Consider the following 72089-nt stretch of genomic DNA (forward strand, 5'->3'; position numbering starts at 1 on the left):
TGCTGTTTCGTACAACCTTCACGTTTTTGTTCCTCAAAATAACGTTTTGCGTACAAAATTTTAAAAACATTCAGATGTGCGCTTGATTGTGTTCTTAATATTGTGTGCTGCATTATAAACCAGGTAGATCCCTCGCTCGACTGGCTAGCTATACTTTTTCGAAGTGTCTAGTCTCAGTTTCGAACCTTGTTTAGCATTGTCCTTTTTTCGAGGCTACGTTTTTCCGTTCGGTACTGGTTGCAAGCAATATGGGCCGGCCTAGTTAGGAGACCCGTCTATTCGTGTGGTCGACATTCTGCCGCAAAGAGCGACACATAGGACTTTCCCGAGCTATGGACCTTACAAACCGCCCACAAGGTTGAGTCCAACTAACCTCTCGCCAATATATGCGTAAAAAAATAAGGCACAAGTTTATAAATAGTCCCACATGGTTTTCTTCTACACAAAACCAACGGTTCAAATATGTTTGAAAATTCAAGAACAAATAAGCAGCCTCAAATCCAGGAGTGTGTCAAAGAAGGAATTAGCGGGAGAGGGACCCTATATGCGTTGGCCTAATCTTACATTTTTAAGAAGTTAGTCCCAATTGTCTCAACATGTAAAGGGTCCACATCAACGTCCCATTAAGCATTGTATTTAAATCTTTTTTCCCATTAAGCCATGCAAAATTTGCCACATAAGCATCGTCAGCATGCAAAGTGTCTACCTCAACATCTCACTAAGCAATGTATTCAAGTCTTCTCTTCCACTAAGTCATGAAAAATCTGTCACATAAGCGAGTCATTTATTTAACTTATAAATTACAATTTTTTTGCATTAACCAATGCATGTAACACTGCCACATCATATATTTGTTAGTCATGCTTCACATTTTTTGTTCGAAATGCCATTTTTTATTGTAATTCAAAAGTTTTTATTCTATTTTAGACACTTCTTTTTACTGTCTTTTTAAGTATAATCTTCTTTTTCTTTAGATAAATAACTACTTACGCATTTTTAGCAAAGTTACCGCATCAACAAGCGGGGAAAGCATTGTCTCACTACTCATGTCCAATTTTTCCTCAATGGAGAAGACACTCTCGACAACTTCAAGAAATTTCAGACTCACATTATGCTCCTTATGTTCCAAAATTATTTCGCAACAATAAACTAATCAAGTATAATAAATTTAATATATTTATATTTTTATATTCATATTGTTAATTATAATATTCACGTTCCACATAAATAAGTATTGTCTAACATATTATCAACAATTCCCGAAGCAACGGGCAGGAATTGTCTAGTTAAACATGCATATGTAACATGCAACACAGAAAGACCCTATATGTGTTCGCCTAATTAAATGGATGCATTCATCAGGATTCCGACCAGGGGTAAAAAATCAGGATCCCGACCAGCCAACACTGCTTTCGACGGGTTAGGAAAAAAAGAACTCGCGCAAAGGTTGCGTCAGGAAGAAATGCGCTTGCGACACATTTTTCCGTTCAGGTGGTTGGACAATGCGCTCGCTGCTATGGGTAAGAGCAACTCTAGCATAAATTTTACAATTTTGATAAAAAAATATCTACAACAGAAACCGTAAAAGTGACTAAATTCATAAAGTTTTAAGAGGCACCGAAAATCCACATCCGAAACCCTTATATTTGAAGGTTGGAAGGCCGAACCGAAAAGGCCCCGTATACCGGTCAAACTTTGTTGGAGCAAACACGCCGCCGCGGAGTTTGCGAGAATCCGCTCTAAACTCGCGGAATTCATCACCGCACACAAAAGGCTGCTGGACGCCAGAACCGATCGCCGCATGTTCGAACTTCATCCGAGGAGGTGTCCTCTTGCGTCCGAGCTCCAATGTCAAACTTCATCCGAGGTGTCTTTTTGTGCAGCCGAGCTGCCATGATGGTCGGCGTCCGAGGTGTCATAGATTACCTCGGTCTCTGAAAAATTGCAGGAATTCAGCCGAACTCAATGCCGAAAATGCCCTCTACGGAGCCATCCACTTGCGCCCGAGCTTTATGTCATACTGCTTTCGAGGTGGTGCACCACCTCAGACGTGGGATGATTTCGACCGCTGCAATTCAATTACTGTCGAGATATATAACCACTAGCCCTCAAGGTGTGTATCGATCTAAAGCCCGGGATGCACCTAAAGGATAATATAAAAACACTAATCCCAGTAGCCCCCGAGACTCAGGTCCATTCACGAAATCAACCTGAGGATCAATTCCTTGCTTGGCAACACACTTTAGGAATTGAAACACTGTGTGTAGTAGCCCCTGAGACTCAGGTTGGCACTAGTAGAAAACAGGCCTTTGGTTCGACGCGTTAGTCCCAGTTGGCTTAAGAACCGGGACTAATGCTTCCACTAGTCCTGGTTCATGAGGCTAGGCTTTAGTCCCCGTTTATTAGGAACTTCTAGTTCCGGTTTGTGTTAAAAATCGAGACTAAAGGGGTGGTGGCAGGGTTGCGTCAGGCTTGTGCCCCTACGAGGGCCATTAGTCCCGGTTGGTAATACAAACTGGGACTAAAGGTTCCTCTTTCTCTCCTCTCTTATCTCCCCTTACTTGAGTTCATCCTCAATTTCTTTCTAGATTTGTCAAGATTTGAGGCGTCCCATCCATCCAAGTGTTCACAAAGGTTAGCAACTTTGTCCTTTCATCTCTCGTCGCTAGATTAGCTCGTGCAATGCTCTATAATTATAGTGATTTGTGGGTTTTAGTTTGGAAGTAATTATGTGGTAGTTTATTTGATTTATATGCAATCTGAGCTCAAATTAACTTCTTAGTTTGCATATGTGTAGGTGTGGTTTACTTAGTGCCTTCCCGTTCCCGTCCTAACCACCGTCGATCGCCCACATCGTCTCGTCACCCGCACCACCTTGGTGATCCTCTTGTTCTTATCCTTTTTATTCCAAAAAATCTTTATTTGTATGATTTAGATAGTTTTCTTACATGTATGATTGTTTGTTATAAGTGTGTATGAACTTTATGTGTGAACTTGTATTAATTTGGTCTTTTCGGTCTTGCGTAATGAAGATGAACCCGTAATGGATGTACGATGACTGACGCTCTCCCCAGTTCATTGATGGTTTGTAGAGTTTTCTGTGTGTGGCTTAGGCAAACCAGCGGAATGGTTTTATGTCTTGTCCATGTGTTGTGTGTAAGAATAATAAAACTTACTCTAAGTCAAGAGTTATTCACGTCCAGCTATTTATGTCCGTTTTCATGTCCGGCTATAACTGTTGGACCAAGCACGGAGAAAGAGGGGTTCTAATGGAAGAGAATGAAGAAGAAGAGGACTATCCTTTGTACCTAAGGCCATTAGTTGATCATATACTTCATATGGTCAAGGATATAGAAGTAATTTTTGGAAAGGGTCCTGGCAGATAATCTGTTCCGGATGACGCTGACGGACACACGCGCATGTGGAAGAAGAAATCTATATTTTGGGACCTACCTTATTGAAAAGTCCTAAAGGTCCACTCTGCAATAGACGTGATGCACGTGACAAAGAATCTATACGTGAACCTGCTAGGATTCTTGGGCGTGTATTGGAAGACAGAAGATACACCGGAGGCATGGGAGGACCAGCAACGTAAGCACGAAAAAGACGACAAGAATCCAAAGCAGTATGAAGGTCCTCCATCTATGCTCTTACAAATGAAGAGAAATAAATCTTCTCTGAATATCTGCTCAGTATGAAGGTCCCGTCTGACCCTAAAACTGAAAAGCGCTACAAATGACATCTGAAAAGGTTGAAACTTGGCATGGTATCATCATTTCACCCACATAGCATGGGATAAAAATTTGGGAGGGTTACGACAAAAACTAAATGCACTTCGTGTACAAAATGGACAATCTCTTTTGAAGTATCAAGGTTCCGGACGAATACTCATCTCTTACAAAGGAATTTCATGCTCAAATTAGGAAAATCTTTGCAAGGCATATGGATTTCAGGAGGGTATGGAAATAACCTTCGATCTTTGTCCTGAAGATAATATGCCAGGTGTGAGAACCCAGAATTTGCTTCCAGACCCTCGTGTGTTTAATCGTCAACCCCAGGATCATTGTTGACAACATAGCAAAATGATATCATTGAACAATGTAAAAGTATTACAAGTTTAATAATTATTGCCACAAGGCATACATAGAGAAATGTCCAAGACATTGATTACAATAAAAAAAACAACGAAAAATACAATGAGTAGTGACTCCATCTTTGCCATAGGCAGTCGATGTAGTCCAGGTGTGCTCACTCCTACGGATCACCATAGTAGTCGTAGTCGTCACCTTCATCTTCATGTAACTCTGTTGTCAACAAAAGTATTGCCTTGAGTACATTACATACTCAACATACCTTCCTCGGAGAAGGTCCTAATAGCTACATATGGCTTCAAATGAAGGATATATGGCTCATTTGCATAAAAGCTAATTTTATTTGAAACAATAGCATTTGGATAAAAGCAATTTTTTTGATGAAAACATGTTTATATCTAGAGTAACTTTCATCAAAGTGAGGATCCTCGATCAACTCACACTCATCATAGGTTTCAAGAATAAGGGCAAAGAGGGAATAAGCAAGACATGCCCTGTATGTCAAGAAAGATTCATGTGTCATCCATGACCGTGGACACGGCTATTCGAATAGTATTCCACTCTGCAGAGGTTATACACTTTACCCACACGACACAATCCCGTCTTGATGCCACCAGTGGCTGCTGGTCTAGTACACCATTTGGTATACCGGCAGGGAGATTATGACGAGGTGTTTAGACTAGATCCCCCAAAGATGTGACATGCCCATCGGGTCTGACGCATGGAACTGAGAGTACGTTCTCAAACCGGTCCCCCCGTCTGTGCCGAGGATACTCCTCACAAGGCAGCTATCCCATCTGCGGTATGCGACATCGACACCTAAGGCTGACTAGCTTACTTGACCAAGCCAGTGCCCATATAGCATGTGGTTGTACTGTTTACACAACCTTCAAATCCAATACTTATTAGGCCTCATGTGGCATGGATGACGGATTGCTCCCTTCACCTTGGGCAGCCAATCACTTCTTCAATCCTTGATTCAGCTGTCGCCCGCGCCAGTATTCAGATGGTAAATTTCACCCAGAGTAGAAGACGATAGAGAAGGTCAACAAGGCCAACTGGATGGCTCAGCTATAAGTTTCAAGTGTCAATGACTCAAAGTTCATTCAACAAGCACCTATAGAGTAATAATCATGGCTAAGCATTTCTACTCTACCGAAATACTATATACTTCTACTCAGGTGTCAAATGGATAGGCGACAAGCGGGTCAAGGTAATGTGTCAGTCGACACACTAGCTACGATATTAAAAACATGCATATTGTAACCGTAAAAATAAATGCAATTTATAAAACATAGGATAAGTATGATCAAAGAAGGAGGCATGCCTTCTTTGTTGAATCCTTCTTCAGGAACCGTGTATCTCCATGTCCAACATCGTCACTCCTTACTCATTGTAAGGATAGAAAATGGAAAATGAATAAATACCAAAGAAAAAGTAAATCCAAATAACATGCAAAACAAATTAAGGGCGGATGGATAACAAGATATCGATTATATGGAGGTTCCAAAAGGAGATTGCATGACTGGAAGGTAAAGGAGATAATTTAACAAAGGAATAGGGTTAGGTTGACACGACTAAGGAAGGCTTGGCGATCAAGACTAAAGTTTAGATACGAACTATGATATTGACCACGAGTAATTCCCACTACACATCTCGATGAACTATGTATGAAACTACTACATAACAATCACAACGGCATCAACACACATGGAAATGAATCATCCTATGTATTTAACTACACAATCAAACATGACTTGATAAATGTAAAAGATAATCACAAATGAATATTTAGATGTAATCCAAATATTTATAATGATCAATACCATCCAAACATGCACATCAACTATATAATAATTCAAAGGCAAGTGTCACATAAGACAACTAAACTAACATTACAATTCATACCAGTTAATCAATGAAACATCACACAACACACATGATTCGATTTGAATCTAGATCTAGTCCTAAAACAATAATAAACAACACATCAATAAATGAATAATAATTGTCCTATACATGACATGGTAATACAACTTATTGTAACATCATCATACGATAAGCAAGAGCAGGGCATGAATAAGAGTAAGAATTAACCATAAATAAATATTTAGATACTTCTAAATATTTATAATGGTGCACCACAAGCAAATCAAACATCATCCATAATAAGAATTAACAAGCATTTCTAGAACAAAGATAAACCAATACTATGGTACAGAGTAATTAATGAACTTAATAAAAAGACACATCTCACACAATACATTTGTGTATAGGATCATAAAGATGTGTTAACTAATAGGACAACCATCAACTATACGAGTAACCATGAGAAGATACTAAACTAGGACATGCTCTTAATACTAAGAAACATTAAATACCAGTAACCACTAGCAATAGAATTACCACCACATGTTTGAAATAACTTAGCAAGCTATACACGCTAAGCATATGAGGAAAGCACAACTCGACTAACATAAAAGGTAAACTACTCTAAGCATGTGATGAACTATGATGACATGCGTCACACATTCATAATACTAACAAGAGACAAAGGAAATCATATTGAACGAACAAATGGACTAATTACTCAACCGTAGCACATGGAACATAATAATACAAGAAATATAACTTGCATGAATGATAACTAGACACACAGCAATGCAACAACTAGATGTAATGCTATGCATGGATGAACACATGATTTGTGTTATATGATACAAATATAATATACCACATATCTAAAACATAACTTAGTTGATATCGACTAACATAAATAAAGCATGGCAATAGATAGAACTCTAGGAGACTAGTTGACATGTATGAACATTGAAGCAGAAAGAAGCACACAACAATTGGTCTTTGTAACATGCAACACATGGACATATCATATTAAGCATGTAGACAAGTTAAACAACTAAATCATGTCATCAATAATATCAAACAATATACTATACTACAATGAGGAACAAGATGACATGCATTACTATGTAATACAACCTACACTTACAAATAGTTAGTGGACAACTTAGGTATGATATAATACATGAATTGGTACACAACATAACATGCGAGTCAACTAAGCATGCATAGCTACCATCCTAGGTAAATAAAATACCTTAGATAATTAACAAGAAATAGGTTATATGCTACAACATAAATCATATGTAGCAATACAAATTTGAAACATGAAATGAAGCAACTAACCAGAACATAATAGATAGCAAACATCTATAAAACTAGATGATCAACTAGGCAATAATATTTTATGCAACGAACTATAATGTAGTCACCTCCAATAACAAAGCATTTCATTACACATATCTAGCATAATTAACATATGCATAACACAAGAAATAAAACAACTATACATGACTAAATGTTAGTCGACCACTAAATATTGGGTAACTCTAAATATTTGTACAGATTAAATGTCATTTAACTATATGCAACAACCATGAATTAACCTTGGCTTCGTTTAGTTTATAACAACTCTAAAACAATAGCGACTCTACTCTAAAATCTAATGTAACATAGCATGCTCATGATAACTACTAAATGTAAATTAAATATATAACACATATAATTAGATAAGTGCTAACCTACAACATGCCATGACTTCACACATCAACAAATCACATAAGCAATATGATTGAAAACGAAACTATGGAACAATCTAATATATTTTCCAAGTTATACAAAAAAAATTAAATCAAATAAATAAATTATTCTACGATAAATTCTATAAAACTATAAGCATGGCGAACATTGATAAAATTGTGTGCACATGCACAAGAGAGGACTACAAAACTTATATAAATAAACTAATAAAGTCCTTATGAACATGGTAATTTACAACACTTGTGTGTGCATCTATCCTATGACTAGTCACCGCATGAAAGAAAAATAACACATGAAATAACATGTTCAATAATTTTCAAAAACTATAACCGGTAAAAATAAATAAATCTATCAAATCACTTGACACATTAAAAATTGTAAGACAATTAGGATGCACTCGTAGGCATATCACAATATAATAACAATATAATAGACCCACAAGAGAATTTTACCAAACTCAAAATACCATCAGATATTAGGCATAAATGACTATAATAAAAAGTATGCTAAGTCAGATTGTCCAAACAAGTAATCAAACGCCTCCACTAGGTTTCTATGGTCATAGAGAGGATTTCATAAGTTGAACGTGAAGCTCTATGATGAGTAGAAACTAAGAAATCATGTCGATGTCAACATATGGCCCCCGCTTTTGGATGAGCGCGGCCCACTAGAGCAAGAGGCCGAACTATGATGTCTAGGAGATAGGTCAAACGTAGTTGAGTTCACGTGCAAAAGGAATTGAACAGAAACTCACCGAGCACGATGAATATATGCGACGAACTTAATGAACAGTGTACACTGATATGCGGAGTTCTTCGTGTGTGGTCGGCGGATCGCTTTGTTTCTTCCCTTAATGGAGCAGTGGCATCAAGGAGAACGTTTTGGCGCAAGGGTTCGGACGGGGATATATGGAGTCACTAGGAGCGAGCATCGACGTCCGTGGACAGTAGCAGACTTTTAGAGAAAAAGAAACTGAGAGAGTAGGAAGGAAACATGGAGAGTTCCTACGGGAATTGAAGAGGAGGTCAGCGCACACTTATATATACTCATGGATTTAGAAACGGTTGAGAGTTAAGAGGATCACAGGAGGAGGAGCGTCATGGTTGTACGTTTCTTCTCCGTAGGTGGCTGAACGTTTTATGTGGGTGGAGTAGGCAGAGGAAGCGTTCAGGGTGAGCTGAGAGATCACTCAAGTGGAGAGAGGGAATTAAAAGAGAGGCAACAGTTTCTTGTATTTACCATTAGATGGTGGAGTGATGGATGTTTCTCTTCTGTAGGCACGAACGAGAGAACAAAGTGTAAAGGAGAGAAAGAAGAGGCGTTCGCTTCCTGGTACCGGGCTAGTTCGGCCAGGCCCAATTGGCAAAGTGGGAGAGCAAAGGTAAAACAATGAGCTTGGTACAATTCGGTTAGGCGAAAGAAATAGATATAAAGAGAAAGAGAGAGAGGTGGAAAGGACTTGGAAATTCTGTCGAGAGTTTTGACAGAAAGGAAAAAATGGAGTTCTTTTTCCAGAAAATGAATAAATCTTAATGAAACTCCAATGAACTTAGAAAAACAAGAAAAAGCAAAGGCACACAAATTAATATGCCGAAGAAGAGAAATAAAGCATGACTAAACAAAATAAATAAAATCAATTTAAATTTAGGTTTGCATTAGTTCAAATTAAATCACCCAAATCATAAATACAGAATTTATGCTTTTGCAAGCAATAAAATAAACTAATTTTCTCGCCTGGATTTTGGGAAAACTTTTTATCAAACATTCTGAGAATCTGGATGTTACACGAAGTAACATCGACATTTGGGTGGATGTCGATATGCTTCCTGTTTTACCTCCATATAAGTTCGTCAGCCATATTTGTCACGTAATTTGCATTCTGTATTTAGAAATAGTTGATGTTCATTCATATACTAAATTTGTTAAATTATAATTTATAACTTATTTCGGTGATTCGAGTGAATTACGGAAATTAATTAACATGACACACTACACTTATGGATCACATCTATCTTGGGAGGAGAAGGATGTTATTATCCACTTTCTTGTTAATGTCGTGATTGGTAGGGAGAACTTCCTGTATAATTTATGAACTAGCCCAAATTATACATTTTACATGTCACTAGTGCATAGGTTGAGGGGGATGTCACTAGTGCATAGGTTGAGGGGGATGACATTCACCGAAATATCTTGGTAAGAGTTTGCTAATTAAGTACAATCTACTATTGCATAAATGGCGTTGATTACATTGCTAACTAGGCTATTGTTATGTTCTTCAACAACAACTTCCAAATGATGTAGTGCATGTGTTGATGCACGACAAATGTCATATGACAATTAAAAGCCCCCTGAGGACTGAGTTCGATGCTCCATACTCGACTAACCGCAAATAAAAAATGCTCCAAATTGAAGCATGGACAGAAATAGAGAAGGATCGCAAGCCACAAATTAGAGACCGTTGAATCTATGTGCTTCATCATGGAGACATAGGTGTTATTCTGTTTTATGACATTATACCTAGGAGTGAGGACTATGTCTTATGAGAGACATGATTTTCTAGTTTGTATTAACTTGGCATGATCGATTAGGATGATGATTATTATGATGTTTTTCTGTTTTATGAGATTTTAACTTGGTATATGATTAAGATGATGATGAGTTGTTAGATGAGTACATAAGATGACGATGAGTTATATGACATAATATTTTATTAGTGGATGGATGCCCGCGATCGATATATGAAATCCTTAAACCCCTCCTTTCAGAAGAAAAAAAACCCAGTGTAAGGTTCCCGCCCCTCGCGCGTCCTGCCAGCCACGTGGAGAGGCATTAGTCCCGGGTCATGGCCAATCGGGACTAAAGGGGGTGGGCCTTTAGTCCCGATTAGCGATCCGGGACTAAAGGCCCTTACCAACCGGGACTAATGTCTGTTACTGCACTAGTGTGGGTGAGGCCGACCAACCCGAGGATTGTAATCTCCTCGGAAACTATTTTGCATTTATTGTGTATGTTTTGAGAATGCCGAGGTGCAGATTGACAGGAAAGATGTCGAACTGTGTGCCGGAAAAGATTTTCCGGTTGGTGTAATTTATTCTCTCACGAGCTGTAGAACCAGTAGCCCTTGAGACTTGGGTTGGGCAACGTCGATGACCCTAGGATAATATCTCCTCGGGAACTATTTCATCCGTTAAGTGTGTTTTGACAACACCGAAGTGGAGCTCGTCAGGGAAGATATTGAACTATATGTTGGGAAAAATTCTCCAAGCAGAACCACCATGCAGAACACCTCGAACAAGAGGATGTCCCACACACTGAAAGAAAAAAACATAAAAATAGGTTAATTATGTCTAAAGCACGGAAAACCAAAAAACTTTAGCAAAAATTTTATGTCTTGAATAAGTCAAGTTTCTTGGTGCCAATTCAAAAATTGGTCTTAAAATTAATATGTGATTCCGTCGTGATTTAACATGATACATTTGATCTCCAGACTTCAAGCGGATCAGTCTTCGGCTTCAACCTCCTATCCCGAAGGTAGAGTGCTTCTCATGCCAGTTTAGCAAAATAAACTCAAGTGGCTTTAGAGAGATATCAGGCTACCCAGCTATTAACCAAACACTAGTGTAAAAAAAGAGTAATAGAAAAAGACTTTGCAACGACCAAGAAGAAAGCATTTATTATAAAACGGCTCATAAAAATTTAAGAGCCCCCAATTAACGTGGGTAAAGGAAGTGTTTTGAACAAACAATTTTTTTTGTTTAACACGAATATAATGCTTGGTTGAACCGAACAAAAAATAAAAAGTTAAAAAAGTTGAGCATGAAAGAGACTTGGTTGGTTAATGTGTTCAGTGTTGATGATGCGGTCCGAACTATGGCGGGACAAGGTTCGAGTCCCCAAGCTGGTCACAAGGAAGACGATGAAGAGCTCGACTTGATGAAGTGACAACACAATACTTTGGAAGGGCCAAGGTGAAACCCATAGTCCAACCGTAGAGAGAGAGTAGTTCGACGGTGTGACGACGAAGCCCCCACGTTAGTAGACCATATCGACGACGTAATTTGGCTAATGGAGGTGTGACAACGACGCCAACGCGCCGAGGTGACTGTCTAACATGGTCGGAGCCAATCACATGTGCACATAAAATAGTGCAAGCCAAAAGTAATATCAATTAACTTAAGTGAAGTAAATAATTAGAAAAATATAGCCTGAGCGCCAAGGTGCCCGAGCAAAGAGCTCGGCTTGACAAAGTTGCGATGCAGCACAGCCAATGTGGCGAGGTGAAGTCCTCAGTCCAGTCGAGGTTACAAAGCTGTTCGGCTGGTGACACCGAAGTCTCCGGAGCAGGTTGATAAGGAGATGGCAAAGCCCCCGGTCTAGCCGAGGTGACATAGAAGATCGGTAAGGTGGCACTAGATCTCTCCTACCAGCCAATCTATCAAAACAGGTCGGCATGGTGGATGCCGGCTTGAAAAAAAGCAACGGTGCGGCGATGCCGACGTAGGTTTGAATTTGTGAAGTAGTCAATGCTGGCTTGATGAAGCAACAACGCGCCCGACCCGTGCAACCCGTGGGTGACGAGGTTCTTTTAATGATTATTTGGACCTCGCGATGACGAACTCTTGGTCAGCTGACCGAGATGGTTGTCATTGGCTCGATAGAACAGATCCCAAGCTAGATATTGGACACCTCACCCTAAACTCGGCCTTTCAACACGGCTCCTTCGATATATCATAGATTGTCCAAGATTCCTACATCGGAACGCGATGAAATTTTGTAGGCTTGTTGCACATATAATTTCACATAATTCCACCGAAGCAGTCGTCAAAGTGATGCTCCAGGAAACGGGGACGACGAACACAAATTCATTTTTTCCGCCAATAAGGAGACACCATCGATCCTTCGGCGATCACACAACGGAACTCTCAATGAAAGCACCAATGTCGGTGTCAGAACCGGCTGATCCTAGGTAGGGGGTCCGAACTATGGATCTTGGATCAAAGGGGAACAAGGGACGAAGGAGACGATGTTTACCTAGGTTTGGACCCTCTTAATGGAGGTAAAACCTTATGACATGCTCTTGTCGTATCGATGAACTAGTACAGAGTACATAGTCGATCTACCTTGGGATCAACGTTTGTGGTCTAAAATCCTAACCGTAATGAGCTTAATCTTCTCAATATGAGATTGTCTATCGACCAGCCTTGCCTCGGTTTAAATAATGCACCATAGACCTAGGATAACAAGAGTCCTAGTTGACTACGTCGGTGTACAGGAGCCCTTGTCTTGATCACCAAGTCTTGTGGAATCTTCCTCGTATATGTCATCGGCTGTCCGAAGTGGCCCATGAGTCCGGCCCGTAGAAATAGGTCGGCAGCCCGAGGACCCCTTAGTCCCTGACTCCCTCACCATGAGCTTAGCCTGGCTGCCAGAATCCTTTCGGCACGACCGACAAAGGGGCACGACTCGACCGATGCTGCTAGCAACGTAGCAAGGCACAACCGGCGGGAGACGGGGCGTGGCCGGCAGTCGGCGGGCGACGGGGCGCGGCTGGCAAGGCTAGGCACGACCGACGTGGTGATGCGGCGCGGTCGACGGGCGACGAGGCACGACCGACGGGCGACGGGGCGTGGCCGATGGGGTTGGGCGCAGCCGGCGTGGTCGGCGCGGCTCGATGGGGAAGGGGCGACGGTGGCCGGACTAGAAGAAGGAGTCCTTTATCCCAGTTTTACAGTTCGTTTTACAATATCTATTTGACCGTAGCTAAAATAAACCCTTAAAATGCCTTTTTTAACCTATACCTCAGTTTTATAGTTTGTGATTTTAAGGGGTTTGTTAGAGATGCTCTAAGTTGGTCTTAGGCCCAACAAGATTCCTTTAATTTTTCATTGTATACCATTTTATGTTTTCTTTTCAATTCAAACAACTATCATTTACTCAGCGTAAGCAATAACTCCGAGTATGCAAACTTATACTAGGACCCCATATGGTGAGCCCTTTGTTTGCTATGTCAACTGACACACCTTCCATTAACGACATGGATTGCTCTTCAAAGAAATTATCGGAACACCACTTATTCAGCAATTTGACCTAAAAATTGTAGGGAAATGTTTCTGGCCGGTGCGCGCCGGTCGAACCGTTCGGCCGGCCGCACGCGACCACGCGATAAAAAAAGTGCATATACGTTTGGTTGCAACTTTAGTTCTTCGAATTTTTCGTTACAATCGAAGTATTTTACTTTTGCTACAACCGTGTTAATTTTTGCTACAACCGGCATTATTTTTTGCTGCAACCGTTCACTAAAAAAGTTGCATACACGTCATCTAAATATTTTTTATAACCGCTGTTTGACTTTTGCTACCACGCATCATCAGCTTCTTTTTTTGCTACGATCACGTATATATTTTTTTTGCTACAATTTTTAATTTTTGTTGCAACCGTTGAAAAACTTGCTGCATCGCATCGAAATTTTGCTGCATCGGAGAAAAAATGTTGCATGGAGATCCAACGGTGCGGACGCGCGGGGTTGATGGATCCTGCGGACCGCGCGCGGCCTGCCGAAAGTTTCGACGGGCGCGCTGGCGCAGAGCACTCCCCAAAATTGTAACATGGTCTCGCCCTTTTTTTCACTAGCGACATTCTTTAAATTCCATATATTCCTTCCTAATATGAGTTACCTGAACATACTAAGGTAGCAAGGTCGAAAGAGGAACTCAGATCTGAGCAATGTTTTCAGGTCATAGAATAAAAGCAAACAAGGATGCAACCGTTGTTCTAGAAATTTCTTAACTCTGTAGCAAAACAGTTTGTAATCTGAATAGTTATGTGATTTGCATACCTCCTCAAATGTGTATCTAAAGTTCTAAACCTTACTATAGATGGCCAGATGGTATGTAACTTCTGATGTTTTCCTTCTCGCTCTTATGCTTCTTTCTCTTCACATACTTCATGTCTAAGACGGAAATAATCAGATGCTTCATTTGATTTATGTAACTGAAGATGTTTTTTTTTCATTACAACGCACGAACATGTTCGATAGCGCAAAACCAAAACGAAGAACGCATCGGAACTTAAGCATATGTCATGTTTGGATCTATGGGTTAGAGCTAGTTTGGGTTAGTTTAGATTAAACTAACCCAAAAATATTCAAACAAGAGGATTAGTTTCCACTCAAAAAAACTATCCCGATGAAGAGGTGCTTATTTGAGTTAGTTTAGATGGGGCCCTTAAAAAATTACTTTTTCCCGTTGCCTCGACCGCACCAGATCCTTTCGTCCACTCCCGTCGACCCATCCCTTGTCCACATCCCGCTAGCCCCGTCGTCCCAATGTCGCCGCCCCGGTCAACCCCCATCCCGTCGGCCCCCAACTTCACCGGCCGCCGGAGGCAGCCGCCCTCGTACGCCCCCAGCCGCCCCCATCCCAGCGGCCCCAACTTCGCCGACCGCCGGCACCAGCCGCCGCCTACGCCCCCCGCTGCTCCATCCGCCCTAAAGTAACCAAATGATTGTGAAAGAGCATTTATTGTTAATCTAACCTTGTCATTCAAAGATGTTTTTTATTAAATTTAATTTAAGATTAACTCAGTATTGGAATCTAACTCTAACCTCTAAGTGTGTGTTAGAGTCTCTAAACAGGACCATAGTAGGACGCAGGGGGCGGGAGAGGGAAGCGACAGGGAGGGAATTTAAATGCTTCTGTTCGTGGCAATAAAGAAACACATCACCTCTCCACCTCGACGCATCTTAGCTGTCCGCCGTCCTCATTATATATCGCAAACGGGGAGGTGCACCACCACCCCGCAAATACTCAGGCACAGAGGGGGCTTTCACTTGGTCCGTGTCCTCCACCCCAGCCGGCAGCGCTCGTACGTGCATGCAAGTGAAGTGCCCGCGCCTCCCACCACCCTATCTCCACCCCCACCCCCACCCCCACCCCCACATTAGCTTCACGTACACGTTCCGTGCCACTAGACGCCGGGTAGCTTCAACGTACTCCAAAGGTAAGGTACTGCCTTGCAACGTCGGTTGATTAATTTCATCTATGGATCATTAGCAGCTAGGTCGTAGTAGATGGTTGAGTAGTGATGTGGTTATATGTGTGCGATGGAGCAAATGCATGACACGATCTTTATCTGGTGTGCATTGTGCAGTGCAGAGTTAACTTGAAGATGAGCAGGAACAATGGCAAGGGGCCGAAGCTGGACCTGAGGCTGAGCTTCTCGCGGTCGCGCGGAGGAGGCGGCGGTGGCGGAGGGGGTCCATCGGCTGCGCCGCCGCCGGGAGGCAGCAACTCGCCGAGGAGGATGTCTTCTTCGTCCTCGTCATCGGCGTCCCCGCCGAGCTCGTGCGTGTCGTCGGAGGGTAGCCCGGAGGCAGGCGGAGGCAGCGGCGGCTCGGCGATGATCCTTGCCGGCTGCCCACGGTGCATGATGTACGTGATGCTGTCGCGGGAGGACCCCAAGTGCCCCAAGTGCCACAGCACCGTGCTCCTCGACTTCAACGACGACCATCGCAACGCTGCAGGGTTCGGCTCCGGCAAGGTCGGCAAGGGCAAGCGCGGCTGAACCGGTCCTGCGCACGCCCGGCCGACAAGGCCGTCCGGCGCGGCTTCATCGATCCAGATGCTTAGTCGTCGTCCTCGTCGGTCGATCGCCTAGCTGCTAGCTGCTAGCTACTATCTCCATTGTTGTTGCTCGAAATCGTGTTGGTGACTTGGTGTTCGTTCGTGTAGGCGTGTGCGTGCGTGCGAGTTTTCGAGTTTGGTCAAGAAAGGAATTATTCCGTAGACCCGTCCTTCCATGGACTAGCTAGTCGGGGTGCCCATGGAACGGGTCTAGGTAATAATTTCATCTGCTGTGTGAGGTGTACGTGGTGTGTGGTGCGTGAGTCGTCTGCGTGTGTTTGTACGGGGCAGTACTGCCAAGGATTAAGATTTTGTCTCGGTGGTTTTATAGAAGGCAGTAATGCTCTTGTCTCGCCCCGTCCTTTGGCGCCAGGCACAGCCGAGCCGCGAAGCTTGACGCGGCCGGGCATAAATACGCTGCAGTGACGCATTTCATTTCATACGGACCGACGTCGAGCTAGACCTCTCAGCTAGGCAGCTCATTCATTCTAGTTTAACTCGCGCACATGTCCTACGTACCCCGCATCAATCGAACATACGTAGTACTGTACGTACGCCTGTATGCATAATAACTTCTTTCTGGATATATACATACATGGTTTTTGCATGATAAATTGCACGTAGTACTGAGAACACGCAAAGATCATTATGAGTGAGATTATTAACATGAATGAAGAGTGAGGCAGTCAAATCGAAGTTGAGAAAAGCCTTGTGTTTCTCGAGACCATGCATTCACTAATAAAGCTCAGACAACTTTTCCTGCAAAATAAGTTTGCATGTCGTACGGTTCAGACTTCAGACTTCAGACCAGACCACACGAGAGAGATAGAAGGCAAGGGAAGAGGCAGGCACGCATGGGAAGATGCTGAGTGGTTAGGGTCATTCAAAGGGGAGACTATTGCGGATTAACTCGCTTTTAAACCCAGAATGAATGCACGAGTAATTGGAGACAGTTGTGCAATAAGAAGAGGGGCATCGATCGTGTCAGGGTGATGCATCAAACCCACACAGTCCATGCCAACCTTGTCGCTTCAATGCGTTGTTGCTGCAATGCGAGGAAGGCGAATTGATGCACAGCCAGCCAGCCACTAAATGTGCCCTCATTTCATCTTCTCAGCCTGCCTGCCTGCCTGCCTGTCTCGTACGCTAGCTTTCCACTGTACTACTCGCTACGCTCTACTGTATGTATGTACCTCTTCTGCACACCGAATCAAGGCACACTGCGGCTGCTCCATCCCCTTGTACAGTCTCCGGCTTAATTCGCCATCGAGAAACAGTGCAACAGCGGCAGCAGCGAGAAGATTATGAAAATTACTGGCAGCAGCACAGTGTACATACACACCAGCATAAATTAAGGCAGTAGGCTTGATGGCCTCCTTTCTGAAAAGGACCTGTGCAACAGCGGCCTCTGGGCTCTGGAGAAGACGATGGTCGATATCAAGGTAGCTGGCCGCTTTTAGGCCGAGATGCCCGCAGGCAGGCAGAGGCGTTATGGTGGCATTCAGCTGATGGTGTTGCGGTCCGTGCAAAGCTACTACTCCAGTGTCAACTGGGCGCTTCTTGCAGATCATGTGTGCATGGCATTTGCGTATCCATCCATGATCCATTCTTGTCAGGCAAATTAAACGGATCGACCAATCAAGATGGACCAACCACTCAGTTTTAAAACCCCTCCTAGCTAAAAGACCAGCTCATAATTAACCTCGATCATCGCAATTAAAGGGCATATAGTGCCTGGAGCAAAGATACGTACGGCAGTACTAATAACTAATAAGTGCTCATGAATAAGAGTTGTTGCTTCTTGGCCAGGGTCACAGCTCCCACTGAGCTGTTCTTCGTTCCATGCAAACATGCATACAACTATGGATCGAGACATATAACTGCGGATCATGCGTCCAAATGTTCGGATGATCAGATGCTTGATTGAGTGCTCCGTGTGATGCTCCATGGATGTGGCCATCAAGCTAGGAGTACTTCAACCATGAATGGAGACTAGAGAAATCATACCTGCACCTCTGTGCCTAGATGGAGGTGACTAACTAGCTACTCCATGCATGCATGTAAAGTGAGGAGGACACAGGTCGATCGGCATGGAGGTGATTAACAAATACTCCCTCCGTAAACTAATATAAAAATATTTAGATCACTAGATCACTATTTTTAATGATCTAAATATTTTTATATTAGTTTACGGATGGAGTACTGATTAATGATCGTGCAGAAATTAAGCAGCGGGGGTGCTACCACAACTCAGAACTGTCGTAGTTGGTACGCTAGTATCAACAGCTTGCAGATTAATTTGTGGTGCAAATCGTATACCTAGCTATTACGAGGTCAATGGTCCATACGTGTCAGTTATTTGGCATGCATTTGATACAGCCAGCTAGCTGTACTGCAAAGTACGTACTCCATGGATCACTGTAGGTACACCGATCGCCGCTCGCTTGTAATGCTACTGTAGTGCAGTAGAATTTTGTCTAGCACCAGGAGAATTAATGCGCCGGAAGATAGTTTGCAAGGTGAAGGTACCTATACATGATCATATTCTCCCGGCTGCCCGTCTCCCGGTTTGGATCGTCTAACACATTGCACATGACTTTGTGTCATTGAGTAGTAGGTCCTCTAGGTGGTTGACCCACATGTCAACGGCACAAAGTTACGATGCAGTACGTTGGAGAATCTGCACCGCCCCCATTGGATGTAGCTATGCTTGAGGTAAAAACTGAATCAACAGTCATGGCTATCGCTTTGGTGAGCGAGGTTTGCTTTGTTTTTTGGCAGCAACATTCCTGCATGTGTATCAAAAATTGCTCCTGCCACCTTTTGGCATTATATGTTGGGTGTCAAGACTAGTAAACTAGAAGATGCCTCGTATATTGTTACTCGCATATTTTGCAATACTAGCATAATGCCCGTGCCTCGTTACCACGGGGTCATTGACTTAGAGATGATGAAATGGCATCAGTGCCCTTTATGGCCGTTGTGTAATTTACGATTAAAGAAGATAATAAAAACATGATGAGAAGCATGCAGCCTTAGAGCATCTTCAATCACGCTTCGCGTCGCGTTTAAAAAATCTGTTTGTCGCGCGTCCATCGTTTGGTTTGGCGCGTTGCACAACGCTGGCTCCAGCAGCAGCGCTAAAGTGTAGCGCGCGCCGCTCCAGCAGCGCGCAAAAATGCACAGCGCGCGCACTACATTTTCAATTGCAAAATAGGCAAAATAAAAAGATTGCATAAAATAAAAAAGGATACAAAGTTATTTTACATAGATTGCAACTAGATAGATAGTTCGAAAATATAGATAGATAGTTCGGTGCAAGTAGATAGATAGTTCGAATACATAAAACTTTTATTTAATCCCAGTCGCTCCAATCATCACCACCATCGTCATCGTCGTTGGTGTCGTCAGAGATTGACTACCAGATGTCCAACCAACGGTCATCTTCTTCAGTGAAGAAGGACCTCCCGCCTGCTGCGACGATATCGGCCTGCGCACTCGCCAATGCCTTCCGCCGACGCCTGTCCAACCGCTCCTCGCGGCGCCTTGCCCAATAATCCTGCTCGTAGGCGACGTCCTCCGGGTGGCGCCGGCGCCAGTCCGCCATGACCCGCTCGTCCTCCTGGGCGACGAGGAGGCGGTGCTGCAGCGCAGTGTGCTCCGCACGGTCTTGTGTGGAGTTTAGACGAGGCGGGGGGGGGGGGGGGGGGGCGACGTCCAGCGCCTGCTGGAGCGTGTGGACGTCCTGGAAGTTCATCTGGCGGCGCGGCCTGTCTAGGCGCCACGCCGCCGCGTCGAACGCGCGGGCGGCCTCGTGCGTCGTGTCGTACGTACCGAGGCTGAGCCGGAGATCGCCGGAGCGTATCTCGGCGTAGAACCCGTCGTTGGGGCGCTGGCGGACGCCGCGGTACCCCGACGCAGAACGGCGGCGCGGCGGCATAGTGGCGCGTCGGGGGCGGTGGCGCTGGGGCGGTGGTGGCGCGCGAGGGAGCGGTGGTGGCGCGCGAGGGAGCGGTGGAGAGCGCTGCGTTTTATAGGCGCGCGGGAAGCGGCGCGGCAAAGATGGCGCGCGAGCTGCCGCCTTTTCGCGCGCGCGCAAGCGGTTTCCCCCGCGCGCGTTTTTCCCGTCGCCGCTGGAGCGCACCAAACTGTCCCGCGCGCGCTAAAATATCCGTTTACCGCACGCGCGCCTTTTTGCGCGGCTGTTGGAGATGTTCTTAGAGGATTTTAAATGATGATTGTAGGCTGGAAAGAGAAATAAAACTAAGATCATCTTTTAGTTCAAGACACATTTTGTCTTTTATTTGTGCCTTTTACAGAAAAAGTTGGCTCACGGGAAAGTACCGTATTTGATTATTTACGATAGATCACACATGTGAGTGAGCAAAGTCAATTTGTTTATATGTCTCTTGAAATATTGTTAGTTTCATATAAGAGGATGCATGTATTTGTTTATTTAAAAAAGATGTTCAATCCATATATGAACTCATCGTCAACTTCAAATCTTTATAAATAGAAATCGGATTTGCTGAAACGTAGCTAGCTAAGTTTCAGCTGTGGTCGTAGTCACGCTGTGAGCCGTCAGATCGAGTTTGCTTCGCGATTCGTGCTTGCGGCCCAATTGGATTTTTCGCGTGCCCATTTTTTTGAGTTTCAGCCCAGGCCCGTGTTTGGCTAGGTTTTTTGTTTTGCAGCTGCAACGTTTCCTTTGTCTCGGTGAGGAAAGGAGAGCGGCGGCGACCAGGGAGAGCGGCGGCGGCCAGGGTGCGCGGAGGAGGTCGGCAGCTGCGAAGGCCACCGGTGCGCGGAGGAGGCTCACAGCTGTGTCAGCCATCGGCGCGCGTAGGAGATCGGCAGCTGCGGCGGCACCGGGCGCGAGTTTGGCCTCAGCTGTGTGTAAGGAGTCTATTTTTCCCCATTTTTTCTTGTTTTTTTCTTTTAAGTATGTGTTGTTTAGTAGTACATTTAGCTGTTCTTAGAAGATTTTGTAGGTTTTGCTTAGTTGCTGCTCTAGTACACAAGTATTTGTAGGCTGTCTTCCCCCCTTTTTCAGGTTTTTTTGTGTGATTTTCTGTGTGTGTAGTTGCAGATTTTTTGTTCTTATGCATTTTTTTGTGCTTCTTTTTTGATTTGGTGTTTTGCTTCTTCATCAATGGTACAATGTAGTTCTAGTGTTTTTGTTGTTATGCATGTTGTTCTTATGCAGTAGACATTTATGTGTGTTTGTAGTTGCAGTTTTTTGTTCTTATGCTTTCTTTTTAGATTTGATACTGCTTCTACATGAATGGTTCAATGTAGGCCCATAGTTTTTTTGTTGTTACACTTTTATGTTATGTTGTAGATGTTTATATTGAAACATCTATGCGCATAATTAGTTGCAGTCAATATTCACTGTGATATCTTTGTGTCAATAAAAATGAATGAATCTATCTTCTAAAATATGTCTATATTCATCCGTATATAGTCAATAAAATCACTAAAATGACTTATATTTATATTTACGAACGAAGGAAGTACTTAGCTGCTGTTGCTGCTGTGTTAGACTGTTAGTCCTGTATTTTGTGGCCTTCACAGGCCCTCCTAGTAAGCAATTAATTGCAAGTCCCCAGAAACTTTGCTCTCTCCTATGGAGTTGTCCACTGGAGGAACTTGCTTCTGACAGGTTAGACCACCCTAAAACTACTTTTCAACTTTGGATGATTGGTGAAGGGCAAACTTTGGGATGGAGGCTTTTCTTTCCTATTCTGGGGTCGGCCGGCGTATTCTTTGATGGTATCCTGTCCTGGCCGTGATGATCGCTCTCTGTGGCGCAATGCCGTTGGTTGCGTTCATTTCCCTCACGGCTTTGGGGGTGAGAATGCGGCCGTTGGGAGGGCTTCATCACAGCATCCTTGTGAGTGTGATGGTGGTCCTGAACTTCTGATGATTTTCTTCATCATCACATTCTTTCCTTTGCGTTTGTGCGCCCCCTTCTTTCCCCTTTCTTTCACCCATTTTCGACGAGCCGAAGGTGGTGGCAGTTTCAGGGTAGAAGAGAGGATGAGGTTTGCCTTTTGCCGGGCGTGGAGAAGACGAAGTGTGGCGATGCGATGGCTGTTTTATTCTTGTTGGGGGGGAGACTGTAATTAGTTGTTGATGTTTTTTTATTTTTGACTGTGAGTACTGCAAGGAATACTTTTTTTTTATGTTTTTATTTTTTAAGCGAACAGTCAATTATTATGTACCTAACTTGTTTTATTTTCTTTGTATGTTGAAGAGGATGGTTTGCCCAGTTTGTTATGCACACTGTGAGAACAGTAAGACAAAGAGATGGGGTGTTTATGTCAAGGATGACCCCGAGGCCTTGATAGTAAAGTTTTATCACTTTTTCTTTCACATGCTTCTTAAATGTGTCTTTATGTTTTTTTGCAGTTTTTTCTAAACTTTTTTTGTTTTTACCATGTTGATTGTACTTCTATTTTTCTTGTAGAACATACCATGCACTATAAGGGATAGTTTAAAGCATGTAGCTGGAAGGTCCTTCAATTTCAAAGCAGATGGGAATAGGTATGTTTTGGATGTGTACAGAGGGCACAACACCACGGTGATGGGTGGCAATGATTGGGTGAAGTTTGTGACGGACTTCAATCTTGGTGCCGGTTCATATGTTGTCTTTGACACATCTAAGCGGACGACAGAGGCGTACGTGGTGCATCTTGGTTTTGGAGATTTTGCAAATGATGGGGAGTCAGATGAGGACGTAGAAGGCGAAGGTGCTGGTGTAGAGGTGTTCAACATTGAATCAGATGAGGATGACCATGAGGAAGGAGATGCACAAGAAGTTGTGTACACACAGGGTGTGTGCTGAGTGGTGTTGAAGAATCATTGTTGGATGTGGTTCTTGCCAACAATGACGGGTATATTGGCTCTTTCTTTATTCATCGCTTGACAACCACAAACATAACCAAGAAAATCGTGGTAAATGTCATGTACCCTTTCCTATTTTTTCTTCATTGTGGCTTCTTCTTCTCTAACATGTTTTTTTTCTCGTGTCTATATTTGTTATGTAGAAAATTCCAAGAAAAGTGGCTCAACAACTGAACTTGCCACCAGTGGGTGTAGCTGGTATTCGCCTTGAAGCTGGAGAATGCATGAAGGTTGCATACCACACAGATTGTGATGGTCGGATGGTTTTCAACAATCGGTGGGGTGGTTTTGCAACACAAACCAACCTTGAAGAAGACGATGCCGTTGTTTTTAGCTTCAAACCCAGCAATCGCGGCAGCATGAACATCATATGCGTGGTGCACATTCTAAGGATGCCAGTGGTGTAAGAAATGCCAGTAGTCCGTGGAAAAAGTAGAATGTGTTAGGTTGCTTTTTATGTCTGTGAACCTGTAGCGAAAACAATGAAATGGAATTCCGTGTGTTTTCATTATCAATGAAACTTTGAAGGGGTACTTTTTGTTGCTACAACCTGTGGTTTTTGTCTCTGATATTATTATTTAGTTAAGCAATTTCATTTTTCTCTACACAAATTGGTGTTATTTTCTTTCCGATTTTCAAAATGGTTCAGACTTCAGTTTTAGTATTTTAGTAAATCATGGTTGCAGTTATTAGAAGAAAATCAAATTGAAATAAGAAATATTATATATTTTTTCAGTATATATTTGTCCAAATTGTATATTCTTGTTATAATATCCAAAAACATTTTTTGTTTAAACCATAAATAATTTTTTATCCCGCAAAACATTTTTTTATGATTTCCTGATACTTCTTTTAAAATCCTACACATTTTTACGATTGTTTTATGAACAATTTTTTTTCTATGTTTTGAATACATGATCATTTTCAAAATCATGATTGCTTTATATATTCTCAATATATCATTGGAAATTCTGAATTCTTTTAAAATACGCAAACATTTTTTTTCAAATCATCAACATTTTTTTTGAATTCGTGGAATTTTTATGATTTTTTTAACCTTCTTTGAAACTCCCAATTTTTTTTATGACTTTCATGAAAAAAATTGTGAAACTATAGAACTTTTTAAAGTCACGAACATTTTTTTTTGAATCCGTCAACATTTTATTGGACATTTTGACAAATTCCGAATTACATTAAAGAAGGCAAACTTATCCTCTCCATCATTTTTTTTGTTTTGAATTTTTTTTTGGAGGGGGGAGTGGTACGAATCCGCGCGATTATTTCTGGCTGCACCTTATCCTTTCCCTGTCATCATTAGGCAAAGCTCGGCGGGATTCAATGCCAACGAGTTCTCCTATTCTCCCGCACAACGATGTTGATGCGGGCTGGTAGTTCGGGGGCGATGAAAGTCCCGCACAAAGGGTTGCTGCAATTGCATGCTACTTTTTTACATGGTTTTTGCATGCCTTTTTTGGATGCAAATGCATGACCGTCATGTGTTTAGTTGTAATTGCATGTGTCCAATGGTTTTGGTGCAATTTGCATGCCCATGGTGAAGTGATCGCAATTGCATGTCTTCTATTGTTTTTCAACCGCAACTGCACTCCATTGATGGAATCGCTGCACCGCATGTCAGCCAAGGTTTTGGTGCAACTGCATGACTACGACGAAGTGACCGCAACTGCATGCATTGTTAGGGATCGCTGCAACTGCATGCATACGATGAAGTGACCGCAACTGCATGCCATCGTTAGGGATCGCCGCAACTGCATGTCTTCGATAGGGAGCTGCGCAACTGCATGCCTTTTTCAGGGTTGATGTAATTGCATGTTATTCAAGGGGGTGTTGCAATTGCATGCCACCCTTGTATGATCAAGTGACCGCAAACCGCAACTGCACGCCATTTTGATTGGATCGGTGCAACTGCATGCATACGATGAAGTGACCGCAACTGCATGCCATCGTTAGGGATCGCCGCAACTGCATTTCTTTGATAGGGAGCTGCGCAACTGCATGCCTTTTCCAGGGTTGATGTAATTGCATGTTATTCAAGGGGGTGTTGCAATTGCATGCCACCCTATTATGATCAAGTGACCGCAAAACCGCAACTGCACGCCATTTGATTGGATCGGTGCAACTGCATGCATACGATGAAGTGACCGCAATTGCATGCCATCGTTAGGGATCGTCGCAACTGCATGCCTTTTTCAGGGTTGATGTAATTGCATGTTATTCAAGGGGGTGTTGCAATTGCATGCCACCCTTCTATGATGAAGTGACCGCAAACCGCAATTGCACGCCATTTGATTGGATCGGTGCAACTGCATGCATACGATGAAGTGACTGCAACTGCATGCCATCGTTAGGGATCGTCGCAACTGCATGTCTTCGATAGGGAGCTGCGCAACTGCATGCCTTTTTCAGGGTTGATGTAATTGCATGTTATTCAAGGGGGTGTTGCAATTGCATGCCACCCTTTTATTATCAAGTGACCGCAAACTGCATCTACACGCCATTTGATTGGATCGGTGCAACTGCATGCATACGATGAAGTGACCGCAACTGCATGCCATCGTTAGGGATCGCCGCAACTGCATGTCTTCGATAGGGAGCTGCGCAATTGCATGCCTTTTTTAGGGTTGATGTAATTGCATGTTATTCAAGGGGGTGTTGCAATTGCATGTCTTTTGATGAGGCTGTCGCAACTGTATGCAAGTTATTCAAAGGGTTGCTGCAATTGCATGCTACCTTTTCCAATGGTTTTTGTATGACTTTTTTGTGCTCCAAGTTTTGGTGCAACTGCATGACTCCCCATATGAAGTGACCGCAATTGCATGGCTTCCATTTGTTTTTTAACCACAACTGCACACTATTGATGCGATCGCCGCAACTGCATTTCCTTTAAGGTTTTGGCGCAACTGCGTGCATACGATGAAGTGATCGCAACTGCATCCTTTTTGTCAATAGGTCTGATGCAACTGCATGCCACTGTCAGGATCGGCGCAACTATATGTCTTCGATGGGGGTTGTCGCAACTCTATGCCTTTTTTCATTTCTTGTCACGAGCCTTGCAACTTTGAATATGTCCACATACATAAAGCGTCAGGGAACTCCTACCCGCCGCTAGCTCGCTGCGGCAGGGGTTTGCTCCCACACACAGGGGGGCATCTGACTAGGCTGAGCCAACTTTTTTTTTTCCAAAAAAATCGGACAACTTTTTTTTCCTGTTTTTTTACTTTTATGCTTACTAGTATACTGCTGTGCGTTGCCACGTGCCAACAAATAAATTTCTAACAAATGTTCATTTTCGTCCCCATGAAATATCACATTGCACGGAATATTCAATCACCAATTCAGTCTTTGATCTTGCTATGTTCTAGGTATATCAATCTAATTTTATGTTTTTTTAGGTATAGTCATTTTTTCCTTATTTGCTTTTCTAGTTTTTTTTTCATAATAATCATGTGGTTAAACATCTTTTTTGTTTGTTTTTCCGCTTTTTCTATTTATATATATTTTTATGTCATTATTTTTTGTAAGATCATTAAAAAAATACTATTAGTAATACACAACTCAGAGCCTGAGAGAGGAACAAAAAGTGATGTATATTTTTTGTATTTTTTCTTGCCTGAAAGCTAGCAATTAATGCACAATACACTTGGGAGTTATTCGGGTACACCTAGCAGTGGGAGACGTTTTTTTTCTTCTCATTCGCAGCGTACCTGGGACTTTATTGTGTACACCTGAGACTTTATTTCCACTGTTTGAAATTGGGATTAGGAGAGAGCGGCACAGAGAAAGCAAACACCACGGGGGCAGGTCTCTCGAAACTGCGGGCGGCTTCAATCGGCGGCGAGGCCATGGAGGACGGCGACGGCGAGCAGCCGGACCAGCTGCTCCAATTGAAGGTATGTGCTAGCCGCCGGCGAGCTAGCCTCACCTCCGAGTCCGCCTTCATCTCCTCTCTGTCCTTGTCCGCATCCCCATCTAGGATTTGCAGCAGGTGATTTTGATTTTTATGTAGGGTTTCTAAATCCCGTGGCTGAAATGGTACTATAGAACCAGATTTAAGAGGAGATAAATACTGGATCTGTTTGATTTTAGGGGATACTTTTGTACAAGCAGATTTTGGTGTTGAACTAGCCGTTTGGGGAACCGCCAGTATACATGTTGTTATTTTTGGAGTTGATTTTTGGTGGCAATGAAGTTAGTTTTCGACATGATCCTGTAGGAGTGATTTCTAAGTAGATTTTTTTCTGGGAATATGCTTTTTATATGTGGATATCTGTGTTTGTTCCCTTTTTGTTCATGTAGGAGTGATTTTTTTTGCTCATGTAATATATGTAGAACTGAAAACCAAACTGATTAGTTGTTTTTCTGTGTATATGCAGAAAGGCCCTTTGCATCAACTAGCTTGTGTTCGTTAATTGCCCTGCATTTAGTTGGAGCATATGCCCTAGTTGTTCATTATTGGAGCAATTTGTGACTCAATATAATTATATAAATGGAGGCCAGCAGTATGGCAAGTCATTGATGGTATTCAGTCTGGACCATCTTGTAATGGTAGTTGGTTTTATATGTAGAATGAGCAAAAGTGGCACTATGCCTTTTGCGGAGTATTGGCTTTAAAAGTTTCCTACATCAAATTTCCATCATGTATATATATTGGCAGATGTAATGTAGTTGTTGTAGGACTGAATGTGGGGAACTGAATCCACATTTATATATGGTAGTTAATATATATAAAGATACTATGTGGTAGTTGGTTTATATACTGCCTGTAATATACTTTTGATGTGTTGTTCCCTCTCCCATGTGTGTTGTTGTTGCTGCAGAACTGAAATCCACATGTAGGTCATGTAGGACTGTTTTTTGTTGCTGCAGAACTGAATCCACATATTTCCATCATGCACACCATGGATATTTTTGTTGAAAAATGGCACTTATAGGTACTGTAGGACTGTCTTTTGGAGTTGTTGTACTTCATGCAGAATCAGTGTAGGACTGTTTGTTAAAAATTGGCACTTATAGGTACTGTAGGACTTTTTGTTGAAAAATGACACTTATAGGTACTTAATACACTTGTAGGTCATGTTGGACTCATGTATGTTTATACATTTTTTTGTTCGTTGTATTATGGTCAGTGTATTTCTGCTGTTGTAGCTGTTTGTACGTCTGAACCAAAAATAAGAATGTGTTGAATCCTGCTGGGAAATGTATCCATGGTGTGCACATGAGTCAAGTTCATTTCTAACTACATATGTCAAGTTCAGTTTCAGATTTCTGTATTTTAGGTTCAGTGCCATTTTTTGTGTCATTATCTCAGTTTCAGTCTTTTATATTTTCCATTTGGTTATTTCTTTTACAGGGTAACACAGAAAGTAAACATGATAGCAAACTGGGCATGGAGGATGCTCTATTGGACAAAGGTTCCGAACCACTGTTCGAGAGCGATAGTGATATTGTTGTTGATAAAAGGACGGACTCTGAAATAAATGCAAACCTAAGTGAAGCTGAAATTTCAGATGGTCTGTTGTGTGATGGAGTGATAAATATGGTGAACAATTGCACAATCAAATTTTTTGTTTTGTTTCTTTTGCTGTACAGTTCATATGCACAGTTTTTTCAATGCATAAGGAAGCGTACATGATTTTTTGTGTTGCTTCTTTACTTGCAGCTAAGGAAGATACTTGACACAAAAGAAACTAGAGAGATTGTTAGGCAGAAAACATTAAAGGTAAAACTATTTATGTGTATGTGGTTTTTTGTTACTTTTTTTTACGTTTGTTGTCATTGTTTTTATGTGCTTTTTGAACCTGCAATGCACCTTACAAAAAAATTCAGTTAACTGAACATGTGGGGTTTCTTATATCACTTTTTTTTTCTTTTTCTTCTATTTTAACTGAACAGAGGCCACGAAGTAGTAACGAACTCAAAGATAAACCAAACAATGGTGTTGTACCAAAGGCATACAGCAGATGCAGTGTCCCGTATTTCGTTGATGTTGTCAAGACAACACACAAGAGCCAAAGTAAAGTGGACCTTGTTAAAGGGATTGGTTTTGCTTACCTACTGGAATTAGATGATTATGTGGTCCCAAGACATTTTACACAGTGGGTAGCTGACAAAGTTTGTGTCGAGGATCAGATTATCTCCATCAACAACAGGGCCATCACTTTGAACGCAGAATCTGTATTACATGTTTTTGGAATTCCAGCAGGGGAAACTATCATTAGTACAAGTGATGATGGAGGCAAAGAAGAGTTTCTAGCATTGTTTGGTTTGTCAGAAGTGCCAACAATAAATTTTTTTGGGAAGAAGATAATTAAAGAGGAGGATTTATCAGATGACCAGTTTGTCCATTGTTTCATGGTTGTAGCCCTTGCAACCTTCCTATGCCCAACATCGAATACTAAACCAAGCACGAAGTATATGTCTGCACTTCTATTGGTGCAAGTTCACGCAAACATGGCTCTTGCAAGCAATCAAAACGTATCAAAAAGACAAGTTGAAACAAAACAAGTCATCATTAACTCTTGGTGGATGCATCTATTACTTGGTTGTATGTTATTCTTAACCGTTATGGCAATGTTCTTTTATTGCATTCATATGTTTTAATTTCTCATGTCTCAAACTTTTTTCATTCCGTCTCAGGTCCGCTGTCTAGACTTTATTGATTTTGGTCCTATACAACTCCAAGCAACAATGCCAAGGATATGTGTTTGGAAAGGAAACCTAATTAAGCTTTTTAGCGAAACACTCATGGACAAAATTGGAGCATATGGAGATTGCAATGTAAGTGTTTTTATGTTTTTGCTAAATTGTAACTAAATTCGACAGGATGCAGCGTCAATCCTCTACACAAATGTATCTAATGTGTTTTTGTTTTTGTTTTTTCTGCACATAGGTCAAAACGAGTCTGAAACTTGTTATGGACAAGAAAACCACCAATGGGCTAGCACTAAGAGATACTCCTATCTCAAGGCTGCAATAGAAAGAACTGTTGGGGATACACTGAATGAGAAGGTTTTTGTTTTCAAACTTATTTTGATTTGATGCATACTAGATTCTTATCCAACTATACTTCGTGAAGAAAAACTTGTTTCAGAACTAAATTTCTTTCTTCGCTATGTGTTTGTTTCTTGCAACAGGTGAAGGAAGATATATATCTATCATTTCAGCAACACATGAGAGAGGAAGGACCAAACACCTGCTCCAAAGTTAAGAATTTGATACTCGAAGTTATTCAAATTGTGACGAGAGCAACATGTGATTCTAAGAAGACACTGAAAATTGATTCAAGTGCTAATCAGCACAATTCAACAAACCATGGACATGATTCGGAAGCAACTGTTAAAGTAAATTCTAATGGAGAATATGAAGAAGAAGATGAGGGTAAACAACAGACACATTTTTTGTTTTTTGTTTGCTTTCAAGTTTTAATGTTTTTACACACAAGGCATCAATAGATTTTAATGTTTTTTTTTGTCAAACTGTTCCCCTGTGATGTTCAACAGGTTTGCTTTCAAGGAAAAGAAGAAGAATAGCAGCTAAAATAAAAGCATCAACATACCAACAGTCACTGAACAATTTAGCTAAGGAAAGTACATTCAGCCAAGAATCAAATAGACCGGTTGGATCACACATTAGTCTCAAACAAAAATTTACTCGGGCAGAACCTGCAGTTGTCTCTGACATTGTATGCTGATTTTTTCCTTAACCTGTTTTCTTTCATTATTTCCATTTGAATTCCTTTTTTGTTATTGTGCCTAAATGTAACCCTCTTTTTCTATTTTCTTATTGAATTTTTTGTTTAATATTAACAGCAGCAAGGCAAGAGAAATAATGAAGGAGGAGGAGCAATGTTGAAAGAGAGGTTGAATGAAGATTGTAAAGAAGAAACAGAAGGAATTTTTAACACAGAAGGTGCAGCAGCAGGGACCCAGAATGAAGTGGAAAACAAACACAACTCGAAGCATGCAATCACATGAAGCACAACAAGTTTTGATTACATGCTTGGCCATCAGAATTGCGAGTACAGTTCATTTTTGCAGCAAGATCTAGGTGTCGTAGGAACCACTATATCAACTTTTGATTTTCAAAACAAGGTATTTTTTACAGGGTTTTTTTCCCAGATCCATGTGTTTTTTGGTATGGTGTTTTTTTTCATTTTGAACTAGTGTGCTCACTCTGTGTTTTTCTTTTTTGTTTCATATACCGATTTTTTGTTCTAGTGCAATGAGAGTAGTCAACAAACACTCAAGAGGAAGCACGCCAAATTAAACATAGACATGAATGAACCATTCCTGCAAGGTATTTTCTTCATTAAACTAGTTTTTGTTATTTTTGTTTTATGCAATGCAATAATTTTCTGATTTTGATATATATTTTATGTGCTTTTAACTTTTTTTGTCTGTATTATGTTAAAGATGAACAACAAGCGCTCACAGATAATGGTTCAAGTGATTGGGCTCGTTATTTGGATGAGGCAAGACAAAAGCATTTTTTCTAGAGTGACAACGTACAAACAATACGTCTGTTCGAAAATCAGGACGATTCTGGTACTAAAATAAACGAGCCCGAATTGTGGCGTCCTCTGGGCATGTCAACAAAGGAATACGAAAAAAAAATTCAGGTCAATAATTATATGGATTTCTTTTTTGAAGAGACTTTTTTTAAAGTTTTGAATTCGAAATCTTTTTTTAATCTTTTGTCATCAAGCAGGTAGCAAAGAATAAAGGTCCTCGTAAGAGCAAGGAACAAGCAAGAAGGAGCAGCAACAAATTGAATGTATGAATCACCATCTTTTTTTCTTCAACATTTTTTCTGTGTTTTTTGTTTTTTCCTCACAGGAATCAATTTGTTTTTTTTTCTGAATATCAAGGTTCCATGCGATTGGGCTCATTATCTGCATGAAGCTAGGGAACAATATTTCTTCTACACCGATGACATACCTACATTACGCCTATTTGAAAACGAGGATGATAATGGTACTGAGATAAGAGAACAAGAACTGTGGCGCCCTTTGGGCATGTCATCAGAGGAATAAGAAAAGCAAATACAGGTGAATAAGTATGACATTTAGTTTTGTGGAAACCTTTATTTCCAGCTTTTCCTTTTTTGCGAGCCATTTTGCTAATTTTTTTGTACTTTCAAACAGATGGCGAAGAATAATAGGCCTCATAAGAGGACTAAAGAAGCTGACAATATTGACTTCAATGTATGAAACACCAACAACATTTAATTTATTTATTTAATTCCTTTTTGGGCAAGTTATCACAACCTTTTTTTTTACCAAAACAGTTACTGAATCCTTTTTTATTTCATGCTTTTTTCGCTTGAAGGAGATGGCAAACAATAAAGAACCTCCTAAGACCTGTGAACAAGGCGACACTGTTGATTCGAAAGAAGCACATAGAAGCAGTAATAATTTCAGTGTATGAATCACAAACATCTTCTTCTTATGCATTTGTTTATTTTTATGTTCAATTATTGTTGTTAGTATGAAAGGTTTTATATATTTTACTTTTCGCAACCATCACGTTTTACAGCATACAAACAGTAGCAAACAAAAGGATTTCTCTGTGCATTGTACGCAACAACCTCGGAACATGACTTGTGAAACACCCCGTCCTCTGATCGCAATAAGACCAGATGGAAGTGTTATAGACCTGGTGAGAATGACAAACATTTTTTGGTCATATATTTTTTTCTTCTTCGTGTGAGACCTAATGTTTTTCCACAACAATGGATAGACGAAAACTAACGATGACAATCCATTTGAGTGGAATCGGGAGCAGACATGTTACTCACCAAGGAACAAGAGCAACAGATTCTTATCAGGCACTTCATCACATAAAACAAAGACTTTACAAACTATACGCTCATTTTTTCTGTTCTTTTCTTCATTCTTTAGTTTTTACTTTTTTTGATTCATATACTTATTGATGCTTTTTCGGAAATATTATTTTTTGCATCTGGGTTCTTTTGATCATAAAATAGTAGGTAGAATATTGTTCCCAGATGAATGCAACGTTGGATATTTACTAGATGGCACCGAACAAGAACCAATAACCTTCAACGATAGCCAACCTGTAGTTATTTTTTCTGCATCTTGTTATGTTTTTTTTTCAGAGCCTTTTTATTCTTATCCTGTTTTCTTATAAGGTTTTTGACATAATACTATGCAAATTGCAGGCATCCCCGGAGTTGCAAATTCTTGGGGAAAGGTCTCTGCAAGAAAACTGCTTGAATATGCTTGGCAATTCAGATGAGCACTACAACACCCGTCTATTGTTAGGCAGCACAAGCAGTTCAATTGGCAAGGAAAATGTGCCAACAAAAAGAATTGTTCAACCTAGCAGATACCTGTGCTCACCTTATGACAACAAAGACAGGGGATCACTCATGATACATGAAATTGAGCTATATAACAACCTCATGATCTTAAGTAGAAGTGCAGATTTTAAGGGGTAACTATTATATGACAAAGTTTCTTCTAACTTCTTCTGCTTTTTAATTACATCTTCATTTTTTGTTCAATATGTTTTCATTTCTTCTGCACTTTTTTGGTACAGGAGATGGGTTGTTGAGATTGACAATACCAGAGTATCTATGGAACAGTTAGGAAATTCTTTCAGAGAGAAAGGATGGGTGGAATCATATGTCATAAACGTATTTTGTCGGAAACTTTTTCGTGACAATCATCCTAGAACATCTCACAGACATTTCTTCTTCCACACAGCTAGTGTAAGTCCAAAGGATTTTCTTTTTTTTTTGCCAACTTTGTTGTTCAATGCATTTTGTTCTTACAACACAAACAAATGCTTTTTTGAGTTTTTGAGTTAATGTTATTTTGACATTTTTCTGTTCTAGGAATACTTTCTGCAAAAGTGGAAGAACGAAGCTTCAAGATTACAGTGGAGAGATAGATTAATAAAAAGTTTCATTGGAGCAGGCAAAGCAAGAGACCTTCAGCTGTGCAACGAAGTATGTTTCTTTTTTGTTTTCACACCTTCTATCATATGATTTTTTTCATCTATGTATAATATGTTTTATCATTCATTTTTTCTTTCCTAACACGTGTGTGTACTGTTTTTGAAGCTATTTTTTCCAACGATACACAGATCACACTGGTTTGTCTTCCTAGTAGACCCGAGTGCTCGAAAATTCATTTTCCTAGACTCAAAATATGATGGAGAATACACATTCCATAAGAAAATCAAGCAGATGATGGTTAGTTGTCATGGAGGTGAACATAGAAACAGGACCTGGGACTACCAATGTGTTGTAACCTTTTTTTCTTTATTTTATTAAACAGGTTGAAAATTTCAAGCAACTTTGGAACGCTGCTGGGCTAAGGAACATGGGGTTCAGACACTATGAAATTGCATATCCAAACCTACCAAAGCAGGATGGAGAGTTAGTTACAACACCTATGCTATATTTCAAACACATGCTAGTTTTTTTTCATTTTAATATGTTTGGCATTTTTCTAATATACTTTCATTCTTGTGTCAGCGATGCATGTGGGATATTTGTGTTGAAGTGGTTAGAGAACTGGCGTTCAAGGAATGCAATGCAAACAGTTTTCAGGCAAGAAGATGTCTAGGATGCGCGCATCAGACTTGCCATTGATATTCTATTCAGTCAACACAACATTTTAACAGAAGGAAAAAGGATTGTAAAGGATTTCTAAAATACAAGATAAGGTTATAGTTCTTTTTCCCACTCTTGTTGCGATGCCTCATTTTTTTGCAAGCCTTCTAACTTGTTGATTTCTTTGCCTGTTTCTTGTTACAATTTTTTATTTCAGATGAAACTCAATGTAATCTACAGTGGACATAGCATAAGGGAAAGAAGACTCGATGATACACATAGCAAAAGGAACTCATTTGTACTTTAACACATGCTTCAGATAGCAAAAGCAAAGTGACTCCATGGTTCACATAGCAAAAGGAAGAAGACTCAATGTTTTTCTAGGGGTGATCTAATGATATAATGAAAACAAATGGATCGTTGTACTTACGAACTACTGGCAGATAATTGCTCAAAATGGAGAAGTGTGGAATGTTTTTTTTGTTATGTGTTTTTTTGGTGGATATGTATGTTGGCAATATATATTTTGGCAACCCATGCAAATAAGCACTACAGCCACAAGAGGTAGTGCTCAAGATTTGTTACATGAGCATCAACTCTGAAGATCATATGAAAAATCTAAGAGGAGCCACGTAATTTTACAAGGACCTTTTTTTATATGTTGTTTTATAAATGATTATTCGTATTAAATCCATTTTTCAACATGAATAAAAACATTCACATTTTTCTGTCTTTAGTTCTGTGTAGGCATGTTTCTGAAGATGAAAAGAAGGTGGGAAGAAAACTATCAAGACCGTAAAGCAGATGCAACATCAAAATCATTCAAGTAAATTATTCTTCAATCTGTAAGTCCCATATTTTTTTGTTGCACCCACTAATCATAAAATATTACAATGCATTTCTTCATATAGTCATCCTCACACTCTTTTTTAAAGTAGCTCCATCACTACATGAGTAAAAACAAAAAATAAATTCAAAGCATTCCAATCCATGTCATTCTTGTCTTTGTTTTGTTGATTTGTTTTGTGTTTTGCCTCTCTTCTTTGCTTGCCCCCCTTTTGCTTGATTTGCTTTTGTTGCTGCTGCTCAAACAAAAGAAAACAAAAAATTACTTCAAGGAAACAACGGGAAACTACTTTTCAATCAAAACTAGGGAAAACTACTTTTCTACTTCACCTGATGCACGTTTTCTCGGGACCTTTTGTCCTTGTGGCTGGACGATACTATCATTGCGCGCTGTGCAAGTATCAATGTTGTGTGTTTCAGAACCACAACGGCTACAATGAATCTTTTGCTTGGCCAGTAAAGTTTCCATGAATGTCTTGTATCGCCCTGTTTGTGGACGTCCTTTTGAAAGAGCAACATCAGGATCTTGCAAGTTGTCCCCATAACCATCTGGATGTGGGCCTGTACATCAATCTTCCACATTTGTGTGCCCATCATGTGTTTTCTGACCTTTAGCAGCTTCATCTTCCTTAGTCATCTCATCCAACCTTTGTTGCACTCTCTCACTCACTCCAACAACATACAAATATTTCCTATTTGTTGAGGCACCATCAGAAGCCATCTCATTTAACCTGCTAGACAGAAGTGTGTACCTCAAGTGTTGACTACCAGCAGTTAGGTCAATAGGCACATTAAAACGCTTGTCTCGAATATCCTTTTCATCTTTTGGCATCCATCTATCAATGTAATATTTTTGAGGCAACTTTGACATGTTAAGATGAGAAAGAACCCTAAGGACATGACTACACAGAATTCCATCCTTCAAGAATTTAGCACATATGCAACTAAATTCCTGTTGTTGCATGTTGACTTCAACTACAAACCTTCTTTGTCTGAAATCTTTTGCATCCATCATTTCTGTCTTGTACACTTCATACCTCACATGTCGCTCTATTTCTTCAACATGTAAATTCACAACAAATTTTATCTGCTTTTGGAACCTGTAGAAGATCTTCCTATTGTACATTGTTGCTGCCTGAATCTCAAGTTCACTGTGAGCCCAAAAAGTTGGTTGAGTTGTTCTTGTTATCGAGTCCTGCTGTCGCTCATTGTCTTGAATGTTTTGAGAAATCCTTTGATATTCTTCCAGGAAAGATATCACACTGTGAGTTGAAGTTATGTTATCCTTGAAAACGGCGTTCGTCCCCTCACTACGTGCAGTACAATGAATGAAGGGAAAAAAATTCTTTTTGAAGTAGACTGGAACAAATCTCTTCCTTTTTTCCACGTAAGGTTAAAATATTTCACATGTTGAATTCCATATCTCTCTATCATATCTCGCCACAGCCATTCAAACTCAGCCTCTGTCAATGAGTTGTGTATGATATCACTGAAATCAGCATGCAGGTTTTCCTTTGTTGCGAAAGTCCTAGGGCATTTTTCCTCAGCTTTCTTTTTAATATGGAAGAGGCATCGTCTGTGAACGGAATTAGGGAAAACCATAGGAATTGTCGTCTTCATGGCTGCATCTTCATCTGTGATGATTGTGACAGGAGCTTTGCCTCCCATGCAATGAAGGAATGTCTCAAACAACCACTTAAATGTATCAGTTGTCTCATTCTCAATTATTGAACAAGCAAACAAACAATTCTGAGTGTGACCTGTGATGCCAACAAAAGGAGCGAATGGTAGATTGTATCTGTTTGTCTTGAATGTTGTGTCAAAGCTCAAGCAATCACCATACAAGTCGTACATCTTTCTTGCATATCCATCAGCCCAGAAAATACACAACACCTTGCTTGCCTCATCAGAAATATTAGCTGTCTTGAACGCATAGTAGAATCTTGGATCTTCTGCTTGCTTTTTTCTGAAGTAAGTGAGCACTTGCATCATGTCATTTTGGTTAGTCTCCTTTCCAATTGCTGTCCTCACGTTGATGATATGTTTTTTAGTGTAAGGAGTGTTGCCCCCTCTCAAGAAACTGAGGATTGTCATTATCTTTCTTGTCGGCAGCTTTACAGCATTGAATGTGCGGATAAGAAGCTTCTCCTCCTCTGTCATATGTTTATGAGAACGCAAATATTTTGTTTCAGATGGAGGGCTCAAATCATGGTTGTGTTCAAGGTTGATGTTTGTGATTACCCATTTGTCATTTTTCTTGGTGATAATCAGTTGAGCTTTACAACCAGTTATATCAATGGTGTTGGTTTTCTTCTTTATCAAGTTTTCCCGTGGAACCTGTCCTGTTTTCTGCTGTCTCGTTTCCCGGCGTTTCCTCAGCCTTGCCTCCTTCTCCTCTTCATCAATCCTTTTCCCAGAGCGGTTACATTTGAAGGTAATCCTTGTCGGTGCACTCCCACCTTCCTTCTTTGCACAAAAGTAACCTGCCTTCTTGACTGAGAAGCCACAGATTGATGCATACTCATTGTAGAAACCAAACGTTGCTTCTTGGTTGCCAAATGTCATGTCAACTACTGGCACATGGTGGCTGCGGACTTCCTGGCTGCATGTACGAGCCGCAGCAATACTTTCATCTTCAAGGAACATGAGGATGTCATCTTGTGTTAGTTGTTCTTTTTCGATCCCAATTTCAGTGTACTCTTTTTCTCCAACATTATGAACATCCATAGCAGAACTTTTTCCTTTATGCCCAAGGGAAAGCTCATCTCCTGATTCACTGTCTCTATCATCTTCATCAAGACACTGGTCAGAGGTGCATTCTACTGCTTCATCAGGTTGTTTATTCTCAAAATTCAAATCTTACAGGCTTTCAAAATTTGGATATTCAGGGAACTGTTCTTGACATTGATTGTTGTCAACTTCCGATGTACCTGCTATTGTTTGAGCATTTTTTTGCATTGGATCCTCCGATGTTACTGTTCCATATCGCCCAGTTATCATGAACAGTTCATTCTAAAAAAAAATTCATAGCAACAAGAGTTATATTTTAGCAATTATATACAAATGTAAATTTATAGAGAAATAAATCATTTTATTTGCAATTTTTTTTATATTGAAGTTGATGAAGACAAACCTCAGTACGAAGCAGCCGATCTTCTTGGGATTGAGATGATGCATACTTTGCACCCTGTCAAGAAACAACAAGCAGACACTCGTTTCATAATGTTTTTTCTTGATTTCTGCGTGTTGTTTTTTATAGGAAAGTAATGAGTCACGACCAAACCTCTTGATCAGCAGAAAACATCATTTGCAAGTAAGACATAGGTGCGTCACTTGTCATGTTCATGATCTGCATTCCCTAATTTTTGAAAATGACAATAATAAGGTTTTTCTGCGTCAACAAGCCATTCTTTCTTTTAGGTCATTATTACCACGGGTGCATCATTGTTCATGTGACACGCTTACAGGAGACTGATTCGTTGATGTTTGTGTAAAATGGCTTGTTGAAGCCCCAAGAAACAGATGTGCGCGTTCATCCATCTGCCAAAATAATCATTTAATATGTAATAAGAAAGTTGCTAATGTTTGTAGTCATTTGCTGTTTTTTTATTTTAAGGAATCATCAAAATGGACAACTATTTTCCTGATGTTTGTAGTCATTTGCTGTTTTTTTTATTTTATGTACACACTGCCTTGGTCAAAAAGGGTCATATTTTTTTACACTGATGCTTCTTTTTTTGATGCATACCTGTAGTGGATTGTTGTTACTCATGTAGTCTTCATTGATGCCTCTCATGTTATGCATATTAGGAGCAACTTCGTTATCCAACAACAGTCTATGCAATGTACCAGGAACTTTGCTCGATTCACCAAACGGGAAACCACAGTTCTGGTTGCTGTATGGTATCGCCTGCAAATAAACAACATTTTCTTTTTCAGTCCCAAGTAAGTGCCTGCAGCATCAGTTTTTTTTCTGGAATTTGTTTTCTTCAAATTATTGATAATGTAGTGCTTTTTAAGTGTACCCTGCTATAACATGTCTCATATCTAACCTGATTGCCAAGCAGATAGCTTCTATAAGTGCTAAGTATAGCTGCATTGTCAGAGAAAAAATCTGGTCACAGAGGTTTCCTTTCTTTTTCAACAGGTCACAGAGTTCTGGTTGCTAGATTTTGTGAGAACAGTGGATGATCAATTACAGACAGAAATTGAAAGCACAAAAAACAAAGCAAAGCAAAGCAGCTTACCTTGGTGAGTTATCTTACTCCTTTGCTCAGCTTCCCCATCTGCATCCATGCGAGACACTGTTTTTTCTGCTGTTTTTGCCTGTCCTGAATATCCCCCAAACTGTGTTTCTCCTGTATCCATGGCACACAATGTTTTTTTGCCCTGTTTTCTGCCTGTCTTGAATCTCCCCCAAATGTATTTCAGCTGGATCAGTTTGTTTTGAGCTGAATCTTCCCTGTTTTCTTTGTACTGTTCTTGCCTGCCCTAAATCTGCCCCCAAACTTTGTTTGAGCTGAATCAGGCCATAGATCTAGGATGTTTTACCTGTCCCAAAAACAATAACAAGAGGATGGCTGCAGGTAGGGTTGGGGGGATGGGTAGCAATGTGGCTGGAGGTAGGGTTGGGGGGATGGGTAGCAATGTGGTTGGAGGTAGAGTTGGGAACGGGTAGCAATGTGGCTGGCGGCAGGGAATGGGGGGGGGGAGATGCGTGGAAACAGGGGAGTCACGTGACACCTGGAAACAGGGATGGGAAGACAACAAGAAAGGTGGCAGGCCCACATAGGAAAGAAAAGTAACAGGCCCAAATAGGAAAGAAAAAGGCAAACAGCCCACATGCAGGACCCAAAGAGAAAACGGGCTGGGACAGAAAAAGGTGACATCACACCCATGTCAGGTGACTAAGACCATAGGGAAAACGTAGCTAGCTGTGCTCTAGGCGCTCCCAATAGAAATGATATTTTAGTGAGATTTAATTGTATGAAACCTGAATACTTAGAGTAATAATACGGTACCTAAACTGAATATGCATGTGATATATTGTGTTTGATTATTGTATACTTATAAAACATTTATTAATATATGTATCACAACAAAAAGGTAAATTCACATGCTTGTATTCTTGTTGATGCGAACTTTTTCCTATAGATTGTTGCATGTCAAGGTGAGCAATTTTCTATTCATATTGTATGCTGAGATGACATGATTGTTTGTTAAGAAAAATAGGTTAGTGAAGGCTAGCTATTTACACATAGAACATATGTTCATCCCCTGTCAACTATTTATTATTTCGGGAGACGTACATTTGTCTTTTTTCGTACAAGTCATACGGTTTGCTATGGCTTTTTATCGCCACCCACAATAGAGGCTTTTCCTAGTTGCACGCTGATAAGTCGGCAGTACATATAGCTACTTTTAGCTAGAGAAGCGAGGTAAACACCGAAAAACCGAATCAACTTGCCTGTACATCAATTTTGGCACCAACACTCCCTGCACATGTATAAAAACTTCTTCATTGCAGCCTTTTAGCATTATACTCCCTCCGTCCTAAAATGCTTGTCTTGGATTTGTCTAGATATGAATGTATCTAGTCACATTTTAATATTTAGATACAACTATTTTATACAAAACTAAGACAAGAATTTTGAGACGGAGGGAGTATATATCAAAACATGGCGATCTAACTAGTAAGTATGTTCCTCCTCATGTCAACATATCTTTGTACGGTGATGGGGCGGGGAGGGGAGGGGGGTGTTTACACTTACTTCTGTTAGTCTTCATCGGTTTTTATGGCTTTTTACTACTGCCCAATCATTTCAGAGGCTTTTTCCTCCGTTCAATTACAAAAAAGTAAGCATCCACGAGCATCCACAACGATTCGGCTTTCTCAGGCACGCACGATTGGCTTGGTCGCCCCACAAATCGTTTACGGTAATTAGTTACCTCGCAGCCCGCGTGGCTGGCTCGAGCACCATCTTAGGAGCAATGTTACATCTTTTTATGTGTGAAAAGCAATGCTACATCCACGTCATGATTTACGTAAGTTTACGAACAGATGGAACGTGGGAGTAATTGATTGGATTAAAGACGAGGGTGAGGCCCATCACCTGAAAATCAGGGAGAAGGGGTTTCTAGATTAGTTGAAAAGTTTATGTAACAGTAGGTAGCCGTTCGTAGGTTTAGCATTTCCGCCATTTTTGGGGTGCCGCTCTGCAGATTAAGTTGCAGGTTGTGTGCGTAACCGGGTCGTACATGTCGAAGCCCATGAGTCCAAGGTGTCCAATCGAAGGGGCTTCTAAATTAGCTGAATACATGCATGTATTTTCTCTGTCTGAAATAAGTGTCTTAATTTTATATTAGCTTTAATATTAAATTATACTAAGCTTAAAACATTTAGGACGGAGGGAGTATATATCAACTCGTTCTCCCTAGATATTCTATCCCCGGCCGTATTCCTAGGCGATTAGCAGTCGTCGTCCCGTGTCCACGCGGTGACAGTCTAATATGTGTGTGTGTGGGTGTCGTGCCATGTTGCGCATGGCAACTGAGAAGCCGTGAGAGCAACTACAGCCGGATTTTTTAAGCTATCTCAAACATTTGGGGAACCATTCGAGCACTGAACCATCATAAAAAACAATTCAGACGGACGCCTCAAGCATCCTTCAAACGTCCGGGCTGACCGACATCCCTCATATACAATCTAAATATAAGGCGGATCTGAGGTGTTCGGGTGCATCCGACGCGCGAGCCACGTCAGAACTGGGCCACACTGGCCCACCTGACCCCACATATATTTTTTCTGATCCACTCGCCAGACCAAACCCTAACCACTTCACTCCCCTCCTCTTCATTCCCCTCTGCCACCCGAGCTCACCTCCAGCGATCTTCGGCATTCCTTAGCTTGGCCGGCAGCGGATGTGACTCCGATCAGTCTGGACTCATCAACTGGGATGTCATCCCGTGTAGGTTGGAGTAGGCAATGGCCGTCCGCATTGCACTCCGCCGCTCCGGCGAGGATAGTGCCCTGCCGACGACAGGATTTGTCTTGCGCGACTCCATAGCGTCGACTCAACGGGCGCTCGGATCCTCTAGGGTAGGATAATCCTGGCAGCTTTCAAATCTCTCCTTCCCCATCATTGGTCGGGCGAAGTATGAGTCCCACCGAAACCGGTGTGCTCGTCATGGGAAGGAGAGAATAAGGACCGCCGAGACCTGACTCGCTACCGACATGGTGGCGGTGGAGGCGTTGATGCAGCGACGCGGTCGGTCGGAGAGGAGAAGCCATCCGCGTACACATTGTGAAGAAGCGACATCGGAGGTGTTGGGGAACGTAGTAATTTCAAAAAAAACTACGTCATGCAAGGATCTATCTATGGAGAAACCAACAATGAGCAAAGGACTAGAGCATCTTCATACCTTTCAAGATCGCTAAGCGGAAGTGTTGCTAGAACGTGGTTGATGGAGTCGTATTCGCAGCAATTCAGATCACGATGGATTCCGATCTATGCACCGAACATTGGTGCCTCCGCGTTCAACACACGTGCAGCCCGGTGATGTCTCCAACGCCTTGATCCAGCAAGGAGGGAGAAGAGGTTGAGGGAGAGCTCCAGCAGCACGACGGTGTGGTGACGGTGGAGCTACGTGGTAACTCTGACAGGGCTTCTCCAAGCACTACAGAGGACGAGGAGGAGGAAGTGCAGGGCTGCGTCGAGAGAGAGAGAGAGAGAGAGAGAGAGAGAGAGAGAGAGAGAGAGAGAGAGAGAGAGAGAGAGAGAAGTGTTTTCAAATCAGCCCCAAAACCCTCACTATATATAGGAGGAGAGGGAGGAGGGTGCCCACCCTTAGGGTTTCCCACCCTAAGGGTGCGGCAGCCCTAGATGGCCTTGGGGCGGCGACTGATGTCCCACAAGCGTATGGGATCGCAGCAGTTTTCGAGGGTGGAGTATTCAACCCAAATTTACTGATTCACTCACAAGGGGAAGCTAAAGGATATTCTCAAGTATTAGCAGCTGAGTTGTCAATTCAACCACACCTGAAAGATTAGTGTCTGCAAGCAAAGTATCAGTAGCAAGGTAGTACGATAGCAACGGCACCAGAAAAAACTTTGGCAATTCCCAGCAACGGCACTAGAAAAGGCCTTGTTGACGGGATGTTAGCGCCAACGAAGTCTTGCAGCAAGTAAGAGCGGGGTAGCAGGGAACAGTAGTAGCAGCAGTAGCAGCAGCAGCAAAGTGGCCCAATCCCTCTTGTAGCAAGGGACAAGCCTAGGCAAAGTAACATAGCGAGGACCAGTAGTAAAAGACTCGTAGGCAGTGGATCGGTGATGGATGAGTGTGACGGATGTGATTCATCATGTAACAGCTATAACACGGAGAGATATGTGGCTAGCTCCCGTTCATCAATCTAATGTAGGCATGTCTTCCGTATGTAGTCATACGTGCTTAGGGAAAAGAACTTGCATGACATCTATTGTCCATCCCTCCCATGGCAGCGGGGTCCTAATGGAAACTACGGGATATTAAGGTTCTCCTTTTAATAAAGAACCGGACCAACGCATTAACACACGGTGAATACATGAACTCCTCATACTATGGTCATCTCCGGGAATGGTTCCGGCTATTGTCACTCCGGGGTTGCCGGGTCATAACACATAGTAGGTGACTACAACTTGCAAGGTAGGATCTAAAACACACATATATTGGCGACAACATTATAGGTTCAGATCTGAAATCATGGCACTCGGGCCCTAGTGACAAGCATTAAGCATAGCCAAGTAGTAGCAACATCAATCTAGAACATAGTGGATACTAGGGATCAATCCCCGTCAAGAACTAACTCGATTATATGATAGATCTCATCCAACTCATCACCGTCCAACAAGCCTACGATGAGATTACTCACGAACGATGAAGAGCATCATGGAATTGTCAAAGGAGAAAGGTTGATGATGACAATGGCGACGATTTCCCCTCTCCGGAGCCCGAAACGGACTCCAGATCTGCCCTCCAGATGAAGAAGAGGATGTGGCGGCGCCTCCGTATCGCAAAACGCGATGAAACCTTCTCTCTGTTTTTTCTAGGCGAAACGGAAGATATAGGACTGAGATTGGGGGCGGTGGTGCCACGTGGGCCCCACAAGCCTGCATGGCGCGGCCTAGGGAGGTGGCCGCGCCGTGTGGGCTTGTGGCCCACTGGCACACCCCCTCACGCGGATCATTGCGCAGGTATTTTTATTTTATTCCTAAAAAAATCTTCGTAAATTTTCAGGACGTTTCGAGAACTTTTATTTCTGCACAAAAACTATACCATGGCAATTCTGCTGAAAACTGCGTTAGTCCGGGTTAGTTCCATTCAAATCATGCAAATTAGAGTCCAAAACAAGGGCAAAAGAGTTCGGAAAACTAGATATGACGGAGACGTATCAACTCCCCCAAGCTTAAAGCCTTCTTGTCCTCAAGCAACTCAGTTGACAAACTGAGAGAGACAAAAGAAAATCTTTGACGAACTCTGTTTGATCTTGTTGTTGCAACCATGTCTAACTCACGACCAGAATTTCAGCAACAACACAAGCAAACCACATAAGCAAATGACATCTATGTCTCACGGTAAACTCATATCAATGGCATAATCAACTAGCGAGCAAATAATAATAAGCCTCAAGGGTCAACACTTCAATCAAAACAACATGAAGCAGTACAAATAGATGGTATCTCGCTAGCTCTTTCTGAGACCGCAAAACATAAATGCAGAGCACCTTAAAAGACCAAGGGCTGACTAAACATTGTAATTCAAGGCAATGAAGATCCAGTCATAATCACACTCAAAACAGTTAAAAGCAAAGCATAAAAATGGCAGAGGTGCTCTCTAATTGGTGCTTTTGTAAGATGAGGATGACTCAACTAGAAAATAAATAGACAGGCCCTTCGCAGAGGGAAGCATTGATTTGCAGAGGTGCCAGAGCTCAAGCTTTGAAAACAGAGATAATAATTTTGGGTGGCATGCTTTCATTGTCAACGACAACGGAATGACTAAGAGTTCTCAACATCTTCCACGCTACACATGCTATAGGTGGTTCCCAAACAGAAAAGTAAAGTTTTGACTCCCCCACCACCAATCAATCACACTCCACGGCTAGCCGAATCCTCGGGTACCGTCCATACGAACATCAATCCTGGGGGAGTTTTGTTTGCAATTATCTTTTTGATTTGAGTATGGAACTGGGAATTCCAATTACCGGCCCCTTTCTCGTGAATGATAGTGAATAAACACATATCGAGGATAACATGCCTAGCATGGAAGATACCAATAGCCCCATGTCACCACATGAGCAGTTCGGGCATGCAAAACAGATTATTTCTTGAAGATTTAGAGAGTGGCACATGCAAATTTACTTGGAACGGCACGTAGATACCGCACATAGGTAGGTATGGTGGACTCATATGGCACAACTTTGGGTTTATGGAAGTAGATGCACAAGCAGTATTCCCGCTTAGTACAAGTGAAGGCTAGCAAAAGACTGGGAAGCGACCAACTAGAGAGCGACAACAGTCATCAAAATGCATTGAGATTAACTAGCATTGAGTGCAAGCATGAGTAGGACATAAATCACCATGAACATGAACATCATAGAGGCTATGTTGATTTTGTTTCAACTACATGCATGAACATGCGCCAAGTCAAGCCACTTGAAACATTCAAAGGAGGATACCATCCTATCATACTACATCATAGTCATCTCAACATTTATGTTGGCATCCAAGACAAACCATTATAAGCTCCTAGCTAAGTAAGCATGGCATAAGCAACTATGATCTATAAGTTGTCATTGCAAACATGTTTCTCTCACAACAAAGCTGAATCAGGCATGATGAGCTAGTCATATTTACAAAAACAAAATAGATCGAGTTCATACCAGCTTTTCCAGGCTCAGTCACTTCATCATATATCATCATTATTGGCTTTCACTTGCACGACCGAACGATGTGAACAATAATAAGAGTGCTCGTGCATTGGACTAAAGCTGTAATCTGCAGGCAAACACAAAGGAGAAGACAAAGTAATATGGCTCTTTGAAAGCTAAACAGGTATGCATGCAAGAGCCACTAAACATTGTAACCAATATCTTCTACCTTGACCCAAAGAAAAAGAAAACTATCTACACGGAAAGCTCCCAACAAGCAAAAGAATAAAAATGAAATCTTTTTGGGTTTTCTCAAACTAGACAGACACATGAAAAGAAAACGAGAAAAAGAAAATAAACTAGCATGGATGATACAGTGGCAAAGTGTGAACACCGGCTAACAAAGTGAAAGCATAAGCAAGAATGTAAAGTCGGTGAGAAACACGTAATCCCCCAAGCTTAGGCTTTTGGCCTAACTTGGTCTACTCCCAAGGATGGTCCTGGCGAAACCCAAAATCATAATCGGGGTTATACGGGAGCGCTGCAACCACTGCCTGAATAGCTGCCTCAAGAAGACGAGCAGCCGTCGCCTCCCTCTCATACTCCTCTGCCTCTCCTCTGGTTATATAATATCTCCGTTTTACCTGAAAGTCAAAGAAAACAGGAGTAGGAAGGGTAATATGGAAAACACGCTGCCGGTTAAATATCAATCGGTATAGGAGGGATTCATCATCCCTCTCAAGGAACTGGTAGCGTGTCATAGCAACGCGGTCAAGGAAAGCTGTATGGAGCGGGGGATCTCTTGTGCGGATGGGTACTCCAAGAAAATTTGCTATGCGAGTGGCATAGATGCCGCCAAAGAAATCCCCATCAATAGCATTCTTATTCAGCCTCCTTGCTATAATAGCTCCCATGTTGAAGCTTTTGTCACCCGTCACTGCGCTCTTAAGGATACTAAGGTCGGGTGTGCAGAGGTGGCAATGCTCAATCTTGCCATTAATGCATCTGCCTATGAAGAGGGCAAAGTAATGCAAGGCAGGAAAATGAATACTCCCCATGGTAGCTTGCGTAATATCTCTAGTTTCTCCAACCGTAATAACAGCGCAAAAATCTCTAACCGAAGATTTAGGAGGATCATTGAGGTTACCCCAAATAGGTATTTTGCAAATTGTACTGAAATCCTCTAAATCCATGGTATACGATTTAACATAGAGATCAAATAGTACCGATGGCTCACGGCCAGCTGAGAATTTGAATCTACGAACAAAAGAGGCAGTGAGAGTAACATACTATTCACATTTATCGGAGATGAATTCTTTGAGTCCGACGTTGCGAACAAATGCATCAAACTCATCTTTGAAGCCTGCCTCAATCATAAATTCATCAGAAGGCCATTCACATGGTTGTACCTGCGCGTCCCTAGGTTGGTAAGGATCAGGCCCCCGAATCGCAAGACGGGGACCTCTCTTGCTTGAGGAACCACCATGATAGTTTCTCCTGAACATCTTCCTTTTTTGAAATTTTTAGTGACCCAAAGGAAAGGTGAACAAGGTTCAACTAAACTTGTAGCAACTACTCCCACAAGTGCCTAGAGACCATATTACGTATCAAAACTACTTGGGACCAGCTAGAATCAGCATACAAAGCACAAGAACATGGTCACCAAGGCAGCAAAAATACGCGGAGTATAAGGCACTAGAGAAAAAACTAATTGGACCAATGGAGGAGTCACTTACCAAGGAGTAATTTCCCCAAAACAGTTCGGAGAACGGTGATTTGAGCAAAGAGATCGAAAATCCCAGCAAGAGGAGCAAGAACACGGGTTTGAGCTGTGAATCGATTTTTTCTGGAGGAAGGAGAAGTGGATGAGAGCAAGAATGAGTGGAGGGGGTGCCTGTGGGCCCCACAAGCCTGGGTGGCACGGCCAGGGGGGTGCCCACGCCCCTAGGGCTTGTGTCCCACTGGTGTGGCCCCCAGACAGACTTTTTGTCCCAGTATTTTTCAAATATTCCAGAAAAAATCATACTAGATTTTCATAGCGTTCGAAGAACTTTTATTTTCGCGGTACTTTTCTACCGGACGCTAAGACAAAAAACAAGGAAAACTAAACTAAACCTATCATTTTTCTTCTAAGCAACCTAAAGTGAAAGCTTGGAACAGAGGTTTGTGACTCCTTGATTCATCTATCTCATGGTCATCGAAACAAATCCGTCAATGGGGTTGATCAAATCCCCTCGACAAAACTTTCTCGAATCGCAAAAGAGGACGGAGAATTTTCGAATAGTCACTAAGTCACCTCAATGGGAATGTGTATCTCCCCAACAAGCAAATCATACTTCATCTTGACACGAGGAATAGGGCATTCAACGCTCCCAATAAGAATCGATGAAGTTTTTTCGATAGCATTGATGCAATGTTCTCGATATTGTTTCTTCAGAAAGTGCACTGTATGCTCATTACCGTTGACATGGAAAGTGACATTGCCTTTGTTGCAATCTATAACAGCCCCTGCGGTGTTTAAAAAGGGTCTTCCGAGGATGACAGCCATGGCATCGTCCTCGGGAATATCAAGATAACAAAGTCTGTTAAGATAGTGGTGTTAGCAACCACAACAGGCACATCCTCGCAAATGCCGATAGGGAAAGCAGTTGATTTGTCGGCCATTTGCAGAGAGATTTTAGTGGGTGTCAACTTATCTAGTTCAAGTCTACGATAAAGAGAGAGAGGCATAACACTAACACCGGCTCCAAGGTAGCATAACGCAGTTCTAACGTAGTTGCCTTTAATGGAGCAAGGTATAGTGGGCACACCGGGATCACCTAGTTTCTTAGGATTTCCACCCTTGAAAATGTAATTGGCAAGCATGGCGGAAATCTCAACCTCAGGTATCCCCCTCTTATTAGTCACAATATCTTTCGTGTACTTAGCATACGGAGACATTTTGAGCATATCTGTCAAACGCATTTGCAGAAAGACAGGTCTGATCATCTCAACGAAGCGCTCAAAATCCTCATCATCCTTTTTCTTGGATGGTTTGGGAGGAAAGGGCATAGGTTTTTGAACCCATGGTTCACTTTCTTTACCATGCTTCCTAGTAGCAAAATCATTCTTATCGTATCTTCTATTCTTAGGTTGTGGGTTATCAAGATCAACACTAGGTTCAATCTCCACATCCTTTTCATTGCTAGGATGAGCATCTTCATGAACATCACTATTGATATTATCATTAGGCTCATGTTCATCACCAGATTGTGTTTCAGCATCAGAGACAGAGGCATCGTTTGGACTCTGAGGTGTAGCAGCAATAGGGTTGCTAGCGTGCAGGTTCCTAGCATCTTTCTTCTTCTTTCTAGGATGACTAGGTGCATCAGTGCTAACTCCTTGAGACTCTTGTTCAACTCTCTTCGGATGACCCTCGGGATACAGAGGTTCCTGGGTCATTCTACCGCCTCTAATAACGACTCTGACAGCATTGTCATTCAACTCATTGAGCAAGTCATTTTGAGCTTTAAGTACTTGTTCCACCTGAGTAGTAACCATAGAGGCATGTTTACACAGAAGTTTAAGATCATTGACATTTCTGTCCACACAAGCACTTAAATGACTAAGCATACGAGCATTCTTTTCCAATTGTCTGCTAACATAATCATTGAAACTCTGTTGTTTGGCAACAAAGTTATCAAATTCATCCATGCATAAGCTAGCAGGTTTATCAAAAGGAATATCACTCTCATCAAACCTACGCAGAGAATTTACTTCTACTACGTGTATCGGGTTATCGAGACCGTGGATCTCTTTGATAAGTGGTAGATTTTTGACATCTTCAGATTTAATGCCTTTCTCTCGCATAGATTTCTTGGCTTATTGCATATCTTCAGGACTGAGGAATAGAATACCTATTTTCTTCGGAGTTGGCTTAGGAGGTGGTTCGGGAATGGTCCAAGCATTCTCATTGCACAAGATGTTATTCAACAGAATCTCAGCTTGTTCTACGGTTCGTTCCCTAAAAACACTACCGGCACAACTATCTAGGTGGTCTTTGGAAGCATCGGTAAGTCCATTATAGAACATATCAAGTATCTCATTCTTCTCAAGAGGGTGATCAGGCAAAGCATTCAGTAGCTGGATGAGCCTCCCCCAAGCTTGTGGGAGACTCTCTTCCTTAGCTTGAGCAAAGTTGTATATTTCCTGCAAGGCAGCTTGCTTCTTATGGGCAGGGAAATATTTTTCACAGAAGTAGTAGACCATATCCTGGGGGCTACGCACACAACCAGGAGAAAGAGAAGTGAACCAGGTCTTAGCATCATCCTCTAGCGAGAAAGGAAACAGCTTGAGCATATAGTAGTGGCGGGTCTTTTCCTCACTAGTGAATAGGGTGGCTATATCGTGCAGTTTGGTAAGATGGGCTACAACCGTTTCAGACTCATAACCGTGAAAAGGATCAGACTCGACCAGAGTGATTAACTCAGGGTCGACACAGAATTCATAATCCTTATCGGTCACAAAGATAGGCGAAGTGGCAAACTTCGGGTCGTATTTCATCCTAGCGTTTAGAGATTTTTCTTTCCACTTGCGCATAAGTTTCTCAACATCATAGCTATCCTTACATGCAAGAAAATCCTCAGCTATCTCTCCCTCCATAACATAGCGCGTATCAGGCATAGCAGACAATTCAGGCATAGTAGCAGGTTCTACTTGAATAGTATCAGTAGTCTCAGAAGCATCATCACATCTAGCAGCAACTCTAGCAATATGTGCATCAAGGAATGCACCTAGTGGCAAAGCAGTATCAAGCATAGCAGGCATAGTATCAAGCATAGCATCATCAGGCATAGTATCAAGCATAGCATCATCAGACATAGTATCAAGCATGGCATCATCAGGCATACTATCTAGCATAGCATCATCAGGCATAGTATCAAGGATAGCATCATGGGCAACACAAGTAGCATCATCAAGCACAGGCGACATATCAAGATTTCTAGCAGGAAGCAAAGTCGCAAACTTACTCAAAACTGAAGGTGAATCAAGTGCAGAGCTAGATGGCAGTTCCTTACCTCTCCTCGTAGTAGAAGGTAGGATTTTAGTTCTTGGATCTTTCGGATTCCTCATAGTGATCAGCAGACGTCAATCCCAAGTGACTCAGAGAATATAGTTGTGCTTCCCCGACAACGGCGCCAGAAAAAGCCTTGATGTCCCACAAGCGTATGGGATCGCAACAATTTTCGAGGGTAGAGTATTCAACCCAAATTTATTGATTCGCTCACAAGGGGAAGCTAAAGGATATTCTCAAGTATTAGCAGCTGAGTTGTCAATTCAACCACACCTGAAAGATTAGTGTCTGCAAGCAAAGTATCAGTAGCAAGGTAGTACGATAGCAATGGCACTAGAAAAAGCTTTGGCAATTCCCAGCAACGGTGCTAGAAAAGGCCTTGTTGACGGGATGTTAGCGCCAACGAAGTCTTGCAACAAGTAACAGCGGAGTCGCAAGGAACAGTAGTAGCAGCAACAACAAAGTAACATGTAACAGCAGCAGCAACAGCAACAAAGTAACAACAGTGGTGAGAGCAGCAGCAAAGTGGCCCAATCCCTCTTGTAGCAAGGGACAAGCCTAGGCAAAGTAACGTAGCGAGGACCAGTAGTAAAAGACTCGTAGGCAGTGGATCGGTGATGGATGAGTGTGACGGATGTGATTCATCATGTAACAGCTATAACACAGAGAGATATGTGGCTAGCTCCCGGCTCCCGTTCATCAATCTAATGTAGGCATGTATTCCATATGTAGTCATACGTGCTTAGGGAAAAGAACTTGCATGACATCTATTGTCCATCCCTCCCGTGGCAGCGGGGTCCTAATGGAAACTATGGGATATTAAGGTTCTCCTTTTAATAAAGAACCGGACCAACGCATTAACACGCGGTGAATACATGAACTCCTCATACTATGGTCATCTCCGGGAGTGGTTCCGGCTATTGTCACTCCGAGGTTGCCGGGTCATAACACATAGTAGGTGACTACAACTTGCAAGATAGGATCTAAAACACACATATATTGGTGACAATATAATAGGTTCAGATCTGAAATCATGACACTCAGGCCCTAGTGACAATCATTAAGCATAGCCAAGTAGTAGCAACATCAATCTAGAACATAGTGAATACTAGGGATCAATCCCCGTCAAGAACTAACTCGATTACATGATAGATCTCATCCAACTCATCACCGTCCAGCAAGCCTACGATGAGATTACTCACAAACGATGAAGAGCATCATGGAATTGTCGAAGGAGAAAGGTTGATTGACGATGGCGACGATTTCCCCTCTTCGGAGCCCGAAACGGACTCCAGATCTGCCCTCCGGATGAAGAAGAGGATGTCGCGGCGCCTCCGTATCGCAAAACGCGATGAAACCTTCTCTCTGTTTTTTCTAGGCGAAACGGAAGATATAGGACTGAGATTGGGGGCGGTGGTGCCACGTGGGCCCCACAAGCCTGCATGGCGCGGCCTAGGGGGTGGCCATGCCATGTGGGCTTGTGCCCCACTAGCACACCCCCTCACGTGGATCTTTCGCAGGTATTTTTATTTTATTCCAGAAAAAAATCTCCGTAAATTTTCAGGACGTTCCGAGAACTTTTATTTCTGCACAAAAACAACACCATGGCAATTCTGCTGAAAACAACGTCAGTCCGGGTTAGTTCCATTCAAATCATGCAAATTAGAGTCCAAAACAAGGGCAAAAGAGTACGGAAAAGTAGATACGACGGAGACATATCACCGGCCAAGGTGGTGGAGGCCCCCTAGGGTTGGGCCTTGAGGCCCAAGGTGGCCTCCCACACCTAGGGTTTGCCCCCTCCACCCCTTGCTGCACCTTGGGCTAGTTGTGGAGGCGCACTTGCCCACTTAGGGGCTGGTTCCCTCGCACTCTTGGCCCATGTAGCAGCTTGGGGCTGGTGGCCCTTGCCGGTGGACCCCCGGAACCCTTCCGGTGGTCTCGGTACATTACCGGTGTCGCCCAAAATACTTCCGGTGACCAATTCCTCACTTCCTATATATAAATCTTTACCTCGAGACCATTCCGGAACTCCTCGTGGCGTTCTAGATCTCATTCGGGACTCTGAACAACCTTAGGTAACCACGTACACTATTCCCCTATAACCCTAGCGTCACCGAACCTTAAGTGTGTAGACCCTACGGGTTCGGGTAGCATGCAGACATGACTGAGACACCTCTCCGGTGAATAACCAACAGCGGGGTCTAGATATCCATGTTGGTTCTCGCATGTTCCTCGATGATCTCATCGGATGAACTACGATGTCGCGGATTCAATCAATCCCGTATGCAATTCACTTTGTCTATCAGTAATGATACTTGCCCGAGATTCGATCGTTCGTATCTCTATACCTTGTTTAATCTCGTTACCGACAAGTCTCTTTACTCGTTCTATAACACATCATCCCGTGGCTAACTCCTTAGTCACACTGAGCTCAATATGATGATGGATTACCGAGTGGGCCTAAAGATACCTCTCCGTCACACGGAGTGACAAATCCCAGTCTTGATTCATACAACCCAACGGATACTTTCAAAGATACCTGTAGAGCACCTTTATTATCACCCAGTTACGTTGTGAAGTTTGGTACACCCAAAGTACTCCTACCGTATCCAGGAGTTGCACAATCTCATGGTCTAAGGAAATGATACTTGACATTAGAAAAGCTTTAGCAGACGAACAACGCGATCTAGTGCTATGCTTAGGATGGGTCTTGTCCATCACATCATTCCCCAATGATGTGATCCGTTATCAATGACATCCAATGTCCATGATCATGTTGGGGAACATTGCATGGGAAACAAAAATTTCCTACGCACACGAAGACCTATCATGGTGATGTTCGTCTACAAGAGGAGATTTGGATCTACATACCCTTGTAGATCGCATAGCATGAAGCGTTAAGAAACGCGGTTGATGTAGTGGAACGTCTTCACATCCCTCGAACCGTCCCACGAACCGTCCCGCGATCCATCCCATGATCCGTTCCGATCTAGCGCCGAACGGACGGCACCTCCGCGTTCAGCACACGTACAGCTCGACGATGATCTCGGCCTTCTTGATCCAGCAAGCAAGACGGATAACTAGATGAGTTCTCCGGCAGCGTGACGGTGCTCCGGTGGTGGTGATGATCTACTCCTGCAGGGCTCCGCCCGAGCTCCGCAGAAATCCAATCTAGAGGTAGAACTGTGTGGTCTAGGGTTGAGTTGCACGTGGCAAAAGTTGTCTTAAATCAGCCCTAAAATACCACTATATATAGGAGGGAGGGGGAGGGCTAGCCTTGAGGGACAAGCCCTCAAGGTGCGTCGGCCAAGGGGAGGAGGAGGACTCCTCCTCCAATTCGGTTTGGGAAGGAGGAGTCCTCCTCTTCCTTCCCACCTTCCTTTTTCCATTTTTTCTTTTATTTTCCTTTGGTATTTTCTTATGTGGCACCATGGGCCCCTTGGGATGACTCCACCAGCCCACTAAGGAATTGTGGTGCCACCCTAGTGCCTTGGGCTCACTCCCGGGTGGGTGGGCCCCTCCCGGTGAACTCCCGGAACCCATTCGTCACTCCCGCTACACTGCCGGAATTGCTCGAAACTTTCCGGTGACCAAATGAAACCATCCTATATATCAATCTTCGTTTCTGGACCATTCCGAAAACCCTCGTGACGTCCGTGATCTCATCCGGGACTCCGAACAACATTTGGTAAATGCACATATAACTCAACTATACTAAAACATCATCGAACCTTAAGTGTGCAGACCCTGCGGGTTCGAGAACTATGTAGACATGCCCCGAGGCACTCCTCGGTCAATATCCAATAGTGGGACCTGGATGCTTGATACGTCTCAAACATATCTATAATTTTTGATGGTTTCATGTTGTTATCTTGTCAACTTTGGATGTTTTATGTACCTTTTATATCTTTTTTTGGGACTAACTTATTAATTCAGTGCCAGTTCCTGTTTTTTCTGTGTTTTTGACTCTTTTCAGGTCTGATTTTGGAACGGAGTCCAAACGGAATAAAATCCCCGAAATAAAATTTTCCAGAACAGAAGAAGATCGGGGGACTTGAGGGCCAAGGCAGGAGAGCCACACGGGGCCCACAAGCCCTGTAGCCGCCACCAGGGGGCCGGCGGCTACCAAGCTTGTGCCCCCCCTGGAGCTCCCCTGCCTTAGCTCTTTCGCCTATATATTCCCTAAAATCCCAGAAAAAAATCAGGGCATCCACGAAAACACTTTTCCGCCGCCGCAAGCTTCCGTTTCCGCTAGATCTCATCTGGAGACCCTTCCCGGTGCCCTGCCATAGGGGACTTTGGAGTTGGAGGGCTTCTACATCAACATCATCGCCTCTCCAATGACTCGTGAGTAGTCCACTTCAGACCTATGGGTCCGTAGTTAGTAGCTAGATGGCTTCTTCTCTCTCTTGGATCTTCAATACAAAGTTCTCCATGATCTTCATGGAGATCTATCCGATGTAATCCTCTTTGGCGGTGTGTTTGTCGAGATCCGATGAATTGTGGATTTGTGATCAGATTATCTATGAATTATATTTGAGTCCTTGTTGATTTCTTATATGCATGATTTGATATCCTTGTAAGTCTCTCCACGTCTTGGGTTTTGTTTGGCCAACTAGATCTATGATGCTTGCAACGGGAGAAGTGCTTGGTTTTGGGTTCATACCGTGTGGTGACCTTTCCCAGTGACAGAAGGGGCAGCAAGGCACGCATCGCGTTGGTGCCATCAAGGGTAACAAGATGGGCTTTCATCATAGATTTGAGCTTGTCCATCTACATCGTGTCATCTTGCTTAAGGCGTTACTCTGTTCTTTTGAACTTAATACACTAGATGCATGTTGGATAGCGGTCGACGTGTGGAGTAACAGTAGTAGATGCAGAAAGTATCGGTCTACTTGTTTTGGACGTGATGCCTATATATATGATCATTGCCATAGGTAACGTCATGACTTTGCGCGGTTATATCAATTGCTCGACCGTAATTCGTTCACCCACCATCTACTTGTTTTCATGAGAGAAGCCACTAGTGAACACTAGGGCCCCGGGGTCTATTCACAACTATCGTCTCCACTTTCACTTTTACTTTGCTTTGTTTACTTTTTGCTTTCAGTTCTCACTTTGCAAACAATCTATAAGGGATTGACAACCCCTTCATAGCGTTGGGTGCAAGCTCTTTGTGTTTGTGCAGGTACTTGTGACTTGACGCGATCCTCCCACTGGATCGATACCTTGGTTCTCAAACTGAGGGAAATACTTATCGCCGTTGTGCTACATCACCCTTTCCTCTTCAAGGGAACACCAACGCAAGGCTCCAAGGCCGCGGGGAAAGACTTTGCATATTTTCCAAGGAAGTCCCTATAGGAGTAGCCCGAAGCAGAAGGATTCCTGGCGCCGTTGCCAGGAAAGGTCTGTTGTCGCAGTAGCAATGCCCATATTGGATCCTACATATTCTCTGAAGATCTTATCGGTTGAACCTCAGTGTCAAGGATTCATATAATCCCGTATGTCATTCCTTTTGTCCTTCGTTATGTTACTTGCCCGAGATTTGATCGTCGGTATCTGCATACCTATTTCAATCTTGTTACCGGCAAGTCTCTTTACTCGTTCTGTAATACAAGATCCCGTGACCTACACTTAGTCACATTGCTTGCAAGGCTTGTGTGTGATGTTGTATTACCGAGTGGGCCCCGAGATACCTTTCCGTCACACTGAGTGACAAATCCCGGTATTGATCCATACTAACTCAAAGGACACCTTCGGAGATACGTGTAGAACACCTTTATAGTCACCCAGTTACGTTGTGACGTTTGATGCACACAAGGTATTCCTCCGGTGCAGTGAGTAATATGATCTCATGCTCATAGGAACAAATACTTGACACGCAAAAAACAATAGCAATAAAACGACATGATTAATATGCTACATTCATAGTTTGGGTCTAGTCCATCACATGATTCTCCTAATGATGTGATCCAGTTATCAAGTGACAACACTTGCATATAGTCAAAAAACCTTTACTATCATTGATCAACTGGCTAGCCATCTAGAGGCTTGCTAGGGACATTGTTTTGTCTATGTATCCCACATGTATCTATGTTTTCATTCAATACAATTATAGCATGGATAATAAACGATTATCTTTAAACAGGAAATATAATAATAATTATTTATCATTGCCTCTAGGGCATATTTCCAACAGATCATCTATTAATCAACGAGCTAGCCAACTAGAGGCTCACTAGGGACACATTGTGATCTATATATTCACACATGTATTACGGTTTTTGGTTAATACAATTATAGCATGAATAATAGCCAATTATCATGAACTAGGAAATATAATAATAACCAATTTATCATTACCTCTAGGGCAAATTTCCAACAGTCTCCCACTTGCACTAGAGTCAATAATCTAGTTACATTGTGATGAATCGAACACCCATAGAGTTCTGGTGCTGATCATGCTTTGCCCGTGGAAGAGGTTTAGTCAACGGATCTGTGACATTCAGATCCGTATGTACTTTACAAATATCTATATCTCCATCCTGGATGTATCCACGAATGGAGTTGAAGCAGCGCTTGATGTTCTTGGTCTTCTTATGAAACATGGGCTCCTTTGCAATGGCAATAGCACCAGTGTTGTCACCAAACAGAGTCATCGGTCCCGACGCACTAGGAATCACTCCAAGGTCGGTGATGAACTCCTTCATCCAGACTCCTTCATGTGGTGCTTCCGAAGCAGCTATGTACTCCGCTTCACATGTAGATGCCGCCACGACACTTTGCTTGCAACTGCACCAGCTAACTGCCCCATTATTCATAATATACACGTATCCGGTTTGTGACTTGGAATCATTCGGATCTATGTCCAAGCTAGCATCGATGTAACCCTTTACGACGAGCTCTTCGGCACCTCCATAAACGAGAAACATATCTTTAGACGTTTTCAGGTACTTTAGGATATTTTTGACCGTTGTCCAGTGATCCACTCCTGGATCACTCTAGTTGCTCCCTACGAATCTTATGGCAAGGTTCACATCAGGTCTGGTACACAGCATGGCATACATGATAGAGCCTATGGCTGAAGCATAGGGGACGGTACTCATATTTTCTCTATCTTCCGCCATGGTTAGGCGTTGAGTCGTACTCAACCTCACACCTTGTAATACAGGCAAGAACCCCTTCTTAGCCTTATCAATATTGAACTTCTTCAATATCTTGTCAATGTATGTGCTTTGTGAAAGACCTATGAGGCATCTCGATCTATCTCTATAGATCTTGATGCCTAATATGTAAGCAGCTTCTCCAAGGTCCTTCATTGAAAAACTATTATTCAAATAGGCATTGATGCTTTCCAATAGTTCTATATCATTTCCCATCAACAATATGTCATCCACATATAATATGAGAAATTCTACATAGCTCCCACTCACTTTCTTGTAAATACAGGCTTCTCCATAAGTCTGTACAAACCCAAACGCTTTGATCACCTCATCAAAGAGAATGTTCCAACTCCGAGATGCTTGCACCAGCCCATAGATGGAGCACTAGAGCTTGCATATTTTGTTAGCACTGCTAGGATCGACAAAACCTTTCAGTTGTATCATATACAATTCTTCCTTAAGAAAGCTGTTCAGGAATGCCGTTTTGACGTCCATTTGCCAGATTTTATAATTGTAAAATGCGGCTATTGCTAACATGATTCGGATCGACTTCAGCATCGCTACGGGTGAGAACGTCTCATCGTAGTCAATCCCTTGAACTTGTCGATGATCCTTAGCGACAAGTCGAGCCTTATAGATGGTCACATTACCATCCGCGTAGGTCTTTTTCTTAAAGATCCATTTATTTTCTATGGCTCGCCGATCATCGGGCAAGTCCACCAAAGTCCATACTTTGTTTTCATACATGGATCCTATCTCGGATTTCATGGCCTCAAGCCATTTGTTGGAATCCGGGCCCACCATCGCTTCTTCATAGATCGAAGGTTCACTGTTGTCCAACAACATGATTTCCATGACAGGGTTGCTGTACCACTCTGGTGCGGAACATACCCTTGTGGACCTTCGAGGTTCAATAGCAACTTGATCCGAAGTTTCATGATCATCATCATTAAATTCATCTCTAGCCGATGCAGGCGCCTCATAAACATTTTCTTGCGCTGCGCTACTCTCCGGTTCAAGAGGAGGTACAATTACCTCATCAAGTTCTATTTTCCTCCCACTTACTTCTTTTGAGAGAAATTCTTTCTCTAGAAAGGATTCCTTCTTGGCTACAAAGATTTTGCCGTCGGATCTAAGATAGAAGGTGTACCCAATAGTTTCCTTAGGGTATCCTATGAAGACGCATTTTTCGCTTTGGGTTCGAGCTTCTCTGGTTGAAGGTTCTTCACATAAGCATCGCAGCGCCAAACTTCCAGCAATGACAGCTTAGGTTTCTTGCCAAACCATAATTCATACGGTGTCATCTCAGTGGATTTAGACGGTGCCCTATTTAAAGTGAATGCGGCGGCTTCCAATGCATATCCCCAAAATGATAGCGGTAAATCGATAAGAGACATCATAGCTCGCACCATATCCAATAAAGTGCGATTACAACGTTCAAACACACCGTTACGTTGCGGTGTGCCAGGTGGCATGAGTTGTGAAACTATTCCACATTTCCATAGGTTTGTGCCAAACTCGTGACTCAAATATTCACCTCCACGATCAGATCGTAGAAACTTTATTTTCTTGTCACGTTGATTCTCCACCTCACTCTAAAATTCCTTGAAATTTTCGAAGGTTTCAGACTTGTGCTTCATTAAGTAGACATACCCATATCTACTCAAATCATAAGTGAGGGTGAGAACATAACGATAGCCACCGCGAGCTTCAACGCTCATTGGACCGCATACATCGGTATGTATTATTTCCAATAAGTTAGTTGCTCGCTCCATTGTTCCGGAGAACGGAGTCTTGGTCATCTTGCCCATGAGGCACGGTTCGCACGTGTCAAATGATTCAAAATCAAGAGACTCCCAAAGTCCATCTCTGTGGAGTTTCTTCATGCCCTTTACGCCGATATGACCAAGGCGGCAGTGCCACATGTATGTGGGACTATCATTATCAACTTTACATATTTTGGTACTCACACTATGAATATGTGCAACCATTACTCTCAGATTTAAATGAGTAGCCATCTTGCATTAAGAGAGATCCCGATACAATGTTAATGCTCAAAGTTGGTACTAAATAACAATTATTAAGGTTTAAAATTAATCCCGAAGGTAGATGTAGACATAGCCTCCCGAGTGTGATCACATCGACCTTGGAACCATTCTCGATGTGCATCGTCACCTCGTCCTTAGCCAGCCTACGCTTGTTTCGCAGTTCCTGCTTAGAGTTGCAAATGTGAGCAACAACACCGGTATCAAATACCCACGAGCTACTACGAGCGCTGGTAAGGTACACATCAATAACAAGTATATCATATATACCTTTGATGTTGCCGGCCTTCTTGCCCGCTAAGTACTTAGGGCAATTCCGCTTCCAGTGACCGGTTCCCTTGCAGTAATAGCACTCAGTCTCTGTAGCGACCCGACTCAAAACGAGTCAAGCCTCTGTGTTTCTGTGCCATCCCTGGATCAGTATGCTGGCACACACAGTACATCAATGTATATATCAAAGTGCAATCACATGTAAATAGCGTAAAACTGATATATACCTTAAATATTTTAGCGAAAGCAGTCAAGGGAGTGGAGTCCCAATAAACACCAACGGCAAGTTGAGTGTAGACCGTAACCCTGAATCGTACTCTTACTCGTCGAAGAAAAATATTTGCAACATAAGACGTTGCAGCCGTGTAGGTCAGCATATTGAATATGCCGGTAAGTCACATAAGAGAGGGGTGAAAAGTAATCATCCATACTATATGCATATATGGCAGGTGGGGCTATAAGTTTTAGCGAAAAGCAAAATGTTACTACATTGTTGGTTGTTAACGAGATGGTTCCGCCAACCAATTATCGTACCCGAGTTGTCAATAATCCCCACATCAATATTATTATTTGTGTTGAGAATTTTAGATAACTTCAGTTCCTTTGGCTCAAGTTGTCCATGACCGTGAACACGGCTAATCGATTAGGTTTGAGTACTCTGCAGAGTTTTGCACACGTTCCCCCCAAGATTTGATCGCCTCCGTGTATGTCCTCGCACTTCAGGGTGTTTGAAGACCGGATGATCAAAACATGGTCTTTCAACGGGTCCCTCTGAATCCCTGTCGGTGCCCATCCAATCCTACCGTTCTTCTACATCTGCTAGCACCGCCTGTCCAGAGTCGCCGCGTTGTCCAACCAAGCCAGAGCCCATAATGACTTGTGGCTGTGCAGGTAAGCCTTGGGTCTTGAAAATATCCGTCCGTCTCTTCGAGCCTGGGTGAAGCTTTCCGCAAGATGTCATGGCCTTCTCCAGCATCCCGGGTCATCCACTGGTTTCTCCAGGGAGCCGATCAACCGTCCTTCACCCAGAGTTGCATTGCATCACGAGGTCTTGAAAATCTTGTCTTAACCGGTCTTGGTTATTTAATCAACCTCGCATCACTTGTGTTATGCACTCAACCGAAATCCCGTCTACTCAAGCATAGCAATATGAAATTTGTCATCCCGGGGCCAAGTATCGGGGTTGATGTGTGCCTACCACATGATACTACAACCTATACTAAAATTTCCAAGTACCTAAGAAGCATGCAATTGGGCAAAGAAAGGTGAAACTACCATGCATCGAAAAACATAGGAGATAGTATGATCAAAATGACTTGCCTGGTGATGTTGACGAAGAAGAATTTCTCGAGAAATAACTTGATACACTACTCGTCACTCTCCGATGAAATCTATATAACAAACATATCATTCACATAAGCACTCATACTAGCAATCAAAACAAAAGAGAGAGCGAATAGGAATCCGAAGGAAACTTCGAATAAGACTAGGGAGTCTTCTACTACGTCAAACACTAAATAGTTTTTGTCTAACAAAAAATAAAATACTTAAATAACAGGGAACTAAGATATAAATTTAACTAAGATAAAATAAATTATTTTTCACAAAACTATTTGAAAGTATTTCCAAACGGGATTTGAAACAGTGGAGAAACCAATTGCAAGTTATTAGAGAACTAGAATTGATTTCATGATAACATATACAAATAAAATCAAAACTTGTTGCAAAGCTACTATTAACTAACAGAAACTAAACATAATCTTTCTGAAATATAAAAGAAAATAATTTAAAAACAATTATAGAAAAGGAAATAGCCATAATCCTAAAAGAGGTGAAACAGAAATTGTTTCACAAGAAACAATGACCTAAAATACTCAAACAAATCTGAACTTTTTACCACTCATAAACAAGATCACTAGTGATCAGTAGCAAAAAGAATCAAATTAAAAGCTATTTTTAAACTCCCAGAATAAGCAAAACAAGGTTTAAACTAAATCTGATCTAATTCAAATTTGAAAATTTCAAACATAGACAAACTATATGTTTTTAAAAACTACAGAAAAATTATGATCTACTGGAACAAGTTTCAACTCCATTGGAATTCGGAATCAAAAGCTATGAGCAAAAGAAAATTGAAACTCTCTCTGTTTCAGAATTAAAATAGAAAAGAGAATCGATGACGTGGCACGATCTGATTTGATGAAAACCGTTCACTGCTACAGCTTAACTAGCAATGGCCGATATATAACAAAAGTCCTCCGGCTAAACTATAAGTAAAGAAAAACCAATCGGTTTTATCAAAGAGACCGAAGGGGTAACTTAGATCTAATCTAGCGCGTTGCTTAGAGATCTAACGGTAGAAGTAAAACAAAAGAAAGGAAAAAAAAGAGGTAAAGGAGAGGGGTTACCTCATGCTTCAGAGAACACCCACGATGGCAGGAGGTGCAGCGGCGAGGGCACTCCGGCGATGGGGCAACTCCAGCGGGGTGGGGTGGCGGAGGGGGCGGTGGAGGGGGGCGACGCGAGGTGGAGGGGCGAGGTGCTGCTCCTCGGGCTCCTGGCGAGGAGTTCCTGGCAGGAATCCCGTGGTGATGGGGAGGGGTGCAGGGGGGGCCGACGGGGTGGGGGTGGCGGAGGAGGTGCAGGGGGCGATGGGGAAGGTCGGCGGGGGTGGGGAGGGGGTGTAGGGGCGATGGGGAAGGTCGGCGGCGAGTTCCTGTGGCCGGCTCCGGCGAGCTCCGCAAAGGGAGGAGGAGGTGGGGAGAGGCGGCGGTTCCAACGGGAATGGAACGAGGAGGACCTGGGCATTCTTATAGTGGTGACGGGAGGCGCCGGGAGGGGGTATAGCTCGCGAATCCCGGAGGGGAAGCTTCCTGGGAAGCTTCTGCCATGGCTACACAAGGCAAGTGACGAGAGAAAGAAGAAGGTGGGGATATGGGCCAGATGACGTTCCTAATATGGCCCAAGGACTTTCCTAAAATAAAGATCCCTTTCCATATTTATTAAAACGGGTATTAAAACTATTAAAAGTAAATGGAATATTCCTCGGAATATAGGGGTATAATATATTAAAATTTTCAGAAAAATAAATCCAAAAAGATGGGCATTTTTCCACTACCAAAATAAATACTTCAAAAAAAATGTTTTCCAGAAAATCCCTAAAAGCTTTATTTTCTTTTTGCAAATATTTTCTCAATTAAATTTTGTTTTCTTGGCTCAAAATACTTCAACAAATGCCCCTGGCTTTGGAGGGTCATGTTCCTCTTCTCTTTTCTGTTTGACAGAATATTACTCCCCGGCATTTCTTGAGTGAAGAAGAAAACAAAATGCAAAGGAAAAATCGAAAGGAATTTCAAGTGCCACCGTGGTTCAAATTCTTTGTAGTTGAAGAAGTCATGCTATCTCCTCTCGCTGGTTTTAAAAAAATGAATTTGAACTCACAGGAACGGGAAAGTCATTTTATTCCCTCTCATTCAAAAGTTTTTGAAAAGTTTCAAATTTCACTCAAGTTTCAATCACTCAAACAAACAAACAATCAATCTAATAATTTTATTAACATTCCAAAATTTGGGATGTTACAGTCTCAGGTTTGGGTCCTTTCTTTGGCTTCTTCCAGCAACTGGTTTCCCGGGCGTGGCAACTGCTTTGCCGTCTTTCTTGAAGCTTTTCTTACCCTTGACTTTCTTGAAACGGGTGGTCTTATTGACCATCAACACTTGATGCTCTTTCTTGATTTCTACCTCCACAGATTTCAGCATTGAATACAACTCGGTAATAGTCTTTTCCATCCATTGCATGTTGTAATTCATCACAAAGCCTTTATAGCTAGGTGGAAGCGACCGGAGGATTCTGTCAATGACCGCATCATCCGGAAGTTCAACTCCGAGGTGAGTCAAGCGGTTATGCAACCCAGACATTCTGAGTATGTGCTCACTGACAGAACTAATCTCCTCCATCTTACAGCTAAAGAACTTGTTGGAGATTTCATATCTCTCGACCCGGGCATGAGCTAGAAAAAAAGTTTCAGCTCCTCAAACATCTCATATGCTCTGTGTTTCTCAAAACGCCTTTGGATCCCCGGTTCTAAACTGTAAAGCATGTCGCACTGAACGAGAGAGTAGTCATCACTCCGCGACTGCCACGCGTTCCTAGCGTCCTGGTCTGCCGCGGAACGGGAGGATCACCTAGCGGTGCATTAAGGACATATGCCTTCTTGGAAGCAGTGAGGATGAACTTTAAGTTACGAGCCCAATCCGCATAGTTTCTCCCATCAACTTTCATCTTTGTTTTCTCTAGGAACGTGTTGAAGTTGAATGAGACATTTGCGTTGGCCATTGGATCTACAATATTTGTAAAGACAGTTTTAGACTAAGTTCATGATAATTAAGTTCATCTAATCAAATTACTAATGAACTCCCGCTTAGATCGACATCCCTCTAGTCATCCAAGTGTTACATGATCCACGTTGACTAGCCCGTGTCCGGTCATCACGTGAGACAGACTAGTCATCAATGGTGAGCATCTCCATGCTGATCGTATCAACCATACGACTCATGTTCGACCTTTCGGTCTCCCGTATTCGAGGCCATGTCTGTACATGCTAGGCTCGTCGAGTCAACCTAAGTGTTTTGCATGTGTAAACTGGTTTACACCCGTTGTATGCAAACGTTAGAATCTATCACACCCGATCATCATGTGGTGCTTCGAAACAACGATCCTTCTCAACAGTGCACACTTAGGGGAATACTTATCTTGAAATTTTAATGAGGGGTCATCTTATCTTTGCTACCTTTGTTCTAAGCAATAAGATGAAAAACATGATAAACATCACATGCAATCATATAGTGACATGATATGGCCAATATCACCTTGCTCCTTTGATCTCCATCTTCGGGGCACCATGATCATCATTGTCACCGGCATGACACCATGATCTCCATCATTGTGTCTCCGTGAAGTCGTCATGCCAACTATTACTTCTACTACTATAGCTAAAGTTTAGTAATAAAGTAAAGTAACCACATGGCGTTGCATCTCATACAATAAATTAAGACAACTCCTATGGCTCCTGCCGGTTGTCATACTCATCGACATGCAAGTCGTGAATCCTATTACAAGAACATGATCAATTTCATACATCACATCCTTTTGGCCATATCACATAACATAGCATGCCCTGCAAAAACAAGTTAGACGTCCTCTAATTGTTGTTGCAAGTTTTACGTGGCTGGTTAGAGTTTCTAGCAAGAATATTTCTTACCTACATGACAGACACAACGTTGATATGTGAATGCTATTTACCCTTCATAAGGAACCTCTTCATTGAATCTGATCCGACTAAAGTGGGAGAGATAGACACCCGCTAGCCACCTTATGCACCAAGTGCATGTCAGTCGGTGGAACCAGTCTCATGTAAGCGTACGTGTAAGGTCGGTCCGGGCCACTTCATCCCACGATGCCGCCGAATCAAGATAAGACTAGTAACGACAAGCAAATTGACAAATCAACGCCCACAACTTTTGTGTTCTACTCGTGCATAGAATCTACGCAGAGAACCTTGGCTCAGATGCCACTGTTCGGGAACGTAGTAAATTCAAAAAAAAAATCCTACGTCATTCAAGGATCTATCTATGAAGAAACCAGCAACGAGCAAAGGAGTAGAGCATCTTCATACCTTTGAAGATCGCTAAGTGGAAGCGTTGCTAGAACGCGGTTGATGGAGCCGTACTCGCAGCGATTCAGATCGCGGTGTATTCCGATCTATGCACCGAACGTCGGTGCCTCCGCGTTCAACACACGTGCAGCCTGGTGACGTATCCAACGCCTTGATCCAGCAAGGAGGGAGGAGAGGTTGAGGGAGAGCTCCGGCAGCACGACAACTTGGTGAAGGTGGAGCTGCATGGAAACTCCGACATGGCTTCTCCAGGCCCTACGGAGGACGAGGAGGAGGAGGTGTAGGGCTGCGCCGAGAGAGAGAGAGAGAGAGAGAGAAGTTTTTTCAAATCAGCCCCAAAACCCTCACTATATATAGGAAGAGAGGGAGGAGGGTGCCCACCCTTAGGGTCTCCCACCCTAAGGGTGCGGCGGCCCTAGATGGTCTTGGGGTGGCGGCCAAGGTGGTGGAGGCCCCCTAGGGTTGGGCCTTGAGGCCCAAGGTGGCCTCGCACGCCTAGGGTTTGCCCCCTCCACCCCTTGTTGCGCATGTGGAGGTGCACCAGCCCACTTAGGGGCTGGTTCCCTCCCATTCTTGGCCCATGTAGCCGCTTGGGGCTGGTGGCCCTTGCCGGTGGACCCCCGGAACCCTTCCGGTGGTCCCGGTACATTACCGGTGTCGCCCGAAATACTTCCGGTGACCAATTCCTCACTTCCTATATATAAATCTTTACCTCCGGACCATTCCGGAACTCCTCGTGACGTCCAGGATCTCATCCAGGACTCCGAACAACCCTTGGTAACCACGTGCACTATTCCCCTATAACCCTAGCGTCATCGAACCTTAAGTGTGTAAACCCTATGAGTTCGGGAAGCATGCAGACATGACCGAGACACCTATCCGGCCAATAACCAACATTGGGGTATCCATGTTGGTTCCCGCATGTTCCTCGATGATCTCATCGGATGAACCACGATGTCGGGGATTCAATCAATCCCGTATGCAATTCCCTTTGTGTGTCGTTATAGAACTTGCCCGAGATTCGATCGTCGGTATCTCTATACCTTGTTCAACCTTGTTAGTGACAAGTCTCTTTACTCATTGTGTAACACATCATCCCATGGCTAACTCCTTAGTCACACTGAGCTCAATATGATGATGGATTACCGAGTGGGCCCAAAGATACCTCTCCGTCACACGGAGTGACAAATCCCAGTCTCGAGTCGTACAACCCAACACATACTTTGAGAGATACCTATAGTGCACCTTTATAATCACCCAGTTACATTGTGACATTTGGTACACCCAAAGTACTCCTACGATATCCGGGAGTTGCACAATCTCATGGTCTAAGGAAATGATACTTGACATTAGAAAAGCTTTAGCAGACGAACAACACGATCTAGTGCTATGCTTAGGATTGGATCTTGTCCATCACATCATTCCCCAATGATGTGATCCCGTTATCAATGACATCCAATGTCCATGATCAGGAAACCATGATCATCTATTGATGAACGAGCTAGCCAACTAGAGGCACACTAGGGACACATTGTTATCTATATATTCACACATGTATTACGGTTTCCGGTTAATACAATTATAGAATGAATAATAGACAATTATCATGAACAAGGAAATATAATAATAACCACTTTATTATTGCCTCCGGTGCATATTTCCAAGAGGAGGAACACACACCCTTGCTCGAGAACAGAATTGAGCAGTTTGTGAAATGACCAGACTGCCACCAAAGAAGGCGAAGGGGGACATTAATGGTAAGAACAATGCTACTTCTCAAACAACACCGCCAGAAATTGACACGTTGACGGAGACTTTCTTGCGTTGGTTTTTCCCTTGAAGAGGAAAGGGTGATGCAGCAAAGGAGCAGTAAGTATTTTCCTCAGTTTGAGAACCAAGGTATCGATCCAGTAGGAGAGTCTTGTCAAGTTCAGAGTACCTACGCAAACACAAACGAGCTTGCACCCAACGCTTCAAAGGGGTTGTCAATCCCTGTAAGATTGTTTGCAAAGTGAGATCTGAAGGCGGAAAGTGCAACAAAGTAAAAAGTGTAAGGCTGAAAATATGGTGTGGAGTAGACCCGGGGGCCATAGTGTTCACTAGAGGCTTCTCTCAAAATAGCAAATATCACGGTGGGTGAACAAATTACTGTCGAGCAATTGATAGAACTGCACAAAGTCATGACGATATCTAAGGCAATGATCATACATATAGGCATCACGTCTGAGACAAGTAGACCGATACTTTCTGCATCTACTACTATTACTCCACACATCGACCGCTGTCCAGCATGCATCTAGTGTATTGAGTTCATGACGAACAGAGTAACGCCTTAAGCAAGATGACATGATGTAGAGGGATAAACTCAAACCAATGATGAAAACCCCATCTTTTTACCCTTGATGGCAACAACACGATGCGTGCCTCGCTACCCCTTGTGTCACTGGGTGAGGTCACCGCACGGTATGAACCCAAAACTAAGCACTTCTCCAATTGTAAGAATCATAGATCTAGTTGGCCAAACAAAACCCACAACTCGAAGAGAATTACAAGGATATGAAATCATGCATAAGAGAGATCAGAAGAAACTCAAATAAGATTCATAGGTAATCTGATCATAAATCCACAATTCATCGGATCTCGACAAACACACCGCAAAAGAAGATTACATCGGATAGATCTCCATGAAGATCATGGATAACTTTGTATTGAAGATCGAAGAGAGAGAAGAAGCCATCTAGCTACTAACTATGGGCCCGTAGGTCTATGGTGAACTACTCACGCATCATCGGAGAGGTCATGGTGTTGATGAAGAAGCCCTCCGTATCCGAATCCCCCTCCGCAAGGGCACCAGAACGTGCCCCAGATGGGATCTTGCAGTGACAGAAGCTTGTGGCGGCGGAAAAGTACTTTCGATGATCTCCTGATTTTTTATGGAATTTATGGGAATATATAGGCGCAAAACCTAGGGCAGAGGAGGTCCACGGGGCCCACAAGCCTCATGGTCGCGGCCTCCCCCCTGGCCGCGGTGAGGGGGCTTGTGGGGCCCCTGGGGACCCCCTGCCTTGGCTCTCAAGTTTCCTGATCTTCTTCTGTTACGGAAAAAATCTTTTCGGGGATTTTATTCCGTTTGGACTCCGTTTCAAATTCTCCTCTGAAAGGGGTCAAAAACATGGAAAAAACAGGAACTCGCACTTGGCACTGAGTTAATAAGTTAGTCCCAAAAAATATATAAAAGGCATGCAAAACATCCAAAGTTTGACAAGATAATAGCATGAAACCATCAAAAATTATAGATACGTTGGAGACGTATCAAGCATCCCCAAGCTTAACTCCTGCTCGTCCTCGAGTAGGGAAGTGATAAAGAATGAATTTTTGATGTGGAATGCTACCTAGCATAGTTCTCCTTTGCAACTTCTTTCACGTGACATGAATGTTCAGATCCATAAGATTCAAAACAATAGTTTGCTATTGACATGAAGACAATAATACTTCAAGCAAACTAGCAAAGTAATCAGGAACTTTCAAAATAACAAGGCCAAAGAAAGTTATCCTGTCAAAATCATATAGTCTGGCTATGCTCCATCATCCTCACACAACTAATGTAAATCATGCACAACCCCGGTGTTGGCCAAGTAATTGTTTTCGCACTCTTACTTTCTCAAACTTTTTATAAAAATCACGTAATACATGAGCGTGAGCCATGGATATAGCACTATAAGTGGAATAGAGTGTGGTGGTGGTTGTGAGAAAAAAAGAAGAGGAGATGGTCACATTGACTCGGTGTATCAAAGGTATATGGAGATGCCCATTAATAGATATCAATGTGAATGAGTAGGGATTGACATACAAGAGATGCACTAGAGCTGTAAGTATGTGAAAGCTCAAAAGGAGAACTAGTGGGTGTGCATCCAACTTGCTTGCTCACAAAGACCTAGGGCAATTTTGAGGAAGCCCATCATTGGAATATACAACCCAAGTTATATAATGAAGATTCCCACTAGTATATGGTAGTGACAAAGCGAGAAGCTCTCAATCATGAAGAACATGGTGCTATTATGAAGCACAAGTGTGGAAAAAGATAGTAGCATTGTCCCTTATCTCTTTTTCTCTCTTTTTTTGGTTGGGCGCTTTGGCCTCTTTCCATATCTTTTTTTTTGGGCTCTTTGGCCTCTTTTTTTATTTTATTTCCTCACATGGGACAATGCTCTAATAATGATGATCATCTCACTTTTATTTACTCACAACTCAAAGCTTAGAACGATGATGATTCTATAGGAAATGCCTCCGGCGGTGTACCGGGATGTGCAACGATCTAGCATGGCGTATGACGTTGAAAACATCTCACTAGCTATCTTATGATCATGCAATGGCAATGTGAGAGTGATGGCACAAGTCATGAGACAGAACGGTGGGAGTTGCATGGCAATATGTCTCGGAATGGCTATGAAAATGCCATAGCAGGTAGGTATGGTGGCTGTTTTGAGGAAGGCATATGGTGGATTTGTGCACCGGCGAGAATTGCGCGGCATTAGAGAGGCTAGAAAAGGTGGAAGGTGAAAGTGCATCTATACCATGGGGTCACATTAGTCATAAAGAACTCACATACTTGTTGCGAAAGTTTTTATTAGTAATCGAAACAAAGTGCTAAACGCATACTCCGAGGGGAAGGGCTGGTAGGTGTTAACCATCGCGCGATCCCGACCTCAACACAAAGTATGACAATCAATAGATCAATTATGCTCCGACTTCCTAACATAGTGGTTCACCATACGTGCATGCTACGGGAATCACTAACTTCAACACAAGTATTTCTAGATTCACAACACCCTACTAACATAGCTCTTAATATTACCAAATCCACGTCTCAAAACTAATTGAGAGGAATCAAAACTTCTCTTTCTACTCAATGCACATGAAGATGGAGGTTTTTGCATCCTCTATGGGTACATATCACCTTTGGGACTACTTTCATAGAATAAGCCAACTACCATGTCACGCACCGCCGTGCTCTAAAATATATAAGTAAAGCACATAGAGCAAAAGTATCTAGCTCAAAAGATATAAGTGAAGCACTATGAGCATTCTAGCAAAATCACGATGAGTGTATGTTTCTCTCTCTCTCTCAAAAAGTTGTGCAGCAAGGATGATTGTGACACAACAAAAAGAAAAGACTCCTACGATACAAGACGCTCCAAGCAAAACACATATCATGTGGTGAATAAAAATATAGCTCCAAGTAATGTTACCGATGGATTGAAGACGAAAGAGGGGATGCCTTCCCGGGGCATCCCCA

At 42.4% G+C, this 72089-nt stretch overlaps 1 protein-coding gene and 1 pseudogene across 3 annotated transcripts; one reads left to right on the forward strand and one right to left on the reverse strand.

Annotated features, from left to right (window-relative positions):
* The first annotated feature begins 15519 nt into the window (after window positions 1–15519).
* On the forward strand, window positions 15520–16661 carry LOC123415451 (protein GL2-INTERACTING REPRESSOR 2-like). Of its 3 annotated transcripts, none has more exons than XM_045106736.1 (2): window positions 15520–15715; window positions 15861–16661. In XM_045106736.1, the coding sequence occupies exons 1-2, from the start codon at window positions 15584–15586 to the stop codon at window positions 16272–16274; spliced, it is 546 nt and encodes a 181-aa protein (XP_044962671.1). In that variant the 5' UTR covers window positions 15520–15583; the 3' UTR covers window positions 16275–16661. The 3 variants fall into 3 exon arrangements, with proteins under 3 accessions (XP_044962671.1, XP_044962672.1, XP_044962673.1); XM_045106737.1 differs by having other exon boundaries at window positions 15620–15710; XM_045106738.1 differs by having other exon boundaries at window positions 15632–15710; window positions 15866–16661.
* A 19335-nt stretch (window positions 16662–35996) lies between these two features.
* Window positions 35997–40051, reverse strand: LOC123401015 (annotated as a pseudogene).
* Between the last annotated feature and the right edge of the window lie 32038 nt (window positions 40052–72089).

The sequence above is a fragment of the Hordeum vulgare genome, chromosome 1H (genome assembly GCF_904849725.1).
Source record: "Hordeum vulgare subsp. vulgare chromosome 1H, MorexV3_pseudomolecules_assembly, whole genome shotgun sequence".
Taxonomy (NCBI): domain Eukaryota; kingdom Viridiplantae; phylum Streptophyta; class Magnoliopsida; order Poales; family Poaceae; genus Hordeum; species Hordeum vulgare.

Coding starts and splice junctions, on each gene's coding strand:
- LOC123415451 (XM_045106736.1), top strand. CDS start 15,584: ATGCAAGTGAAGTGCCCGCGCCTCCCACCACCCTATCTCCACCCCCAC. Junction 15,716..15,860: donor CAACGTACTCCAAAGGTAAG/GTACTGCCTTGC, acceptor TGCATTGTGCAG/TGCAGAGTTAACTTGAAGAT.